This window comes from Eutrigla gurnardus, assembly GCF_963514095.1.
Source record: "Eutrigla gurnardus genome assembly, chromosome: 17".
NCBI classification, from domain to species: domain Eukaryota; kingdom Metazoa; phylum Chordata; class Actinopteri; order Perciformes; family Triglidae; genus Eutrigla; species Eutrigla gurnardus.
Window position 1 is genome coordinate 22,120,055 of NC_139928.1, and position 72,089 is coordinate 22,192,143.

Genomic DNA, 72,089 nt, shown 5'->3' on the forward strand with positions numbered 1-72,089 from the left:
TGCAGAAGCCCACGGGCCTCTATGCGTAATCGCCCCCCCACCCCAACCCCGACCCCAACCATCTCCACCTCCACATCTTCTCTTCACGGTGCCTCCTAATGACACGTATGCCTGTATGCAAGTCCCTTAATAATTATGGAAGGAAGCAGCCATCGAGTGATGAAATGCCGATTCCATGATCACGTGTGCTCATCAGTGCAGGTAAAGAATGCAGTGTTGACAACGAGGAAACAGCCTTGTTATTAAGACGAGGTCCTCCAGCCGACACGCCGTCGGGTCCCGCGGGTTATGTAAATGACTCATGGCGTTTGATCCGGGATTTTTAACGCATTTTAGAACATCTGAGCGCCTAAAAATACAAAAAGGAGCAGGGAATATCCCATCAACCCAAATCTGAGACACTGTGGCTTTTTCTCATTATAATAATAATAATAACTTTATTTATATAGCACCTTTAAAACCAGCAGTTTAGTGAATAACACACATACACAGCAACAGAGTATAGAAATGATAGGTAAAGTCGGTAAGATAAGGTAACAAGACAGTACAAAGAATAAATAAAAATATCTGAATGAATGAAATAAAATAAATACAATAGATAAAATTATAAAATAAATAAAGTAAAATAAGTAAATAAAGTAAAATAATTTAAAAAAATTATAATATATACACTGTAATACATTAAATCAATTAAATAAATAAATAAAAAATATGTACAATAAATAATTAAAATAAATACAATAAATAAAATAAATACAATTATAAAATAAATAAAGTAAAATACGTAAAATAAAAAAATGAAATCAATAAATAATAAAATAAGAACAATAAATAAATAAATAAATCAATAAATACAAATTAATTAAAAATGCATGATGTAAAAAGAAAACATCATTGTTACGACTTAATTAATGGTAGGCATCTTGATGTGCCTGAACCGCTTTGCCTCCGGGTACGGAAAGCTCTGAAGCAAATGTCAATGCCGACTGTGGTCCAGACTTTTGCAACACCTGCTTTGAAAAGGAAAGGCAATTGTGATTTAAAAACAAGTGATAACCACCGCTGTCCTCCAGCATAATGAGTGCTTTGACATATTTTTTTATGTGCATGCCGCAGCGTAATAAAAACCCTCCTGTATGGATTCCTAAAACTATCTTGAATTATTGGTTTATTAATCCTGGCAGCTGGAAATAAATAACCTCACAGTTGCCTGATACGTTTACTACAACCAATAATCTAAAGGTCAAGGATAAAGCATTTGTTGCCGTATATTGTATTCCATGAAGTGATTGTTTTGCCGGTCTGAGAGAAACCTGATCCAGTGACTGGGGGGGGGGGGGGGGATGTGATTATTCATCCACGAGGCAGACCCCATGACTCACACATGTGACCTGGCGTCCACACGGCGAGGCCTCTCCACTCACATACAGCTGACTGCTGTTGTGGGAAAATGAAAAAAGAAAAACAGGAGTGTCATTTTCACCCATAAAGCTTCTGCTGTGTCCGGCGTGGTGAGTGTAGATTTACTTTACCAGTTTCTCAGATATAGGTTTGTATATTTTTAGTTGTAAATGGGAGGATATACAGTATATTCATGTACTTTTACATGTAAATACATGAGATTATAGCCAGGTGGCTGATTTCCATCTCGTTGGTGGTGATTTGGGGTCATTCTCAGATCCTCGTATGGAAGCATCCGTATTCATTTCTGCAGGTTACATCAGTTGACGAAATGAACCGTGTGGAGGATAATGTGGGCGTGTCCTATCACCCTTCACATTACATCACAGGAGAGCACTTTTCCGCCCAAATCAAATTAAAAGCAAAATGCCACCAATCGGCTATAACCAGAGCAATCAGCGTCCCCCTCTGTGGTCGTACTTTCTATAAACCAGATAATCAGATATTGGACTGTATAAAAGACGAGTGCCCTTGCTGTGTAACCTCTCTGAAACTCGGCCAGTTTGTTTTTTTTTTCCCTCAGACTACGGTCATCTGGGCTCTGGCAGCAGTCGGAAAAAGAAAGAAAAAATCAATAGCGCTTCTCTCTTAATCAAGAGCGCTCGGAGCTTATGGCACAATGCCATGAGAGAAAAGCAGCAATTGACTTTGGTTTTTTTTTTAAGGAGGAAGGTGAAGCTGCATCAGAGAGTCCTGAACGGGTTCACCGGAGACACTAAAACACCCAAAGAGACCCGCGGAGACGCCCGACTTCCTGTTGATACCAACAGCTTGAAGGCCGTGGTCATTTTTAGTCATTTCTAGTTACATAATCCTCCCCTCCCCCTTGTCTGACCAGCGATTAGTTTAACCAGGACCAACGGCGTTTTCATCGCAGTGACAGGAACTAACAAAGACGCTGCTGGTTCGTGCTTTTACATCCTTTTCTTTGCTCAAAGGCGGTTTCTTCTAGAACATCGTAAAATACCTGTGTGACTCTTCGGATCCTTGAAAGAGTGAACAAAATAAATAATACTTTAATTTAAGCCTATTTTTAATCAATAAAGGTACCAACACAGTTCATAAAACAGTCACGAAATGGAATCTATTCGTCCATTGCTTCTTTTTGTGTCACTCTCCACGACTTCTTTTCACGCTAACGAGACGAAAGTGAGGTTCGTGCGTTGAAACCACTTCACAACAGCAGTTTGGTGACACCGTCCTTGTGGCTGAAAGACACATTAACTAAAGATAAATCAAATATACACAAATTAATTTTTTTTGTGTCTACATACATGAAACCGGCCATGAGACTGGACTGGACTCAAGCACCCTGTAGAGTTGGTTTTAATGCTCTGTAACTGTCCTGGAACTCACTTATTCTAGAACTTTACTTCATACTTGTACCTTCAAATGTCTGCGAGAAGATACATGTTTGACCTTGATGACTGAAAATAAAGATTTTCTCGCCAGATCACATGACATCACTTTGCTTTGTGGCCAGATGAACCTGCTGGACGCTAAAGCTACAATACTGACATTTATTTTTTTATACATTTATAACAGAATAAATGTGTTGTATGAAAGGTGTTGCTTGTAGTACAGTCACAGTAAATTACCAGCTGACTCAGTTGCTCCCCTCGGCTTTACAGAGCGTTTTAGCTTCTTTCAGCTCATTGTTTCGCTTTTATGGCCTGCTTTACTTTACTGTTTTGGCTCCAGTCTCACTGCTCTCATTAACCTTGTTTGTCGCAGCAGGGCAGCTGCTTTTCAGTGTAAATAAAAACGCTTGGATGAACCCGCTGTACGCTGGAGAACAGCTGGGGAACATATAGCTCACTTTTTTAGCTGCTAAAACAAAACACTCCCAAATCCCTCCACCCGCCTCACGACGATTGTTTGGCAAATAATGGATGAAAAGGTATTCAGATTGAGCTTATTGATGAAGCACCTGATGAGTCGCGAAAGTGCATAAGTCACTATTAATAAGAGAAAGTGTTGATACCAGCAGTTCTGGCCCAGTGTTACTTGGTATATCCAAAACACATTTTTTTGTGTGTGCATGTTGAGACCAAAATAAAGACAGGAAGTGGAGAAGGGGCACAAACCATTTTGATGCACAAGTCTTGAGCTTTTAGGAGCCCCCCATGGAGCCACTTTAAGACCACTTTGGTTTCAGTCTATTGATTCTGCTCACTTTTGGGGATATTTTTAGTAATTTAGTTTATCTTGCATCATCAGCCTTTTCATAATGTGCACCAAAAACCCTGTTTAGCACGTATTAGAAGTGTGGACTCGGGGAAACAAGCTACCTGCTACTCATCTATCAAGAGAGATTTTGGGATCAACAGCTGTTTAGTGGTTTACTGATTTCGGTGTCAACATGTGACCTCTACTTGTTTCCTCATGGCCTCCAAGTCACATGACACCCCCACGTGCCTTCTAATCTCATTTCATTATCACATTTTGATTGAACTGTGTTCTTTTTTGTTATTGTTTGCACAACACTCCTGCGTTGTTTCTCAGCGTGTTCATTTCCCTTCAGCTTCAAAGGGGCAGGCTGTGACGTCAGCTCGCCCGCTGGACGCACACACTCGATAGTGCAGCAGCACGTACGCGCACGCACGCACACGATGGGTGCTGACTATTAATATTGCCCCCGTATGAAACTAGCCGACTGTTAGTGTGTGTGAGGCAGATTCCGCGGCAGACGCTGCCGCACTTTCTCAAATTGAAAAACAGAGGAGAGAGAGAGAGAGGTAGAGAGTGTGTGTGTGTGTGTGTGTGTGTGTGTGTGTGTGTGTGTGAGAGAGAGAGAGAGAGAGAGAGAGAGAGGGGAGGGAGGGGGGACTGCAGAACATACAGGCTCTGGATGGATAACCATGGCAACAGCAGCAGCAGCAGGCGAAGCGCTCATATAAACATTGCAAGCCGCGCATCCCTCCGCAAACAGCGGTGCACTGAGTGAAGGAGCCCGAAGCCCTCTGCGGATATTACGCTTCATCACTGCCAAGGTGAGGCTGTTTCATTGTCCGTGTGACCCGCTGCGTCCGCGCGGCTTGTTGTCTGTCTGCGTGCTGCAACATGAGAGGCTGTTTTCTGTTTTAACATTACAGTGGAGAGAGAGAGAGGCAGAGAGACACAGAGAGAGAGGCGGAAAAGGCTGGTTGGTCGGAGCACGCTGCCAGCCTGCATGAGGATGGGTTTTATTTTTTTAACAGGAGTGTAATTTATTTTTTTAAATGTATTATTACATCATATATGACAGCTGCTGGTCTTTGTTTGACAGATAGCAGGATGTGTCCTCAACATTCCACACAGAGAAGTTCACAGGGCAACAAAGGAGAAATCAAAATCGAATCATCCTTTCAGAATAAAAGCATCCATGACAACATACAGTATGTTCCTGTGATGATGGACAATGATCCACAGTACATGAAAGCGTATAATAATTGGATTTTAGATTGACAAAACTATCGCCGGCTAGTTTTTTTTCTTCTGCATCTTCATGGTGAGCGAGGATGTTGTGTCATCGGAGTGTGTGCTGTTTGTTATCAGCGTTTCACAGATGCTGTGGTTCTTGGAGGAAGTCCCACACACCGCCTGCAAATGAACAAAGGCTATAGCTGCCACTTAAACACCAGAACAATGATGAGTTGGCACAGCGGGCGGTCGGGAAAGATGAGCATGAGTTCAGGTCCTTGCAGGAAAAACCAGAACAAAGTCCACCTTCATCGCCTTTTACAATTCCTCATGTGTGTGTGTGTGTGTAGCTCACACTCATACAAACACATTAATAGTCAATCAGAGTTGTGATTTGAGTCCGTTTATGGTCTTGAATGCAGATTTCACCCTCCAGCAGCTCGTCCAAACACTACAAAGCTATTCTGAGGTAGTGGATGGAGGGATTTCCACTTTTTTATGGTTGCATTAAAGCTCTTTGATCACAAGAGAATGTCATTTGGAGATAGCGAGGATCCTCTCACAGTCACTTTCTGACTCATTTCACCTCACAACTACCACTTGGTCTCCTTGTCTGCCTTTGCAGGGATTTGGCTTTTGTCATTTTGAGCCTAATCCAGCATCAAGGAGAGGGGGGGGGGGGGGGGGGGGGGGTCAGCTAATGCTAGATTAGTCCCGTCACATGATCGCTGGCTGCTGGCTTTTCCTGTACGGGAACACATCCAGATATTCCTTCATAATCAGACGAAACAGAAACAGAAGATCTCTGTATTCGCTGATGGTCGCCTTTCTGTTGTTGTGTTTTCTGCAGAGGGAGTCAGACGTTAATGAATGGAATAATGCCTGAGATTAATATCCGGGCCCTTTGAGCTGTGCACACACACACACACACACACACACACACACACACACACACACACACACACACACACACACACACACACACACACACACAGCACACAGCTGTTACAATCACACGTTCGCCTACGTAGCCTGCAAAAAAAAAAAAAAATCTGCTCGTTCCACATTCAAAATTAATCCTTTTCCCAAAATCTGAGATGTGGGAGATGCCAGTCAGTCATTCTGAAATGAGCTGACATCAGCAGTTTTTCCTCAAAGTGGAAGAATTAACGGCTAACTCTATAGCTCTCAAAGAAAGCCAGCATGTGTGTGTGTGTGTGTGTGTGTGTGTGTGTGTGTGCCTGCATTAAATAGTAATCAGACAGCAGATGGCTGTTTTGTAATGATTAGTGTTTAATGATTTGCTCCAAGTAGAGAATCGGAACGAGAGAGTTTATAAAATGCACAAGCAGCAACTTCTTTGAGAGTTCGGCTACAGGTTTGCAGCTATCAGAGCTCAGCATGCATTTAAACAGGGGGCTTGTTTAACAATAGGAAAACAGGTGAAGGACATTCACAGTTTGGTAAACACTGTTTCATATCTGAATCTGTCGGCAGTCTTTCATGAAAACTGCAGCTCACATATCAGAAACAAGCTGCAGCTATTATGAAATAGACTTTCAGGTGCTAACTCGATATTCAGAGCAAGCATCCAGCAACTATGAGCTATGGTGGAGTTATTATTGTCTACCAGAGCAGAGGATGAAGTCGCTGTCCCGACAGCGTCATCGCAGAAGTAGCCGGTTCCCCTCAGGTAAACACCGTTAGCTCTGTTAGCACGTTTGCTATAGTTTGTATAGTGTAAGTGCTGTTAGCACCGTTAGCTGCAACCTGCTGACTCAGCAGTAGCCATGTTGAGAGGCCACAGAAATGCTCCCGATCTCACATATATAAACCTTTAAAGTTACCTTAAGAGCGTTAAGCTTTTGGTTCTTGTTGATTTGGTGACACCTTGTGTCGTGTTGAGTCAAACATTTAAATGCTATACAAACAAATAACCACAAAGTCTGGTTCTGGGGACGTCCAGGAGCATCCGATTGGTCGACCTCAGTGGAGTACAGGGATACGAGACTTCCGCCAGATACGGTGGCGTCAGTTCATGTAAAACTACCAGATAAACAAGCAACAAAATCTTGAAATCGACCCTGAAACGGGCAGGAAGCCAGTTTTCAGGGAGGCCATCACTGGCGACACGCGATCCTGTTTGCTTTTTCCAGCGAGACGACGAGCAGCTGTGTTTTTGTACTAATCTGCGCCCACGTATAAAGAATTACAGAGGTGATACAAGCGTCTCGAGGTCTTTGGAAGAGACAGAGAGAGAGAGAGGCTTGATATCTTTAAAGAGTTAGTTTTGACAACTCAACTGATTTGTTTGTCGAATTTGAAGGTGTCGAAGATCACGAGAAGATAAAAAGACCAAGATGGATTCGTCCGATAGGTCAGGTCGATCAGGTCGCCCGAGCATGACGATATAAATGATGGCTGCAACTGAAGAAAAACGATTTCCTCCAGAAGTTAGAAAGACGTTTACCAACACCAAACACTTGACCTCACTTCTTTTAGTAGCCGAGAGGAACGCCATCACCTACTGGTGATATCAACAGGTCAACTCTATGGGTTTCATAATCTTCTCATTGAGTCTTTTTGTCTATAATACATAGAAGGGAACTGGATGTACAGCGCAGCAAACAAACAGATGCTGCAGATGAGCGTAGGAGGAGAATCCAACTGGCGGACCCCGACACCAACAATAAAAACTTTAGAAAAAAGTGTATCCGAATGAATTTATATTCCTGTAAGACATTAAAAAAAACAGAAAACAAGAACAACAACAAAATTGTTTGGATTCTTATCTCTATTTTCCTGTAAATGAAGCCGTTATTTTTAGGAAATTCAACATTATTCAACAACATTATTACAAAATCTAACTTCAATCTTATCATTTAATTGATGCAAGTTCTTTCCAGGAACTATAAAAAAACTATAAGGAAATGAATATGAACTAACAGTAATGTAAGGTGTTCTGTGGTCTGTGATTCATTCCTGTTAAACCCTGGTGGGGGGAAAGACTGGGTCTTAGATGAAATCGTCTAAAAATAGGCGTGCTGGTGTCGGCCCAAAAAGGTTTTCATCTGGAAGATGCAGCCTGGAAGAAGCTGCCAATATTCAGCTTGTATTTTAGTTTCTGACAAATCTAATGACGAACCAAAACCCAACGAGGAATTACCTCCTAACAACAGTGTGAAGGGTTGTCAGAGTCCGATCCCTAAAATAACAGAAGAGATTCATTTCAAATATATATATATATATAACTGTACATTTGTAGAAGACAGACAGGCCTTCGTTTTGGTCTTTAATGGGATTCATTGACAATATGAAAACGAGAGTAAGCCCCGTTGACATCGTTGATGAGTCGTACCATCATCTCCATCATCGTTGTGATTTCATCGAGGGGAAACAGTGTATCTGATGTGTATTGATGCCTCTGTGTGCTGAATATAATGAAGAAGGTTTCAGCAGTGATCCCTCGGACTGCCATCCTCCGTTTTTAATCAAGTACACCGTGTCCATTCTCCTCCTCTGAACCGGAGAAGTGAGCGGCTTCCTTCTCCGAACCTCGGAGGCTGCAGAATAACACACGACCAGGATGTCGGCGAATTAGAGAAACGCTCCGGCCGGCTTAATCAACGCCGGGGATGAAGAGCATGCAGCGTCCCCTCGGCCTTGCATCAAATCACTTGTAATGGGCTCACGACATCATGATGACCGCCATCATCAGTGGTCACCCTGACACACACACACACACACACAGCGATGTTCCACTGCAAAGAAGATCACTGTGTTTCTCAGGATCGCTCACGTTCATTATTATATCATTCATATTTTGCTCCTCACGGCCGGATCTGCAGGCAGAGGTTCAGGTTTTTAACCAATGATTTACGTCTTCCTCTACGCACTTGGCAGGATTTCTTATAATTCATCTTATCAGCACTGGCGAGGTGGAGGAGGTGGAGGAGCGGGAGGGTTTCACTGCCAACAGGGAGGACACGTTCGATGCTCAAATATAATTCTGCTGTCAGGGGACGATGGGATATATTTCTCCACTCCTGGACCACAAACTTTCCTAGAAAACAAAGTAAATTAATCGAATCCTTCACCTCCAGACGAGTCAGAACAAAATAATTAGTTGAACGTTTTTGTTGAGCACTTAGAGTACTGAGGGTATTGAGGAGCGTGATACATTTGTTGTTAGCACCTTTGGAAGCCAAACACCGAGAGCAGATCGTGTTTATCTGCTGGAACGCGAGATGAATCTTAGCGTGTTAGCGGCTAACAGTGGTGACCTTCGTTTTACAGCTCTCTTTTACCAACATCCGTGAGCTTCATTTACAAATAGTGATGCTGCCTGTCTTTTATGTTGATCAGTGCCGGCGTGTTGAACAAGATCTCCTTTTCACCACTCTTGTACGTTATATTTACGCCGTATGTCTCCCACTGTAATCCCTGGCATCTTTAGCGAAGTAGCTAAAGAAACTCCTGAAATCAAATCATTTGTGCGATTTAGATTTACACATTCTCACAGATTTTACACAACGTGATCTCACAGAAACACATGAAATTATGCTATTTCTTAACAGTTTGTGTATGTTATCTTGTAATGTGTATTGCGGGTTGCCACGGAAACCATTTAACATGAGGTTCCAGGCAACAAAACAACTTTAGTTAAAGCCATGGTCTACATTCTGATAATCAGTTGGGCCTCTGAGACAGATTTGAAAAAAGCAACCCGCCTCCAAAAGCAAACCCCTCCCCTCAGTGTTCCAGGATTGGACGGGATGACGAGGAGCAGGGGAGACGAGGGGATTGGATGGAGGGTACGAGCCAATGGGAGCCTTCCGGAGCAATGGCTCCCATTGGTCAATTTCTATGCAGGCTTACGGCTGATAGACTGAATGGATTTTTTTTACTCTAAATCGTAGACCGTAGCTTTAAGGTTGAGGAAACCATCACAGCTGGGCTCAGAATAAATCAACAACACTTAGAGACAGGAACATGATCCAGGTGTAAACGAAGGGTTACCTGTTGCATCGTCCTGGTAGTGACCGTAACGTCTCACACTATAAACTTGAAGAAAGTGGACAGAAACACTGTTAAGGCTCTCAACACTCACAGCAACACTACTCGAATACAGCACTCGTATCTGGACATGCTGGGGGATTCACCGAGCTTTAATTGCTGCTAATGGAAAACAGAAGAGCTGAGCTCGGCACTGGGGAGATGTTGATCAGGGTTCTTATAGAGACGTCCATTAGATGTACAGGAGTCTTTGCCTGCTGTTGTCTCAAACAGTTGTCCAGGCCTGTATTTCTGTCTCTTAGGCCATGATAATAGTCACTTCCTGAATGTGATGCAACTTCCTATTGAGGGCTTATAGGAACTGAATGTGTAACATTTCCGTCATGTGTTTAGATGTAGGTGTCTGTGCAACGAGGGTTTCCTTCTGCAACATCAAGTGCTGTCTGATCTAAATACATAATATTTAGAGGGTTTTTATGTCAAACAGGATACAGAGACCTTCGTCTTCTCAGTCGTATTCCTCATGTAAGAAATCATGACCCACAGAGAAAGGCTGCGGGATTCATTCAGACCTTTAAAACACGACTATTAGAATTACATCTCATCACCGGGTATTTGATATTCATGTGATGGGAAGTATATTAAAGCAGCAACAACGTACCTCAGGCTGAACTCAGCTCACATATATAATCACTTAATCATATACCAGAATGGTGATAACATTCTGTCTCTGTCTTATACAACCCGTGCTCCGACGCCGGACGCCGTGAGTCACATCACCTCGGCAGGAACAGGAAATAACAGCGTGAGCTAGTTTTAGAAATGTCATCATCTTCCTCTGTGGTCTCATTTCCAAATGTCTTCTGGTCTTCCTGACAGGTGATGAGTGGGATTATATCATGTCTGAAGTACAGGGAACACTGGAGTTTTCTGTAGAGCTGCACAAGTTTCACAATGTGGATCTCTTTCAAAGGGGGTAAGCAAGAAACCCCTTTTATCACCTGCTTCATGTTGGTTGCTAAATAAGGACACATCTCAATATGTTTTTGTAACTTCTTCATCTCTCATCCCTGCATGTTTTGCCTAAAATGCCTAAACAGGTAAATCCAACGTCAACTGAAAGATGTTCTGGGACCTTTTTAAGTACCTTAAGTACCTTCCTTTTGAAAGGAACATTCTGACGGTTTTCCCCCAACAATCAGAATCACTGAGCGCTGCTGCCTTTGAGTAATACAAGTTTGAACACACGGAAAAAGAAGGATTTTATCCTCCCCTGAATGTTTGGTGTAAAAAGAAGCCTGCAGCTTAGAGATAGGGATGAAAACACACAACGGGACCCGAGCCTGAAGTCTTACCACAGTTCAATGTTAATGATAATAATACAAAAATGTATATTTTACACAGGTTTTTCCAAAGCATAGGTTCAGGCGTCAGATGGCACAACAACAAATTCATTTATAAGATACATCAAATAAATAGTTCAGTAAACGCTGAATCGGCGTAAAAGATGATGGTGAATACTCATCATGTACCACTCAATGTCTTTCACTTCTTTTGCTGCATGTTTTATTTGAAAAAGTACCCATAATCCCCTGGAAATGATGTCATAAATCAACATGGGCTCAGATCAGCCCCAAACATGCAAAACACTCTAACCCTGGTCAAAAATGGAGTCGAGAATTTGATTTATTTTTATATATTATTTATTATTTTATCAGGCCATCTGGCCGACCATATAAAATATTATCCCATAGAAATGTGTGATTTGAAATGGCACCCAGCCTGCAGACTGTCCCACGCACAGACAAGTCAACGCTCGTAGGTGAGATGTTCTCACATGGAGGGTTTCATTATTTCTGGAGGGGGCTAACATCAAGTAATAAACAAGCATTTAAACAACAGCACAGAAACAACATATCTAAATAAAAAGAGCTGATATCAAAATCTTCACTTTTATATTCCATTAATTAAAAACAAGGTCATGTTCCTCCTGATGATGCAGGAAGATTAAAACCTTTTCATCGGGCCGGCTTTATCAAAAATGATTTTCCCTCTCAGAACCTGACAGGCTTGAACATTATCACGTAATCTCTTCGGCTGAGTGCACTCATATCGACGATGTTTTACCGTTTGTCAGATTTACTACAAGTCACCCACCGTACTGTTTAGTTGGCCATGAAAAGATTTATATGACAAAAAATACCAGAATCTAGATCACATTTTTGTGGTTTGCAGGCCTGCAAGCTTATCATGTCCTGCCCCTTCTTCACATCATCACGTTTAATTTACACACAGCTCGTATATCGGTGTGAAATAGTCATTATCGTCAAAACGAAACAATAACAAAAGAGAGAAAAAAAACCTGATAGACTAGCAAGAGGGTCAAAGTTCAAAGGTGCAGCTTTTGGATCTGGAGGATCGGATTTCAATGTAAAGATGAAGCGCTGCAGAATAAAGAATGAGTTTCTTGAATCTTGTGCATGTCACCATGGCGATGTCATGATGTCATGATGTCATGATGTCATGATGATGAAATCAACCCCAGCCTTTGGGGGACCTGCAGCTGTTTCGAGTGTTTACACTGATTACATTGAAAAACACTGATTTAATCTGCATCTCCAGAGACGGCGTTAGCGTCACACTTCCCTCTTCGATCGCTGCAGACGCTCCAATCACAGCTGGATTATTTTATAGTAAAAGTAGAAACTGCACTGATAAGTTCCATCATTCTACCAGGATCTGTCTCCGATGTGTAGCTGCATTAGAAAGGAAACATTCTGAGATTCTGGGACTTGTTTCTGACCGCCGTTGACCTATTTCCTTCACAAACACCCCCTTATTTATTCATCAACCTTCAAAACGTCTCTCTGCGCTCTTCCCCGTCAAGCGTCCGATGGCGCCGGTTGCGATGACATGCGGTTTCGTCGACGAGATGCTTTTACACGAAGCTGCTTTGACTTAAACTGTCAAAGTGACCTTTCCATCGCCGCCTGGCTCCCAGTGTCGTGTAAATAATCCTCACAGCGATTTAAAACTCCCATCCATATTCTCATTCTTCTGAAGAACACGACTTTTCAGCATTCATCAGATATTATGTACGGTTTACTTTACAGCCCTTTGAGTAGAACAACGTTATTATGCCTTTTTTACATTATTAATAACCATTTTGAACACAATCCGTTCAATAATTCAGCCACATTTCTACAGTGTTGTTGAACACAACGATTTGTCTGAACGTTTAAACACAGAAACCTGTTTCCTCACATTAAAACGTGCAGCTTGTGTTTCCTGTCTAGACTCACTGAGCACGGGAATGTTAATATTCATAGCATTTTCCCCAAAATCAATCAAATATGCTTTAATCTCCAACAGCACTTAAACATATTAGAATCAATGTAGACACTGGATTATATTTAAAATGAGATATGATAATCCTTCATTCATCCCACGGCGAGGAAATTTACCATTTAGGACTGTAAATTTATAATTTACGTAACATTTGAGATGGTTAACAAGAAAAACACAACTGGAAAAATTGTCATATTATATTTAGTTTACATCTTTAACATGTTGTTGGTGTTTAGTTTGTTCTTCTCTTTGTTATCTTTTTACTGTGATTTGTTTTAACCCACGAGCTAAATATCAGATACCGACTGATTCAAACTGAATTTTTAATTTGTTTATTATTATTATATCTTTGGTTTTTCCGTGTGACTGACTTTCTATCTCCCAGGTTCTACCAGGTCCGAGCCGGGCTGAAGGTCTCACCTCGAGTTCCCCACAGGCTGATAGTGACAACACAGGAGAACACAGGTCAGGACACACACACACACACACACACACACACACACACACACACACACACACAAATAAGAAGCCAATGTGCTGTATTGGTTGCCAGTTGTGTTGTTCATGCTTGTCTCTGAAGTCTGTGTGAAAAGGCTTATTGTTACTACAGTGTTGTAAAAGTACATGGGAGGAACTGCTCTTTACTGGAACATGTAAGCATCAATTTACAGTTCCATGTGGAATATAGACATCTTCTTACACTGGCTCAACCATTCACACTCAGGTGTTCATTAAAAAGAATGTCCATGACAAGGTTTTCCCAAAATAGAACAATCCACAGCTGCCACAATAAATCAGTCACATATTGGAACATCTGCTTATTGAGGTGTAATGGATTTACACTGAAACGCACCAGAATCTGATGTTTTATTGAAGGTAAATAGAATAAGAATGTTTTTTAAGAGAGTTAAGCCGTTCTGTTGGTGTCTTTCCGTCAGTCGTACCAGCGTTTAAAACCATGTGTCAGAGAATGAGTGGTGTTTGGGAAATGTATGGCTCCACCTCGCCTGGGATTTAAAGACTGCAGAGAATCTCCAATAAATTCCAAAAACCCAAATGGTGACATGATTTAACGACGTTCTGTAAATGTAAATCAATTTCTTGATAAATATATGGCGATCCTAGCTAGATATTTACACGCTGTAAAAACAAATATAACTCTATTGGACTTCATGTACTCCAGTAGGAATATTCCCCTCTGGTCTAATAATAACAGAACACATTTAAAATGATATTGATTTATGGCCAGAACGTCTTATTCACATGTGAGAACCTTCCATTAAAACGCTTTGTTTCTTAATTAAAAGGCTGCAGATAAAACATGCACCCAACAAGGGCGATGGGAATAAAACCAGCACTTCCCTTTATGCTCACTGCCTTTTACGTACATCCATTCCTAAATACGATCACGTGCAGATGGTTCCTATCGTAAAACATTCCTCACGTGTCCTCCTTTTTTTATTCACGGCGGTGACACAGTGTTTCTGCACCGAGCCTCAAATCTGGATTTCTGGCAAAGCAGAAAGTCCTTTCACTGGCAATCCTGATTCACAGTAATAATGGCTATTTTTAGCCTGTCATGTGTGTGTGTGTGTGTGTGTGTGTGTGTGTGTGTGTGTGTGTGTGTGAGAGAGAGATCTGGCTGTGCTTGTGGGGACCACATCCTGACAGTTTATCCTACTGTTTCTGTGAGGACATTGAGGTGATTTTGGCCTCCAGGTTTATTAAATAGTCTGTGTGTGTGTGTGTGTGTGTGTGTGTGTGTGTGTGTGTGTGTCCTTGTCTGAGACGTGGCAGCTGATTTGTGGGTGTTTTCTCCACAAACAGTGACAGGAATTTCCATGATTTCATTGGTTGATGGATGGAGAGAAATCCTAAATAGCCAAAAATATTAATAGATGACAGTGGAGATGCTAAAAATAGCCGTCCAGTCGTCCTGCTCTCGTCTATTTCGGCTGCCGAGTCCTGCAGGTGCAGGTTTGCATGATGTCGGCTGAGGAGGAGGAGGGTGTCGTCCAGCTGCAGGAGGTTTTATTTCATCTTTCAGTAAACAGACAAACGTGCTTCCGTTACCACAACACTCACTATTTATACATGTTCCTATTAAAGGTAGTATCCAGTCTAAACTGACCTTGAGTCAGTCAGCAGCACAAATATATGAAGAGATTTAATTAACACCGCATCACGTGGAATTTCTTCAGCCTAATTAGATTCAATAATATGTGAAATGCGCTTATTTGCTTCTTATTGAGGGACCAAGCTTTGTCTGTTTAGACACAACTGGCAAAATAAATACTTAATTAAAAAACCCACAATCACAGAAACAATTAACATCATGGTGGGTTTTTTTTTAAATGTGATCATTGAAAGTGGAATCAGGAGGATTTACTCTCCGGGAGACGAGCAGGGTGAGAGGAGAGGAAAGTCATATTTGATTATCATAATGAGATCATTTCTATGTACATAATTGATTTCATTTATGATACATTATCATTGAGTGTTTAGATATTTATTTCGAGGGTGGTGGAGACCAAAACGGAGCTAATCGGAGGACGAATATTAGACCAAAAATGAATAATAACACAGTAAAACTATTTACGTAAAGATGATAATAATAATTCAATGTTGTGTCCTCAGCTCGTTGTTTCTGAATTATCTGTGAATGAGTCTGAGCTGAAAGCTGAAACGCAAACAACATCCAGGTGGCGTGACTTTAAAACAATTAAATAAATCAGCCTTTTCAGGGTTTGGGTGCCATATTTTCTTCATATCAGACAGATAGTTCGCTAAGATAGGACGTCAGTCATACTTAACACACAAAAGTGAGCTCGATATTGATCTTAACACATAAAAAATGCAAATATACATTTCAGAAATGATTGAAATAATCCTATTAGTGCACATCAACCTGGGTAAATGGCTTAATTGGCTTGACTTTCCACATTATTGATATGTGCATTGTTTTATTTCTATATCGACTTTACAGAGAATACAGGTTTGTAGCATCGGAATGGTAAACAGTGACATATTCCAGTGCAGCACATAATAATATAATATATAACCCACCATCCTGTATTCTCATGGTTGACAGTACATTTGTTGAACACTGCAGCACTTTGCATTACAGCGGGCATCATATTCATATTGTGATGGAAAAGCCCGCAGCCCTTCCCTCCCCCTCCCCTCTGCAGCTCCTTCCACAAGGTCACGTTTGAATCCCTGCACACCTCAAAACGAAGCAGGAATCCTGAGCATCGACGCACCGGCTCTCCGGCCACGACAGCAGAAACACATTCATCATCACAGACGCCGCGAATAATCATTTAGCGGCTCTGTAAAAGTGTATGCTTGACATTTGGATTGTCTGCGCCCCTCCAGACAAATGAATTGTGGGTAGAAGGATCCCGCCACACACTTGACTGAAGCGTTTAATGACCGTGATTCAACGCACAATAACACGGCGGCTTTTCAAGTCAGAGAATGTGCTTTTGGTGTTTAAGGTGGCCGAGATCATCGCAGTAAGCACGTTATTTCCAGCACTGACTAAAGCTTTACAGCAGGTTTTAATGTGATAACTCCCCCTGAGAGAGCTGCACTGTACATAAAAGTGGTTTTAACTCACTGTAACCATGAATGGGCAGCACTAAAATGTATTTGAATCCCATTTATATCCAAAGAGAACAAGAAGCGTAGAAATAATGTTGTAATATTTTACTGGTGTTGGATCACTTGTGTCAGGTAGACGAGGTCGACTGATGGAAAAAATGCACATTTCACAGTAAAATCAAAATAGCTGACTTTCTGTTGGGAAGCTTTTACTTTGAAAACGTGTTCAGGGTTGCCATTGAGTCAGTTCATCAACACCTATATCAGATATATATGTATATTATATATGTGTGTGTCAAGTTTCATGAGTTTTCAAGATGCGTTTGTGTTCTAAAAATAACAAACGGAATCATAATAACTCCTTCAGTTCCTTCACAAGTCAATTGTTAATTAATTCCTGCACTGTTTAAGTAGTTGATGGGGAAACCAAACACATCCACCACGTCGCTCCACGCTCACCCATCATCCCGGCTGATGGATGCTGGGAGGACAGTGACAGCGTTTTCTAGGGGGGGGAGGCCGCGGTGAGAACCAGGGGGCGTTCAAAGACCTCAGCAGGGGAGCCAGGTTGCATCATGGGAGACGTTGAAGAGGTTCCCCCTGTTCTTCCAGCCTTTATGCTAAACTGAGTGGACACAGGCTGGAGCTTCATGTTAGACGGATATGAGGGTAATAAATCTCATCTGTCTCCAGGAAGGAAAGGTATTCCCCAAAAGGTTTCTGAAACTTATATAGGTTGGTCATAAAAAAATATATATATCTTGTTCATCGCCTAGATGTTTGTTTGATGAAGCCTTTCTTTCCTTTTAGCATGTTTGTGGTTTCTTTCCGGTGCATATATGATAATAAACCCTTTGGATCTTAAACGTGGCGTCTAAATGGATCACTAAAAGGTCCAAACTCTATCGGACGTTTGCCTTAACTGATATTCCCTGTGATTAACAAAAAAAAGACAAATAAAACATAGAGTTAGAACCGTAATACAAATGTTAGCACATGTTTCCAGATCTGAATACACACTCAGATCCCCCAGCAACCCCAGCACACCAAAATGTCAACACGGCAACTATCCGTTGCCAAATGAAAGGCTTCGTTTTGTTTCTGGCTTTTTAAATGATTCTCAGTGAAATCATGTTATCATTACAGTTTCGTAGCAACGAGCCGATGTTGCCGTTTTGTGTTAATCGTGCACGTTGTTGTCGTCGTTGTGTCTCCACATCAGGAGAATGCAGCTTCAGCTCGGCGGGCGTTCACGACGGCACCGTCTTCAGCCGGATATTCCAGATCCTTTACAGGAACGAGGAGATCACGGTCAACGACTGCATGAACTTCAAAGTCCACCTGCTATTGGACGGAGAACGGGTGAGTCATGCTGGTGACATTTGGTGTATGTGCACACACACACACACACACACACACACACACACACACACACACACACACACACACGTGTTGAGATAATGGGGAATGCCATTTGGCTGCTGGCGTTTTATCTGTAGCCTCACTGTAAAATGCATGACGGATAATTACAGTGAAAATAGCTGTGATAGTTGAATTAAAAGGCCATTAATTAATGCGTTTTATCATCCCGGCCGCTACAGTCTGAAACAAACAACGCTTTCTTTTCACAACACAGAGATTTGAGCCGGCTAATTAAAAGCCGAAATCTAACACGACGCTGTAATTAAGAAGTAATTTTGCTAAAAAAAGTGGCGGGAATGAGAGTTTGTGTCGCCTGCTGGCTGAATGTGTTGAGCAGAAGAGATGGACGTCTGTTTTCTTCATCATATCGCCCGCAGTCACGTTTACATCTATTCTCGTTCATCTTCTTCCGTTTTACACACTTAAACACACTATTGCCTGTTGGGTTTTGTTACCTAAGAGTGATGTTTCCTTGAGTTTAGTTTTTTTTAGCAGTCTGGACCAGAAAAAAATAACTCGCTCGCTCTTCCATCCTTCAGATTTATTTTTCTTTCAAGCTTGTGGATGGTTCAGAGTCTGACCCCCCAGAATGAAAACTATTGATCGTTGTGCTTCTCTAACGCAACGTAGCCCCTCCCTCAGGAAACCAGCAAATACAGGCACACAAATAAAAGTGAAGCCCTTAAAGAGAAGGGAAGAACTCTTAACAAATGACATTCGTCGAGATTGGATCTGCCAACGGGTCCCAATCCGGTCTTGGAAATTACTTTTTTTAACCAGAAATATTGTTGCTGAAAGGTTAAGGAAGACTGTCCCTGATGCCCAAAAAACACCTTATATTTATTCTGATGTACGGTACTCCTTTCTCAGTCCGAACCACTCTAGACACAAAGACAGTATGAAGGTTATCGGGTTCAACAACGGTGCCTCTTTGAATCAACATGCTTTAATTGACGGGACCGCCCACATTCCCTTGAAATGATCGGACATGTAAGACCTGCCGGAACGTTATCGACGTGCTGTCCTTTACGGTTGCACCGTGGACGAAACTCCCCCCCCAAAAAATCCACTCTTGCCTGTTTTTTTCATGACCCACCGGAGCTCAAATTGATCAGACAGGCTTGGAGGCCTGGGACATGGGGGAGTAAAGATGCCCCCCCTCCCCCGCTTGAAGCTAATCATCCATATAATGGCCAGAGCTCTCACATTGACATCACCCAGCACCGTCGCTCAGAATGTGGATTTTCTCTCCGACTCCTAATTTTAGCAGATTTCATTAGATCGTAGATGTGGAGGTGTGGAGACGGACTGAGCTTGAAGGCGTATCACATTTCAACTGGAAGCCCTCCCGAAGGCTCTCCGCTCATTAACCTTCCGGAGGTTATCTGCCGCTCGCAGCTCCAGATAGCACGGACAGAAATAGCCCCTCATTTCCCCTCGTGTATGTACGCTCAATCAATCCGACCGTCAATAAAACGGACAGACCTGCAAAGACTTGTATGTTTGTACAGTGTGTGTGTGTTTCAGACAAACAGGGAAAGAGAGGAACGAGCTGTTCTATTCTAATTAGCAACGCTGCACCTCCATCTTCAAACGACTCCACTCGTGGCCCCCCCGGCCTTTGTAGTTTGTTCATACCTTTTCTTGTTTTTCCTCTTTGGTTTTCAAATTCAAAGTCTATTTCCATAAAGCGGGGTATTATATGGCTCTTTGAACACGCGATTAGAACAGGAGGTTGGATTAAAAAGAAATGCGGGAACAGTGGTTGTAGATCACACAGCATTAAAAAGAACTAAATCAGCATTTCAAAACAGCATGGGGCCGTATTCTTCTACATCATACAGGTATATCGTGTTAATGTCCATCATGTTCTTCAGTGATTCGGCGTTTCATGTTACAAGACACACACTTGAGTGATGGAACAAAAGGAGTTTGGATAAAAACAAATGGAAATGCTACTTTGAAGGGTACAACTGGCTGAATAGTGTGATTGCTTGAATATAAAGATGGTGTGAGTCATATTCTGTTCCCAATTCACAATTTACCACCCATGGGAGACTTTGAATGACCTATCGGATGTCTCTATCCTCCACCAACACACCACATTTACTATGACAATTGGAGGAACATGTGAAGACCTGGATGTTTCTTCATGTTTTATGGGCTGGTCTTTTGGTTTTACACACCTGTTTTAGCAAATTATTTCAGATAAAGATATGAATTGATGGGTCTTCAGTCACATTGTACCTGGATAACATCCTAGATACCTGCGGTACTTTTGGCTGCTTTCAATAAAGTCATCATACAGAAAAGGATGGCCAATTAAATAAATCATATAAAGTATCATGTGCCTTTACAGCCCAGTGTTTCTGGTATGAGTTAACTTGCAGGTCAATGAAGTCAAATCATGAGTCTCGAGTTGCTGAACACGAGCCATCCGTTAATTGCCACGAGGAATTTCCCCCAGTTATCTGGCACGTGAGGCTTGCAATTTCAACAATTATGTTGTTGGCCATATCAATAAATCTATGTCACTGAGCGTTGGACCTTCCATTCTGTAGATTTCTTCAGGCGGAAATGATTTGTTCTCTTTCAGTATGTTTCCATGACTCTGTCAACCAACACCTTTTCATTGTGTTCATGTATTCACAACACTCCCGTACCGATGTGTTACAGGTGGAGGAAGCCTTGAGTGAGGTGGACTTCCAGTTGAAGCTGGACCTTCATTTCACCGACAACGAGCAACAGTAGGTGTTTGAGCAACTGAACAATGTGTGTGTTTGTGTGTTTGGGAGGGAGAGGGAGGGAGAAAATGCCAGACTGTTCCCTTGTGCAGCTTTTTATGCAAGAGTGAGAATGCAAACTAGGCATGAATAAGGGCTATTATGTCCTCTGGCTCATCGCCATCTCTTTAAGCACCTGATCACAACTTCTGTGCTGGCAATACACGATTACTGTGATTTGTCCGTGTGCTTGGAACAAAGGGAAGGAGAATGGGGAGTTTTTGCGTTTGCATATGGCGAAAAAAAGATTGGCTCGCAGCTGCACATTAGCGGAGATTAGGGTCGTGTTTGTGTGTTTTTAAATTTTTAATTCATAGTTTCCCCTCATACCTGTGTAAATATATAGCACTCAGGAGTCCTGGAGCTCCTTATATAATAGCATGGGCACTGGTTGCTTTTCTTCAGTCTTTCTAACTGTAGAATATCCGATCCAGTCTAGACTCTTTCTCAACGATTTGTGTTTTTATAGCTGCAAGGCCAATGTAGCTACACATCCTTATAAATAATCATTTGGTTTAGCTGCACTTTGTTTTGCATCATCAGCACTGCAGCATTGTCATACAGACATTAACTGTGTTGTTTGTCGTTGGTCCGTTTCTTCCTCAGGCTAGCCGAGATCGCGACCGTGCCGTTGATCAGCAGTCGGACCCTCAGCCTCCACTTCCACCCGCGGAGAGGCCTCCACCACCACGTCCCCGTCATGTTCGACTACTTCCACCTGTCCGTCATCTCCGTCTCCATTCACGCCTCACTGGTTGCCTTACATCAGCCGCTAATCAGGTGGAGATCATGAGGATTTTGCAATTAAAAAGATCCTTAAATTACACACAAATATCGGCTGGTATCAGGGACCCGACTGACAGTTGGATCTTGCCTTCCTTAGTTACTGTTGCTATGCCTGTCAAGTTTTCCAATCCAGTATGGCACATTTCCAGAGGCAGATTAACAATGTGAATTTTTTCATTTGTTTTTAAAACAACAGGTCATCGATTTGAGACGGAGAGAAGCAGCTTCTCATTTCTACACCAACTGTCTACTTTGACAGCTGGAATTGTCTTATTAAGCTAACGCTAGCTCGATTCTTTACTTTTAACATTAGAAGATTAAAGGTGTTGAAGTAGATGACTAATTAATGTGTTTATTTTTTAACTTTTGGTAAGGCTAAAACACCTTCCAAACTCTGTAAATGTACCCCGTTTAAACAAATGAAGAAATATCTGAAGGTTCATAGGACTGCCGTGCCTAGTTACAGTTGCTAAGCAATTGTGTACTTTCACTGAAAAGTCACTTAGAATACATGAATACCTCTTTCTTTTTAATTTAGATGATGTATCCACAACACCGAAATGAATGAACTTTCTCCACTTCCCTGTTAGTTTCTGGCCGTCAGAATTCAGAGCGTATCGGTTAGCCGTTAAAGACGATAGCTTTCCAAACACTCATCTGATGAAATCAGCCGTCGATATCGTAAACTCAGTGTTTATCCATGCATTACATAGATTACTGCAGCACTCCATTGATTGGAGCAGCAGCAGCTCCCGCCACGCAGCTTACCTGTCACACACACACACACACACACACACACACACACACACACACACACACACACACACACACACACACACACACACACGCACACACTCATGGTTTCTCCCTGCTGTGTCCTCTGTCTCGTCTCCACAGTTTTGCACGTACAGGGAAGGGCTCCTGGCTGGGGAGGGGCTCGCCGGACAGCCCAAGCGACCCGTCTGCCATGTCGGTGGAGAACCTCGTGTTCGGAGCTGGCTACTGCAAGCCTGTCATCTCGGAGGTATGTCAACCTTTGGGCGCTTCAGCGGCGTTCACTTAGAAAGTCACAGACGGTCGCAGCCCGTTTTGTCTCAAAATGAGCCGGTTGTCTGTTTTTTTCCCCCTCCCCCCCGGTAAGCAAGCAGCTAAATGCCAAGCGATGACGCAAACGTGATCTCCCTTTAGGGACAGAGCCCGATGGATTTAGGCGAGATTGAGTTTTTTTGGCATGTCACCCAGAAGCAACAGGATTCAGAGTCATTCTGATCTGGATTACTAATCCTGGACCTGCCTGTCCCCATGAATCCGTCATGTGTTGGGGGCTCCGTGGAGTCTTAAAGACCAGAGGCCAATGCAGAGATTATTACTGTGCTGTGCTGTGGCTTTGATTAACCCACCTGCCCAGGCATGTAGGCCCGGGGCTTAGCATCTGGAAGTGATGGGGTCCGCCACCTCCCTCTCGTGCCTTTGTGCCCGTTTACAGTCAGACTGCACGATTGCATGATGACAGAAGTGAGAAATACTGTTATCATGATTATTAACCATAAAAAGCACAAGTCTTTCTTTATAGGAGCAACATTATTATACAGTTACACTACATTATAACTGTATACAGTAATACTAGGCTAGGCTAACCGCCTGCTGGCTCACAGCCAATATGATTTATTCTATTTTTGTTTCTATTATCGTATCCCCCCCCCCCCCCCCCCCCCTCACTATAATAGTATTCCTTCATGATTTTAACCCTTTAATTCCAACAAATAAACGATGCAGTGGAAGCACCATCGATGTCGAACAGCGACTTATCGCACTGCAATCACATTGCATTGCATTAAGATCCAAATCCATATTGCGAAACGTTTTGGGTCCGATATGTTCTGTGTTCCCAGAAAAAAAGAGACAGCAAAAAGTAGATCAAGCCAGCCGGTATACCTGTGGTTGATTTTGGTCAATGGACTCTCTTCTCCCACAATGCAATGCACACGAGGGACTACAGGTGTAAATTAGCTCATCGCTAACTCTGGTACGGCTAAGAAGCTGTGGACTTTCCCTTTTAAATAAACAAAAGAAATAAAGCTTTTCTTGACTGCGTTTCATCTTGCATGATTTTATTGATGAGGCCAATCTCGTATTTTAGTTTTCTCTTGTGTTTGCACGTCATTACAACTTGTGTGGAGTTATAAAAAGCATGGGTTACATTTTTTTCCCTCCATCCTTTTATTGCATCCATCTCTGGGGTCCCTGTGGACGCCACAGTCTACACTGTAAATCTTAATGAGCGCCATGGCCGCCCCCCTCCCCAACACCCCTCCTGGTTTTTACTCCCACCCCTAGCTGGGCACTTTAATAAGCTCTGCGTTTAGCCGAGCGGGGGGGCTTCGTTTGATCACGGTAATGAGTTCTGTTCACATGCGCCACGTACCACATAGCTGCAGGTGAAATCCACACGGAACGCCTCACTTTTATTTATTTAGAGCTTTTTACCTGCGGCTACGCTACGTTTTCAGCACTCCCCCCTTAACACCACAGCATTTCCTCTAACAGTTATGTTGTTATATATTTAAAAGAAAAAAAAGAAAGTCACGTGTTGTAGATTTCCATTGATATCAGCTGAATAAGCATATAAGAAAAGTTAGAAGTAGGCATGGGCCAATATGAAAAATTAATGTCAAGAGTATCCTGTTTATTTTGTTGTGAAAACCAAACAAATAATAAGAAATAGAATGATAAATCATAAGGTCTCCCTGCATTAAGAAAGGATAATATATTACGACCATGATATCGAGCTAGACGGCGTTTTCAGGTCACTGGAGTCGATATTTATGATCATCACCACAAACGGTCATCTTACTGTGATTGGGTTGTTTTTATAACATATTATCCTCTATCCTCCATCCCATAGTTAGAAGTGAGACACCCGAGGAGTTCTCGTCCTTTTGAAGCTCTTCTGTATACACATCTCTGTCAACAGCAGCGATTAGACGGCGAGATACCAGTAAACGCACCGCGATGTCGAGTTGTAAAAGCACATTCTCACGTCAGACGCATGTAACTGTAGCTGAAGAACATCCCAAACATCTAGAGAAACTATGCTTTTAGGATAATTACAAGTTCATACTGAAAAAATAGCTATTTTTCCCCTTCATTGGCAGGCTGATCCAGGCAGGCCTCTATGAAGGTTAAAAAAGGAAGAATTATGAAAGTAAACATACAGATGTTCCTTCCTGGTTCGGGGTATACAGCACGGCTGCAATTACAGAGCACGTACAGGTATGATGATAGGGCCGGAGACTCGCCGGGGGCTAAAATTGCAGTGCATCCCCCAGATATTCATGCATTTACAGGCCTTTTCAAAAGCTCAGAGCCGCAAACCGGCGCTGCCAAAACAACCCGGACCACGAGGAGATCTCAGGTCAGGGACCAACAGACGAGGGAGGGAAGAGCTGGTCACACTCGAGGCTCCCCGGATCGTTATTACGATGTCTGAGGCTTTACAATGATAGCTGTTTGGATAGAAGGGCATGTATACTTCAGGAGATACATGAGATGTGATTGTAGTATCAAGGCATTCCAGTTAATACTTCTACTGCACTGTTAGAGAGCCATCTGCTGGAAGAACGGCCCATATTACAGCAAACACAACTAGAGGAGATTGAACCTGACTTTTCCTCTTTTCATTAAGTTTTCCTGCCTTTAGCTTCGTACCTCACTTGGCACCGTTGGATGTTTAATTGTATTTAGACTTTTATACATTCAGTTGTCATTCAACTTCCTTTTTATTATTTCATGAAGCCCCCCAGAGAATCACTGGCGCCTTGCCTTCCGTGTGGACTTCCTAGCCTTGTGAACTTTTAAGGGTGCGAGCAGGGATGCGTTACATCCTCCCCGGGCCACGTGCACGTATTGATCAGCTTTTACGGCTGGCAGCACGCTGTGTTTAGGGGCCGTTTATCTTCAGATCTTCCGAGTCATTATCTTATCCCGTTCCCCCATTCAGAAAACCAGCTCACTTTTAACACCAGGTCATGCGTGGAGCCCGTACAGCTGTCGCCGTTGTATACCAAAGAACTATAAATGTCAAGTATGTGTGTGCGTGTCTGTTATTAAGGAAGGCCGGTTTTCTGAGAGGTGACTCCTGACCTACATAGAAGCTGACATTTCCCTCCGTGTCTCCTCTGCAGGGGAGCTTTTATGTGCCCAGTGAAAACTGCCTGCAGAGGGCTCACACGCTTCACCGGAGGCTCTGTCGCCTCCTGCTGGTGGCTCACAGGGGCCTGCACTCCTACCACACCGCACTGATGAAGGAGATCCCACAGCTCCAGCAGACTCCACTGGACTCAGGTGACCAATCCTAATCCTGGTGCCTTAAAAATGTTGTCTTAATTAAACTTTGATTGAGAATTAAAAATGCATGAATCCATTATTAAAGCAGCATTTTTAAATTAAAGTATTTGTTCTTCATGTACAAAAAGATTAATCCAGGAAATGGTGAAGTATTCATTGTTTAATTAAGCAAAAGAAGCAATACAAGAATGTATCAAAAATTATATAAATATACTTCCAGTGGGAGTACTCATTCATATTGTCTCCTTTCACATTATTATCACATAATATTATATAATGCATTATATATTTTATGTATATTTATTAGGGATGAAAACTGAACTGTGGAGTAAAGTACCTGAAAAAGTACACTCAGAATACCTCAAAACTGTACTTGAGTAATTAATTACACAATTTGATTTCACAGCCTTTAACAATTTATTTGATTACATTTAGTTTCTAATCTCTTTTACTTTCAGTCGTCAGTCCAAAAGATTATTGGACAAAGTAAAGTGTTTTTATTCATGATTTTTAAATTGGTCTTAATTTCAAAGTAAAAATATAGCTGATTATCTTTTATTAATTCAGTTGTTACCTCGTTTAAATTCTTCCGTACACACTTGTCTTTCCACAGACGTGCTGCCCGTAGAAGAAACTTTAAATCAGCTCACAATAGAGTTACAGGTACGTTCATTCACTTGTTACAGCTTGAAGACGAGCTTCGTGTGGTGGAGTCGCTCTGATTAGGATTCTATTATTACATCCGTACATCCACATTGTTATGGTTGATGCTGCGTATTTTTACTTTATCATTTTAAATTTAGAAGTTGTTGACATGCTAACCAACACAAGAATCATTTGGATTTACTGAAAATATGTGGAACAGTAAATCTAAAACAACGGTATGAGTCCAAGTGTATGAGTTGACCACAGGTTGTCTTACGATGATAGAAGACGTGTAAATCAGGCCACACACATTGTCTGCAGGTATAAATACGTTGGCGAGGAAAACCGGGGATCCTAGAATAGAAAGCTGTATTTTGGGAAGACTGATGTTTCTTCCCCTGACCTCTGCCCCCCCCGTCAGCTGCAGGAAGACCCTGAGAGGGTCGCGGAGCAGATCAGCAGGGACGTGAGCCAGCTCTGCTCCCAGCTGGCGGCCCTGTGGACTCACTTCCTGGAGGCCGCTGTGCTCAACCCCCACATCCTCTCCTATCTGGCCCAGGAGCACCACACGCTCAGGGTGAGAGTGTCACTCCATCAAAGGCGTGCTCGTACGGTGCGCTGTCTGAGGCCACATAATCTCCACATCACAGCGAAATAGTGCTGCTATCTTTAAATTCAGCTATTTATATCCTCCGTAGCCAAAATCTAAAAATACTTCAGTGCAGTCAGAGCTCTCGACCTTCACTCGCTCTGTGAGGAGTCGTGGGTGCAGATTCATAGATGGATGTCATGATATCAATGGTTGAAATTGGTAGCTGGTGTGAGCATGAGTCATTAATATCTGGTGTAAGCATGCGTCACATTTTAATAAAAAAAAAGAAAAGGTGCACAATATGACGAGGGATGTGATCTAAAATGAGTAAAACATACATTTTGTTCACTTTAAGCAGCTCCTTAAGGCATGCAACAAATCACTTGTTGTGAAGCCATTAAAATAAAGACATACAATTATAATCATTATGAAATGGTTTATATTTATTTATTGATATTAGGCTATATGATCGTAAACATGATTTCATCCATTAAAAATAAAATCCCCTTTGACCTCACTGGGATGATCCAAAAAGAGTCCAAACAACATTCAAAGCAGCTGTGATGAGGAAGAAACCAGGAAAAGGGTTTCATGTGAATCATGAGTCAAAGATAAGATTTATGACTTAAACTGATCAAACTCTGGAAGTAGCGAAGATGGGGAATTATCGAAATGATAAGATGCCATTCGAGACTTCGGTGGCTTAGAGCCGGCAGAGCAAGCTAATGTGATTTGCAATGCAATTTCTGTGCTATCGCTGTTTAATATGAATACGAGCTTCACAGCGGAGGAGCTCTCAAGGCCCTCTCATATGGCATTGTTTCGTCTCAGTTGTCAGAAAATAATGAACATGTTTGCTGTGGTATTCGATTACCCCGAGGGGCCACTGTCATGCCTCCACCCACCAGTGGAGTTAGGATTTCAATTAACACTTGTTCGGTAATTATTGTGGGGTGAAAATACACCAGAAATAGTGTTCCTGGTGATTTGCCTGTCACAGTGGCTGCCTTTCAGGGATGATGCATTTCTAATTGGAGCTGAGGACGGAGAAAGTGTTGTGTGATCAAGCTTGTGACTGACTGTTGAAAACTGTTTTGTCCGTTTCTGGAAACACCAGGTCAGGAGGTTCTCAGAGGCATACTTCTTCACCGAACACCCCAAAGAGCTATCTCTGACTTTTCAAGAGGAACTGTAAGTGTCAGCCTTCTCAGGAAAAGTAAGAATTCACTGTATGAATAGAGAGAAGTGAATATTTATCATATCATATGTTGCCGATTCAGAATCAACAGACACGGCCAGATAGCTGCAGAAGTGCGGAGCTCGGACTACCTGACCAAGATGCCTCCTTTACCTGTTGAGTGCCTGGACATCGATGGAGACTGGAACAGCCTGCCCATCATCTTTGAGGACAGATATGTGGAGTCTCCTCAAACAGGTAATAATATTGCATTTACATCCAATAACCAATTTTTCCTCATCAAGACAAAAAAGTCTTACTGCAATACCCTTGTCTTTCCAGAGTGGGTATCACATGTGCCAACCACCGTTGGGGAGTCCAACTCAGTCCCCGCCATTGCTCATTCCAATGGTATTTCTGCAAACAGCCAGGGAGACAGATCACCAGCAATACCCCAGGATCCCTTGGACAGTGATGATTGCATGGACCTACCTACATATGTCTCACTCATGGCAGAACAGAGTAAGACCAGCATCGACATCAGAAGTACCCAGAACGTGATTCTTACCGAGGGCAGTGCTGAACCCTCTCTAGCAGAGGCAGAAGACTTGAAGGAACCAAAGGAGACAGAAGTTCAGGAGAGCTGTGATCCGGACCGGAGGTACATTACAGTTAAACCTTGTGATGTGGATCCACGTAGAGGAGAATGTGTCCTGGTTCTTCCCTCAAACCACAATCCCCTCGTTGATTCCAACAACAGCAGTGATGAGTCTCATTATGTAACAGAAAACACCGCCCCACTTTGTGATGACAGCAATGCAACAGTGAGTGACAACCTTGAAGAGGAGTCGGATATTGCAATGCCATTAAATCACTCCATGGATGATGAGAGTGAGGATGTTCCTCTCATCACCGCGTGTGCTCATCCAGTCATACCTCTCTTCACCGGTGATTTCAGAAAAGAGATGACTCATCGTGGAGGCCTGGCCGGCTCCAAGATCATGAAGCGCTCGTCCTCGGTTATTTCGGACTCCGGTATTGAGAGCGAGCCCAGCTCGGTGGCCTGGCCCCTGGAGCCTGTGCTGCGAGGCCAACCTCCTCTGGACTTCTCCAGCGAACTGGAGATCCCACAACAAATAGAGTGTCGCCACCCGGTCCACCGCAGCTCCCTGGAAGGCCTGCAGATGGAGAGTAATGGCAGCCTCCCAAGTGGAGGTATTCAGGCCTCGCTCACCTCCATTAGCTCCCTGCCCTATGAGGAGGACCAGCAGCAGAGGCAGCTCAGCAAACTGACCAAGTCGGTTTCTGCGCCACAGATAAGCAGCCCCGAAGACACCGAGGACGACCATGTGCTGCTCAACCCGGAAACAGACACCCAGAGCTTACTGCAACACCAAGATATACCGAAGATTAACTGCTCTTCTTCGAACAGCAACCTGGATTCAGAGCCATCTGAATCATCTCTGTTAGACCCAACCACAAATCTTGGCCACATTCTCAAGGACAATATTAGCTGTGAAAAGTCAAACCCTCCTCAGAACCTGTCAAAGACATACAGAGCCGAGTCAGCGTTAAGTGGTGTGTCTGAAGTGCAGCTTTTACAAGAGTCCGTAGGGAGCCCTCATGTGAAGGAAAGCGCGGTTATTGGCAGCCAGGGGGAGTTTATGAACCATCAAACGCACATCAGTGGAGTAAGCGCCTCAGAAGACGATGTGCATCTCGTTGAAACAGAAGCAGCGCCCTGCAGCTGTGGAAACAAACCAAGTGTGCACAAAAGTGCCGAAGCACAGGAGGGAATTACCACCGGAGACCATTGCCAAAGTTTCCATCAGAGTGAACTGCTTAGTGTCCGGAAGTGTCCAGATCCCTCCCGATCGCCTCTAGGGCTTCAACACACCGATGAGCTCCCCAACAGAACCGCCACACAGAGGCCGAGTGACCTGACGGGGCTAGTAGCCAATGACATCGCACCACCTGTTGACATGAATGGGATGTCGTCCAGGGACAACGAGCCTCTGGACTGCCAGACCAAGCCCTCGAAGATCCCCAACTCTGGGCTGGCCTTCGTGAATAAGAAGATGGTGGAGGTGGTGAACATGTCAGTTTCCTGCGCCCCGACCTGCCTGCCATTTTCTTCCGCTCTCAGAGACTCCCCTTCCATCAGTGGTATGTCCACTCGTCAGGCTACCTCACCCATCACCCATCAGCCCTTGGGCTCCTTCGGCATCATCTCCTCATCGTCGCTCAATCCCTTGAACATGGATGACGAGACCAATGAACGGATGCTAAAGTGAGTTTCTGTTTTAGCCAAGCTAAGTGTTAGCATGTTCATTTTGGTTAATCAAACGGCCACCTAGCGCTCTGAACTTATTAAATTTGCTCTAAAACCGTTAGCTATCATTACTAGTGCATTTCTATTTACATTGTGCCAGTGTCCTTGTCTGCTTAGCTTTCAATCAGAGGCTAAAGGAGCATTCCTTTCAACCTTTAACACACTTTTTTTTTTTTAAATCACCTTTTTCCAGAGATTTGACTGCAAAAACAAGTTTTGGCCTTTATCATTTCTGTAGGGCTTTAAGGCTGCGTTAGTTATTTGTGTTCAGGCAGGTGAGAATAATGCTTTTTCTAAAAGCTAAATAATGTTTCAGGAAACGCAGGCCATCTTCCAAATAACCCACACCGACTACAGGAAACAAGGCCAAAACACACACAGTTTTATGGGTATGTGGAGACGGCTGCTGACATCTGGTGCAGTAGCTTGGCAGTTACTCACGCTTGGAAAGCCCTAGCATAACAAAATGAAGTGAGGGCAAATATGAAGCGGGGGAAGTCAAGACGAGGTGAAATGCCTCCTGAGTGTATTAAATCACATCAAAGGGTTGCAGACAAATCCATCACGATTAGCTGAAAGCACAGGAGCTGGAATCGGATTTGTTTTGACTCCTCCACGGCTGAAGTCTGTAACCTGGCGGGATGACAGGCTAATAAAACTTAAAACACTTGTAAAGTCTGTGAGGCGAACTTTTCTGTAAAATGAAATCTTAGATCAGCACTTTAAGATTGCACAATATTTGCTTGTCTTCGCACATTACTGGAAAGGTCTTTTTCGGTGTATTGCTAATTTACAGGATATAATCTCTTGTGTTCTCCAGTTTCTATAAAGCCAAAGAAGAGCTGCTCAAAGAATTGAGCTTCCAGGCCGGCTGGTACAGCGACTTGCCTCTCCTGGCGTCGGATCTGCCCTACTTTCCCCCCGAGGAGGACGATGAGGAGTTTGATGATGGCATACACCTCGTGGTTTGTGTCCACGGGCTTGATGGTAAGTCTGGTTCTAGTTCACTGCAGGTCAATTCCACTGTGTGATTAAATAGGCACATCTCCAGCATACTGTACATCTTTTAACCCTATTAGCATTGTAAATGTAATATAGGCTTGGCCTAGAAACTTAGAACATATCACTTTGCACAATGTAGTCAGTGCATACTGAATCCAGGTGTCTCTTGAATGATTAATGAGCCAGACACCGTGAGTATAATTTCCTCTTTTGCTTCCAGGAAACAGCGCAGACCTCCGGCTGGTGAAGACTTTCATTGAGTTGGGACTGCCGGGATCCAGGCTCGACTTCCTCATGTCCGAAAGGAACCAGGTACGTCACGCAGGTGACGGCCAACACGGTACCGTCACATTCACCGAAAAGCTGCTTTAAGGCCTCTTTTCCTTTCTCCCAAACGCAGACCGACACGTTTGCAGACTTCGACACCATGACGGACAGGTTGCTGGACGAGATCATTCAGCACATCCAGCTGTACAATCTCACCATCGGCAGGATAAGGTCAGTTTATTCACATCCAATTATACGAATTACATGCACCTTTTTGATCGATTCGGATTGTTTGAGGCAAAGCCAGACACTGGGGCAATCGTCAATATAGGACAGCAGATGGCAGCAGAGACTTCACATTGGTACTTAGACTCCACATGAATGCCTTAACTCATGAGAATCACCATTTCAGGATAATATATAGACTGTAAGAGCTCAGAATGGATAAGCGGCACAGAATGGATGAAAGTCTCTTATCATACAGTGCCAATACGTTGAAGGACCGTAGTCTTTTATGCAGCAGCGTGTTGCCTAGTTCCCCATCAAATTAAGCTATTCATCTTCCCGCCTAATTGCCCTCAATGTGGCAATTCATTTTTTTTTTGTAAGAGTTTCTCCCCAAGTTTGTTAACTTTCTTTATTGTGCATTTAGTCTCCGGAGTGTACGTATCAAAGACGAAAGCAATGGACTGCCACAACAGCATCTGGTTTTTTCCACATTACCTCTATATTTAGTTCGGTAGGAGACAGATGAGAAGGAGCCCACATGGCGATGAGGGATTTTGGGTAAAGCTGTATAACAGTACAGTAATTAAACCAAGTGACAGACATATAGCTTCATGAATCTAATATTTCCCAGTGCTGGGAAGACTATTCATTTGCATGGTATGTCCTCTATGTTAGTATCATTAAGTTGTCATTGCCTTTGAGGATATTTAAACAAGTTAATGAATTCTCTGTAATTACCAATGTTATAGCTTAAATCTCCAAACGGCCTCAGCTGGAGCTGAATCACACACACACACACACACACACACACACACACACACACACACACACACACACACACACCCACACACACACAGTGTCTATAATGCGATATTGCACAGTGTCGTAGGTCAGCAGTGTTGGAGGCGCCGTTCTCCCAGCCGCCCACTCGCGGTTGCAAGTTTACCTCGCCCTAAAGTTGTTTGTCTTTCGGCCAACAGCTTCATCGGCCACTCGCTGGGGAACGTCATCATCCGCTCCGTGCTGACGAGGCCTCGCTTCCGCTGCTATTTGCCCAGACTGCACACTTTCCTCTCGCTGTCCGGCCCACATTTGGGAACGCTGTACAACAACAGCACGTTGGTCAGCACAGGTGAGGCTCCCGCCGCCGCCGCCACCTCGCAGCTGTGCTGCTGCAGATGTGCTGTATTTACAATAATGTACAACCATGCATTTCAAGGTTTTGTGCTCCTCAGCAGCATTTTATATCCAAGAATATCAGTCATACTGTTCTGCTTTATGCAGGGTGTTCAGAAAGAAGGGTCCTGATTGTGTGTGTGTGTTGCTTAGGTCTGTGGTTAATGCAGAAGCTGAAGAAGTCGGGATCCTTGCTGCAGCTCACCTTCAGAGATCACGTCGATCCGCGGAAAACATTCCTCTATCTCCTGAGTCAGAAACCAGGTACTGTGTGAAAGAGAGCGACAGCGTATGGACTGCCACCGCGCTGCACACTATTTCTTGAAAGGCAGTCTATTCAAACGTTGGTGAGAACGTTGTCATCTTGTCAAATTTCTGTACGCGTCAGCTCGCCGACGCCCCGCCGGCGAGCTGCGAAAAGGCCTGTGAGAGGCCTCCCCACTGTTTGAGTGGAACAAAGCAGTCGTTTGTCACACAGGCTCCAAGAAGATAAGCCTGAAAACACTATTTTACCCCTCCAGAGCTGCGGCTGCCTGACAAAATGATCCAAACCCTGTCATTGGAAACCCACCAGCGCACTCTCTTAAAAGCACTCTGACGGGAGACTTGAGAAAAAGCACCGCTTTATCGCATCAAGCCTGTCATTGTACTCTGTGATTGTACTCTGCGTTTTACAACCAATTCACTCCTTTCCTCTGTCTTTCTCTCTCTCTCACTCACACACACACACACACACACACACACACACACACACACACACACACACACACTTAACTCTTTGTTTGGTGTCCTTTTAGGTCTCCACTTCTTCAAGAACGTGGTGTTGGTGGCATCTCCTCAGGACCGCTACGTTCCTTTCCACTCCGCCAGAATAGAGATGTGCAAAACCGCTCTCAAAGACAGGACCACCGGTCAGTCATCACGTATAGTCTCCTCACTCTCAACAGGGCTACTTTCAGGCTATGGCGGCTAATGTTAGTATGCTTCAGATTGTCTCGGTAATCTGACAGGAGCAACCTCCTACATCAACCCACCATGTCTTCATGATACAGCGTTGGTGGATACGCCAACATTCTTCTTAAAAATGAATGTGTTTTACAAGGTTTATATAAGCGACAGCCAGCAGCTTGGTTAGCTTAGCTTAGTTTAAAGATTGAGGGGAAACACTTCTCTGATCTGGATCTGCTGGAGGGATGAAAATCTAGGCTCCCAACCAGCATCTCTAAACCTGACAAATATCTTGTTTTTCAAACAGTTTTTTGGGGCTGATTATTTGTCAGACTTCAGAATTTCATGCCTGTGATCTGAATCCAAAACTCTCCTCAATGTTTTTGCACCGAAGGGCCCGTTTACACCGAGATGATCAACAACCTCCTGCAGCCCCTCGTGGAGGCCAAAGAGTGCCGGCTGATCCGCCAGAATGTGTTCCACGCTCTGCCCAACACGGCCAACACCTTGATCGGCCGGGCGGCCCACATCGCCGTCTTGGACTCTGAGCTTTTCCTGGAGAAGTTCTTCTTGGTGGCGGGACTCAACTACTTCAAGTAAAACAAAAAAAAAGTGCAGGACGAAGCCTTTCGGGTGGCCGACGGAGCAGATTTAGGGGGATAAGATCCTTCCTTCACTTTGTAAAGTATATTCAACGTGTATAATCCCTGGTATCCGAGAGGCAAGTATATCACCCCCCCCCCCCCCCTTTTGTTAGGACTGTTAGCAAAAACAAACAAAAAAAGTGTATTGCGACTGTTGAAAATACTCCCGAGGTTGACACGTAGCCATGCAAACACAAAACATCTGACATCCATCACAGGGTTGATCGTAGATGTTTTACGGCCTTATCGGCAACCGGAGTCGGCGAGGAACACTTAAAAGCATTTAACTTCTTTCCCTTTAGAGTTGGTTTTAAAGCCTTCTGTATGGCTGTTTGAATTCTTCTTCGAGGGTCACACCGACGATCTTAAGCTACACGTAGAGGCCGTGGCAATAGACAGGCAGCATTTATCCCCTTGATTGTACATTAAGTATTTTGTTGTACAAATAATGGTTCCTTTATACAGAAATGAATATATTGTTTTAAAATTATTTATTTTTGAATCTGCTCGTGTATCTGCAGTGTAAAGTAGTCCATCTACCTGTGATCTTCCGTGTGTCGTTGTCCTCATCAAATCGTATCGAATGAAAGTGTGCAACGGAGGCGGAAGTGTTACCCCAGTAATTAAGACATTTGCTGTTTCCACATATTTGTGTTTAATTGTACATCATTGATCCTGATTAGCTCAATATGTGAGCAATACAGTATCTTTCTAACTGCGTTAGCCATCACATTTTAGTTGATAGCATCCACCGATTGATTGATTTGCTCCTTAGTTACTGCTGCTATGCCTGTCAAGCTTTCCAGACGACACAAACCTTAAAATGAAAACCGTGTCAGATTTCTACTCGAACTTCTTAGTTATTTTTTTGCAACGAGTCCTTGATTTCACAAAAAGGCAGGTTATCTTCTTGGTTTTGTAGTCATACATGACAACTTGTGCTTGCTAGCTAAAATTAGCTCCATGAGTTGGTTGGTTCTCGAGCTGACTACACATTACCGAGGAATGTAGGTCAGACTGTTATTTCGTTCTCACATATCCACATTTGACTGTTGAGCTTAGATACACGTTTGTATTTTCACTTTAACGTTGAAAACAAAAAACGAGTCGGACGATGGAGGATTCAGTTTTGCAAATTCAATAAAGAGCTAAGCAGACAAAGAAAGACAAAGCAGCTAACGTTAGCCTGAACTCCGATAGCATCCAGGACCGGGTTCACCTCAAAGAGTAGTACCCAGCAAATGTGCTTTGTAAAATATAAGCTGTGACCTCGTTATTTAACGACATGCACCTTGACCTTGGAAAAATGGCTATTGCTATAAGCTAGTTAGCTGCACATGCTAAGATTTGCAACTCACATGCAACTCTCTGAATAAAACTTCAACGTGTAGAAATGCAAAGCTTGACAGGCCTGTCGTGCATAGTTACAGTTACTAAGCAACGATTTGACGAGTGGTTCAGCAAAAGGTCAATTCGTTTGAGAAGATATATTGAAGCTAATCTCCCACTTCAACACATTTAAGATACAAGACTTATTTCCGTTTTATTCCTTAAATCATGTGATTGAATGTGACAGAAATCGGGCTTAGAGATATAATAACAGTGTACATATAATGTGAACTCATTAACCATGATAATACAGTAAACTCTAATGGTCTAATGGCCATCACGTTCTTAATGAGCCTTTTTGAAAAAAAAATGTAAATTAAAATTGTCTACAGAAGGATAGATTTCATAAAAGGCACTCATTATTTTTTTAAACGGCAAATCAGGGTGTCGTCGCTTTTGTTTTCTGGAAAACCGGATGACTTTTTTTCACGCTGAAACCCCCCCACTGCCAAGACTCTCCCTCACACGCTGTCATTTTCTATAAAAGCCAACTTCAATATGATGCATGCTGATAAGCAGGGAAGCACTGTCTGTCGCGGCTGTCTCACGTTACTGAAACCTACACGGTGCCATATCTCGCTCATCTCATCAGCTCAATCAAAACAAAAATGTTGCGTGATTATTTTTTCCCTCCGCAACCTTGGCTGTCAGAGCCGAGCGTGACGCGAGAGCTGTTTTCCAGCACACTGAGTGAGGAGCGTGTCCCTCATCACCCAGCTGTCCATCAAAATGGTGTTTACATTCAGACGTTTGAAATCTGTAATCACAGTGTCGCTACAGACGTCTCATATCCAGCGATGGTCGTGCATCTGCTGCATATTATGTACATATAGAGAGATATATTTAACCTTTGCACTGGTTTGAGGTAAGTGCACTTTATTGACAACCTTGGATCAACTTCCTCTCGCTTTACAAGTCCAAACAGCCGTTTATCATGTGTTTTTTTATTTATTTTGTTGCCCTTTTTTCATTAGATCTGAAGGGCACTTGTAACAAGTCACCGCGGCCGTCCGTCTCGGCCATTCAAGCATTGTGCCCTCTTCAAAGAGTACAAAAGATGACCAAGTGCTGTTGTTTTGTTCCCCGTTGCCGTGGCGCTGCAGCGTGTCACCGTGATTGACTCTAATCAAATGGGCTCCTTCAGGATGCAGCCATCGTTCTCCCAAAAAGGCCACTAAGCAACGCTGTGTAAGCGATCCGCGGGAGCCGCCATGCATCATGCATCATTTCTCAACCCCCCCCCTCCCCCCCCGACCCACACTCACGCATACTGTATATGGATGAGGCTTAGCTTGTTTGCGTTTGGGGCCATGCGTGTTTACCCAAAGGGGTCAACGGGAATCGATGGAGGGAGGAGAAAGGAGAAAAAAGAGAAAGTGTTTGTAGGTATTGAGATTGGGCCGTCGTCAAGGGCGACTACGGGTTTGGAATGGTTTCTGGAGATGGATGGCCGCACGGCGAAGGTTGCACTTTAAGGCGCCGCGTTAGATGTGTGATGTGTGAAATGTATCTACACAGTTCTGTGGAGAAAACATTTTTTTTGCTTTTTGTACGAATAAATATGTAACTGCGGGCGTTAACTGTACATTTATGCTGCTGTCATGACTGAGAGGTAATTCAGAGGTGATCCATAACTCCAATAGATCCTTGCAAGACCTGTCAACCTTCAAAACTAGCTGACTTGAACCTTTTTTGTATTTGATTGCCCTTTACTGAGAGTCCTGTCCGTGTGTGTGTGTGTGTGTGTGTGTGTGTGTGTGTGTGTGTGTGTGTGTGTGTGTGTGTGTGTGTGTGTGTGTGTGTGTGTGTGTGTGTGTGTGTGTGGAACATCTTTTGTTTTTGAACTGAATGTAAAAAAGAAGAAGAAACAGTCTGACTTCACTGTGAGGATCATGTATTTATTTAATTCTGCACTTCTTTTGCTGAATGTATAACATGTAAAGTAAATACTACATCTGTGCCAATACTACTACTATTATTTTTCTATGTTGCTGATCGTACTGTACGTATTCCTAAGTAGCTTGTGTTCCATGTAAAAATATAAATATGAATATATATACATACATAGCATAGTATTATTGTAAACAGATACAATAAAATAAAAAATGTTCCTTTTGCAGAATTACCTTGTTCACTCTGTGTTTTTTTAACTTCCTGTTTGTTTCAAAACGTGTTTGTACTTGTATATTACTTGTACTGTAATATTAGTATTCCTATCAATTATGACATTTGCCTCGTCCATTTAAATGTGTAGTTTAACCTTTTCCATCGTGACACACATCAAATATTTATGATTTCAGAAAATTAAAATGCACTTTAAAAGGAAACTGACATTTCATCTAGAAACTGAAAAAAAACCCCCTCAAATATCAACATACTAAATGTATAATTCAGGATTGTTTTTTCAGATATTAATGTCAATATATATTCAAATGTATTGTTACATATGTAGATTTACTATCGGTTCACAAAGGTGACTCACAGTCACACACATAAACAAAACACTTTGACCCAGAGTCGCTGGGACACACACACACACATGGTAAAAACTAAAAACACACACACCCAGAGAGCCAACTGAAGGTGTTGACTCTCCACACACAATACACACACACACACACTGATCTGCAGCTCCCTTATATAACCTCTCTGACTGATTGATTGCAGTCAACCATGTGTGATGGTTAATACTAACATGATATATTTAATCCTACATTTTGTAGAACGGATATAAATAAAGTTCTGTATCTGTAACAACAAAGACATCCGTACTTTAATGTAGTTTCTGATAAAAGCTTCTCAAACGGGAGGGAATAGTTAATTTGTTGGGAACTATTTTCTGTGGCGGATTAGAAGCCGGACAACTCAAAACAAACTGCAGAGCCCATGTTTTAAAAATGTAATTGTGCTAATTGCTAATTAATGTTTTTTATAAGAGTTTTGGACAACAATGTTTGCTCTCTATGTCACAGATGAATGATATCATGCTTTAGAAACTTAATAATAATAATAAAATAATAGAAAAGCACCTTTTAAAACGAGGGGTGCTAACATCCGATCCAAATCAGACCCAGAACCTGCAGACCGGGTTCCCACCGAGGAGCTGCCAACCCCGGGCCACATGGTCCACGGAGGCGGATCCGTCACGGCCCTTTAACTCGTGTCTGTGTGTATATTCTATTAACGAGCCCCTGTTGTGGGACGACGACGACGACTCGCCCATTTGTATTGTCCGTCGATGACACGCGCAGTAAACGAATCGTAGCGGCAATCCCCTCGCCGACGCCCCGTTCCAACTGCATCAATTTATGACTTCCACTGTTTGGGAGACCCCCAGAGCCATAAATCTAGGCCACAACAATCCATACTCAATTTGATTTCAGGGTGTTCCTTCTCATTCCGCCGTCCATTTGTCACTGCATGTTGAACTCACGATCCAACAGGGGCTAGTTGGAGTCCCTCTACATTGCGTTTTCTCACATTTCTCTCCCCCCCTCCACCGAAATCAATAGAAGTCATTTTTCCAACCCCCGACCCCTGAAGACATCACGGCGTCGCCGTCTGACGAGGGAGCCTCGCTCCCACATAGTAATGCATTTCATTTGCAGCGCGTTAACAGCAATCGGTCGGTCACATTCACTTATCATCACATGCCACAAAATCACAGCAAAAACAAAGCAGCGCCGTTGTTTACAGCCAACACCAACACCCCCCCTCCCCCCGAGACCCATCGTATTCTGCATGTGTCGCTCCTCCTCGCCCCATAAAGTGGAGGGAAAATGATTTTGTCATTAAATCCATCACTCTGGGTTGATTGAAGCGGTGTTCATTCCATTGTTTGCCTTTTGAAGGGAGGGGAAACCATTAGTCCCAGAGGGATACTTTGGGCAGGCGTCGTCAATAAGCAAGCCGCCAGTGGGAGTAATTATTGCTGCATGAAACTGTCGGAGCCGGGAAGGTAATAAGTTCTCACACGGTCTCATTATCTCCTGTGACGCTGATGTGCAGGATTTCACACTCGGATATCAGCGAGATGAAGCAACACAGAACTGGGTTTTCAGTCCTGGTTGGGACGGATGTCTTCCTGTCTTGATGATGATGATGGTTTTTCTTTTTTCAGGGTAAAATATGCTACAAGGGAAGCAAACGGCTACAGATCTTCCCGCACAATCAGTTTGTTCTGAGGTTTTTATGTTGTTTTCACTGAAAGGTGGTTCTGTCTGAGAACTGTAACAGGCTTCCTGCTTGTAGAAGCAAGTGTTCTTATTATTATGATCAGCAGACAGTGAAGACTAGAGGCTAGCACCATGAGGCGGGATGTGAGGGCTGTAAATCAATCCTAACGGGGGGTTTGGCTTTCTAAACTCTTCTCGTTTGATTATGGGACTAGATTTCAAAGAAAGCTTGCAGGTTGTGTTGTAAACCGGCAGAATCACTCACTTTACAGTTTAAAGTGAGTTTGCCATGTTGAGGTGTTTTTTGAATGATTATCCCCAATATAGAAGTCTCATATCAAACTCTAGTGTTCAATCCAGCACTATGTACCATCATGCATTGCGTTGAAGGGGAAATGATAGACAGACAGAAAGTAGAGAGAATGTTGTGGGAATGTCTTATGATACATGAATTCATAAACCAGATGAAAATTCCAGCAATCAACAAACTCCTTGAATCTGTGAGGAATGAATGTCTCTATCAACCCATCTAGTAAAAGTTTTCACCACAAGCGTGAACCACAAGGTGGCGCTTAATGAAACGTGGTCAACGTGTTAAAACTATATGTTACTACGGAAACAATAACAATAGAAAAATGCCTTTTTACCTATTAAGATCACATCATATTGTGCACCTATTTAACAGAATTATTACCAGAAAAAAGAAAATAATCATGACCTTGACTCATACTCGTACAAACAAATCTCAACCAATAATATCGTCCATCAATCAACTATGCGGCTCTGCACAGAGATACAGATCCGATCAAACCCTAATCCCTCCCAGTGTTCATGTCCCGCCTGCTTAGAAACAAACACAGGACTTTCACCAAGGAGACCGGTGTCCATGTTGTCGAGGTCTTGTGCTCGTTTCCAACCCAACCATGAGTTCCCTGAATGTTGCATTGTTTTCACACATGAATGGGATGATAAACTGAAAAATGTCATTCCACTTGAACACATGCTAGTTGTGTAACATTAGTTTGAAACAGTTCAAATCTCGCTTGTCCTGACTTTGGCTGTCATCTGTTACTGAGCGGACTTCCAACTTCTCTCAATGAGAATGTCACGATTAGTGTTTAGTCTTGATCAGGAAACATGTCGGTGCTTTCTTCCCGGAGAAGGAGATTTAATCACCAGGTGAGGACTCCGGGGTCAGTGAGACCCAATCCCTTGTAAATGATGACCTATAGATGGTGGCATGTTATGCGACATAAGGACATATTCTCCCATTCCTTCACCTGCCATTCTCTGACATGAGGAGCCTCTCCAGCAGATGGCGCTACTACTCTCTGCTCCTTGTGTGACACACGGCTGTGGTTATTAAAAGGTTTGGCAATGAAGCCATTTTGTGAGTAATGTGAGTTTTTCAGTAATACGAGATGAAAGATTACACAACGCATTTAAAATGGTGTTATTTTGTCTTATTATGAGGAAAGTGTGTGTTTTTTTGCACTTCGAGAGCGGCAGGATTAATGTGTGTGTGTGTGTGTGTGTGTGTGTGTGTGTGTGTGTGTGTGTGTGTGTGTGTGGGTATCTCTATCCGCTGCCAGCGAGCTGATGTAAGCCTAGAGGTCAGACAGCAGTCTAATGAGCGGAGCGCTGTGAGACACCCGCTACAGTGCAGAGCTACGAGCTAACGATATCGATCGGGAGACATTTAACGTTTACCGTAGCATCCTCACCGGCCATGAAGTGTCAAGATGTCTCCTGCTGTCTCCGGTAAACAGTTAGAGGACGAGAAAAAAAAAACTTCCGATTGACAACAAACATGGAGGCTAAAATACAATCCGTTTACTGAACTTTCCCTTTTTTCCCACCTTTTTCCTCAAGGTGACCTCCCCTTTTATCGGGAGTCCTTTTGTGAACACACTTCACCAGTCGCATCCATATCATTTCTCTGATGGGCTGTAACTGTAGGTCAGTGGATCCTGAAACCAGATATATCTCTGCAGGGAGGGGTGACAAGTCTGTCAAGAAAGAGAGACACTCGGATGGGGGGGAGAGAGGGAGGGGAACAAGAGATGGTTAGTTGAACGGTGCAGATTTAAAGAAACGCTTCAGCATTTTTGGGTGAAATGTGCTTATTTGCTTTCTTTGCAATATGTAAGATGAGAAGATTGATGTCAGTCCCAGTGTCGCTGAATACAGAGCTACGTCATTAGCACACTATTTAGCTTGTCGCCCTAAAAACTTAGGCTTATTTCCAAAGAAACGTTTAACTAATGTTAGCTGAGCCAATAAATACCATCCAATATTTTCATGGTACATGATGTTAAAGTCTGCACAGATACTGTAGGTTACTTTTAAGGAGCTCATGAGGACATGTGTAGCCTGGCTTAGCATGAAGACATGAGGTTCTGAAACTGAACCATAAATATGCAAATATGACACAGTCGTGGGCCAGATGTGTTATTGTTTTGGGTTCGTCTGGTAAAATCTGTGATATCGGAAAATGTCTTCAAATTGTTTTCCCTAAATTTGGCACAAAAAAAACACAGAACTGGACGCATTGATGGAATTTTTGTCGCGACTGTAATCTCAGAAACAACTTGAGGTACATTTTCAAAATTTGGTTTGGATGACAACTTGAACTCAAGAATGAAATGATGAGAGATCAAAGGTTACTTTGATGTCAATAAACACATTTTTTGTCCATAACTCAAGATGCGTATTGTGATAATTTCACACAAATGTCGAGCATGACATCAATGTTTGGATTTAAGAATTCAAAGTAAAAAAAAAAAAAATACATCTCTTTTGCTATCAACATGCATGTATACAGCTTTTTGTTTCTATTGTATTTCTTTGCTTTCTAGTGACACCTTCTTCATGCATCGTTTTATCCTCCCTATTTCATGTGATATGTTGTTTCCATAATGGCAATGTCATCAGAACACGACCTTCACACGCGCCCATTATAGCTGGCTGCATTGTTAATGATGTGTTTCTTTCACAGCACGGCAGCTCCGTCTCATTCAAAGCCTTCGGGACACAGAACAAACAGCCGTTTTCTTGTCTTGTGGGAATCTTGTTTGGTTAATTTAGAAAAAAAAATGAAGGTAGGTTTTCTCTGAAATCATTGGAATTAAGAAGGATAAGCACAGATCACAGGTTTTCTTGTTACTATTGCTGAGGATGTGGAATCATCCAAGAAGCATTCAGCATGGTGGAGATTCAGCACCTTACCAACAAAAACCGCCGGATGGAAAAGATAACGGCAGATCTGGCACGGAGGTTTGAAAAAAATATGAAGTAATCTCCCCATAATCCTAAACGATCCCAGCATGCAAAGAAATGGTAATCCCATGTAATGATAGATGATCCTTGCAAAGGTCCACTCTCTCATGCAAAAGAAGGACTGTGAAAGAAAGGTGAAAGAGGATATACTGTGTGGGGGGGGTGGAATAAAATATCCATACAGGCTTGATGCGTGGACTCCCAAGTAAGTCATCATGGCTTTCGTCCTTCAACAAAATGTGCTACATTGGCAAAACTCCAAATATGCTGAGCGAGAGAGATATCGTGTCTTGATACGTTGTGAATCCATTTCATTTTTAACGACAGATTAACCTTGATCCCGCATATCTCGGGATTATCCACTCAGTGACAAGTGCATATGGTATGCTTTTTCTGAAATGCATCCAAATCCAACATCATAGCCGCATGTATTCAAATACGCACCCCATTCGCCCCGTTTGCCCCCCCGCCACCATCGGGATCTGCCTCCGCCGTGCAGCGGCGCTAGGACTCTCGGGAATCGTCGTCACAGTCTTCAGATGTCAGGGCCGCTGTGATCCTCCTCCCAACATCACACAACCCCTCTGAGGCAGAATCACATTCTCCTCTTGCACCACATTTGATGCGTTCGTGTTCCTTCTGCGTGTTTCTTGTCGACGGTGGAAGGTGGAGACGTCTTTGACTTCCCTAAGGTGGAGCTGTAGCAGGTTTTTTGACTACTTGTTTTGATTACCAGCTGATCCCTGGTCAGTGGAGGCCTCAAACTATGCTGCTCTAGCTAGCTGTCTAGTGTCAAGTCATTTCCAATGTAGGTTTAATTTTTAGGTTTAGGCAAAACGAAGAGCTAGTTTACGAAAAGATCCTGGTTAAAATAAGTACATTTGTTATTTAAAATTAACGCAACTTGTTACGTAACTTACATGCAGTTGATAGTTACATAACAAAACTTTGATAAAATAAATCATAATTGACTCATTTTTTAGTTTTTTTGGTTGATATAAGTATGTTTGTTACGTAAAATAAGCACTTTATTTGCGCAAATTATGTAAATAATCTAAAATATAGCCGCTGGTGAGCAATTTAACACGGGACACAGACAGCGGTCTCCTGGATGAGAGTCCATGTATTTTTGTTTCGGTTGATATAAGTATGTTTGTTATGTAAACTAAGCATTTTACGTAAATTACGTAACCAATCTACGATAAAACGAGTCAACACCCAACGGTTTCACGCGGGACTGGGACAGCATTCTCCTGGGTGAAAGTCCATGTATTTTTTTGTTTTGGGTTGATATAAGTATGTTTGTTATGTAAAAAAAAATTCTGTTACGTAACTTATATACGTAAATTACGTAACCAATCTAAGATAAAACGAGTCGGCTCCGAACGGTTTCACGCGGGACACAAACAGCGCTCTCCTGGGTGAAAGTCCACGTTTTTTGTTTTTTTGACCTCCTTCTATAAGATCGGAAAACAACAACAACAATACCAATGAAAGCCTGAGCATCTCTAAAGAGTTCGTCAGCGTATCGAAGGCAGAAGGCCACGACGCCGCTATTTACATAACTACATAATAACACGAGCGAGACGCTACTGCGAGACCTTTTAGCGGCGCTGCGAGAGAGGTGACGGAACGGATCAAACTTCAAAGCACATCAAAACAAATCCCCGGCTTGTCTGTTTTCTTTCTATTTCCTATTTTATACACAAAGTTTCAAAGGGGTTGGGAGCAACGTATCTAATGTTGATGAGTCCAGCTTATTTTTTTCTTTTTACTGGATACACTTCTTGCTCAGCGCCGTATAATAGAGTTTGTTTTTTCGCTGAGGTTTGGATTCGTTACTGCCTGGGATCACAGACGGCAGCTTTAATTGACACCCAGACGTTTTCTTTGAATAAAACGACAGATCTGCAACATCTCCGTCAGCGTGGATGCGACGCTGTCAGAGACCCAGCGGGCGTAAACAGGGTTTTAAGATAGACACTTGTTAAGGATTAAGTAAAAGAAGGGGGGATATTTACGAAATCGGCCTCAGAAAGGAGTTGACCGACGAGAACTGAACGCTAAGGAGTTGACCGACGAGAACTGAACGCTAAATTGCAGCAAATTAAACGGCATCAGAGGTGAAAACCAACATCTATACTGGCTGGACAAACATTTTGAATGAATGAAAGTTTTTATTTCAAACGCGAGTAACGCAAAACAAACTAAACAACAATCAAAACAATTAAATTAAAAGGAGTAGCATAAGCTTATTTAATCATACCCCTTATACACTACTCAGTCATTAAGTACAAGTAAATAAACAATATGGGGTGAAGAAAATGCAAAATAACTACAAATACACAAAAGTAGTGTCTAACAAACTCAGTAGTTTGTAACAAACCGAGTAGTTTGTAACAAACTCATCATGAAACAAATACAATAATAAATCTACATTGAAGTGTTCTGTCCCATGCATGTTGAAAAATGTTAATAAAATGATTGTAAATGGCAGCAACTGAACTTTAACACGAGAAAAAAGGTAAAAAAAAAACAGAGATGATGTGATATTATATATATATTTGTGATTTTCTGCTAATTACAAACGAGAAATCACACATAAAATCACACTGTAGTGCAGCCTTGTCTTACTTATTTCATCATTTTCCCATAATGCTTGTCTGCCTCCTGTTGGCACGGTGATCGGGGGTGGGGGGGGGGAGGTAATAGCTGCCTGGGTTCCTGCAGATGTGCCGGCGTTGTCGTTTCTGCACGGATCTCTTATAAGATGAGACACGGTACACAAATTTTGCTCATCTCTGCTAATGCCCTCCCTCCCATAATCTGGGGATATTTAGTACACATGCAGGTAAATAATTAAGCATGAAAAAATCTCATTCAAAAGTTAATTGGCAGAGCGGTAGACGAAGGTCATCCTCAGAAGACTTCACCTGCCTTACAGTGTGATGAGGCACAAGAGAGAGCATCTAAGGATCCATCAATTCCAAACATGTAGCCTCCCTCGCTCTTAATTGGCAATTTAATTACATTTCAGAATTGAATTGAGAAGTTAGCTATTCATCTTATCTCATTTTTTTTATGGAGATGTAGTTTTCTCAATCCAGACTATGAGGGAGAAGTCTATTAATGAAAAGTAATGTGATTGTGAGCTGCTGAGCCGTTTAATCACTAGCAGATGTGGATTCGAGACAAAAGATGAGAATTACTTTTAAACGGGCTCTTCTTCTTCCTCTTCTTCTTCTTCTTTTTCTTCTTCTTCTTCTTCTTCTTCTTCGAACTGAGTTTGCTCTGTCGGCAGAAATGTTTGCAAAATAAAAAAATAAAAAAAAGGAAATCAGATGGAGATATTGGCTCAAATGCTGATTTTTAAACATGAAACCTCAGCAGAAGCATCGGCGGGGATCCCAGTGAAGACGGAGAGACGGGCCGCCTTGTGAATTTTAAAGAGTTGCAGCATGCGGAGCAAAGTGACCCGCTCGCTTTGGAGGCGGAGCCCCGGCGTTGCATGCTCTTGCATGAGACGTGCAACAACGGCCCCTTGCGACCACTCCTGCGTTCCGTATCATTTCTAACCTGCGGGCCGGAGTAATGAGGAGCAGGTGATGAAAGGGTTACGGGCCGCCAGAACAGGCAGGAGTCGCTTTTAATTGAAAGGAGGCCTCGACTCTCATTTGAGGCGGGAAGCGGCGCCGGCGGCTTTGATGCCGCGGTATCTAACTGTCCAGATTACATTTTAATGGCGAGCAGGTAGGACAAAGAGGGAATAACAGGAATAAATGAGGGGCGGTTTGTTGGGGAGAGTCGGAGAGATTTACAACGGCAAGGAGATCAATGGTGATGCATTTTTCATGAACTTTACAGTGGGGGGGGGGGGGGGGGGGGGGGACTTGGTACCTGTTGCTTGGAAGTCTATTCGGATCAGTAACATTCAGACACTTTTATTCTAATACTTTTTCTGTCAATGCGAGCGTTCACATCAGTGACTTGATGTTGAGTGATATTGCGATGTATGTTTCCACACCGTGGCCGAGTCCATGATTGGAACAATCAAACAAGCGTGTTGAGGACAATGTCACTTTCAAAACGGTCAACACGGTGAGATCACATTATTTGGTGAACTTTGACCCACAAATGGACCAAAGGATGGACCTACAAATGAAAATCTGTTTGTAAAAGAAACTTTATTTCCCTCGTTAATGTTCTCCCAGTGGCCACTCATGATATTACAATGAAAAAAAAGATATTAAAGACGGACCTTTAAAATGTTTGACAGACAAGGCATATTAATACTCTATTGTGATTATGTCACAATAGGTTTTATATATGAAAAATTTAATTCGTATTTACTCGACGTCGTCCCAATGTGACGTTTATAAGAGTCGGGGAAATATTTACACACATCTGGAAAAAACTTCTAAATGAAAAGCCCCATTTTTAACTCGTTGTCCTGATGGTGATGTTGTTGCTTCTAACAAGCATCCGCTGTTTTCTCACCTGGAACAAGTTGGTAAGCACTAGAAACCCGGCAGTAATCGTCGGTGATGGTATGAACTTACATATTTGTCTGAATTATAGGAACAGATGAAGTATTTTATGTACACTGAACTTACTTTGAGCCGGTGGCCACACAGTTGGAAGTCCTCCTTTGGGATATTGTGGATCGCTGAAGAGATCAGAAACATGACTTTCTTCCTTCTTTTTCTTTTTTTCAGACCAACACACACACACACACACACACACACACACACACACACACACACACACACACACACACACACACACACATGCGACCAACTGTCGAGGGAGAAGAGCTGGTTCAGCTCTGAAATGTACACAGTTCACTATTCAAACAGCACCTGTTCAGTAATGATGGATCAACACTGTGAGGAGAATGAGAGAGCATATTTAAGTGGATGTTTACATGAGTAATAACTTCAACCATATGGATTAGATTATTGGACCATATGCACTTCGGCACTTCATCTGGGCGCCTTGAAGTTACGCACGAAGAAAAACAGAAAATCATACAAAACCTGCAGGAAGGAAATAAAAGCCATCAAATCTACTGCTTTTCTAATAAACAAAAAGATGGCAGAAATGGTGGCATGAAGCACAAATCTTTTAAAACCCTGCAAATGTCACCTGCATGAAGACCTTTCAATAACACAGAGTTATGGAATATTAATAGATTGTTGGGGGATGAAAAGCAGGTGGGATTACAGAGATGTTCATATATATGTGTGTGTTTAAAAGTACAAAGTACAACTTTGTGTTTATGTATTTTCTAAATGAGCGTCCCTTAATAAAGGAAATATATTTACACACATGTATTATTATGTAGTTCTGATTATTATTTATGTACTAATTTCATCATAATTTTTTTATTTCAGGAAATTTTTGGTGCATATTCTCAAACAAACTGTCATCATAATTTTGTACATATTAAATTAAATTAAGCACAGCGTTGGGCTCCTGGGGTTGTGATAAACAAGATATATAAGCGTATAATTTACTTTTTTATAATCTTCCGTACATAGTTAACTTTGCCAACAACCTCTGCATGAAACAATGTGTTCATTAGAAGTTTAAGTTTAGCTCCGCTCCATTTATCCATCCATTAACCAAAATAAAGTCCATTTCAATGGTTCAAATAAATCCGTTTCTCATGTATCACCACTTTCTGGATCACGTCGTTATCCAGAAACAAGATGTCATTAAAAATAAAACATTCTGTTGATTTTAATGAAGTGGAATCAATTAAATAAGAACTATTTCTGGTTCATTCATCCTCAAAGTCAATGAGAAGCTGCATTAGAAATGTAAGTATAGATGTATTTGATTTGATACGGCTGCTCCGAGCTGTAAACAAAACCCCCGATTAGGTCATGATGAATGATTCTCTATCTGCGATAAAATAATAATAATAACAAACCCATTCCATCTTTCTCCCATGTGCCACCTAATTATGTCCCTTTGGCCCCGGTGAATTTAAAAAGAGGTAAATAATGATAGGATTTTTTTATTACGATTCATCAACTTTGCCTTTTAGCTGCCGGTGGAGCCGGAGAGCGGCCCGAGTCATCATCTCTCATTAAGTAATGAATAGTGATTGGTATGAAATTACTTCACCCCACTCTGCTGCCTGTCCATTAGTCCGTTAATCAACAATATGTGACTGCCAGGCTGCAGGAAAAAAAAATCCTCCTGCAAACAAATCACCCTCGCCCTCCATCCCCCGAAAATACAATTCCTCATTTGCATAATGAGGGGCCAAAGGAGGGCAATGTTTGCTCATAATCAAAATGCATTTATTCACAGGAAGCTATCCTGTTGCACTCGTTTAATTCACACCTGCTCTCTTCTGTAATCAGAGCCGGGGTTCAGGTGAGCAGGGGCCTCGTTCGTACGGGTCTGGGACCCCACAAGAAAAGGTGATTACGGTTCAGAAAGCTTGGAGAAGGACAGCCGGGGACGTTAAAAACGTAAAACCAGGGTGACTGGAAAAAAAACGTCCATAAATGATTTAAATGATCGGATCTTCCTCTTTTCATTGGGTGAGTTATCGGCCTCAGTCCTGTAGAGTCATAATAAATACATGACATGCAGCAGAATGGTGCATATTAATAATAATATAATGCCCACTGGTCCATCCCCACTAATACTAACACGCTATTTCTGTTAGAGATGATTCATATACAGAGAGAAAAGCAAAACGAAACGATCAAACAAACACTATTTTGATCTACAACTTCGAAAACGACGGATTTGAAGGTGAAAAATCTAAATACATGTCATGTGATGGGTCTGATCAATACTTTTATCCCAACAATGGATCAAATAAATATGTTGTTAAAGACTTTACTGTTTGGCTTCTTTTCTCAGAGCTTCCATCAACCTTTAAAAAAACACCTAAAAAAACAATTACACCAAACAAATTCTCACTTCCGACTCGTAGCTTCAAACGACGATGACGAGTCGACGAGGTTGAAATAGCAGACGGACAACATATTAGCTATTAACATAGCTAATTAACATAACAGCTAAAGAGCCGAGGTTTTTTCCCCATAAGATCAAAACAAAGACATGTTCGCTAAGCTAACAATGCTAACAACGGCTAGATGTGCTGCCCCCATGTGGCCAAAACAAATGCAGCTTTAAATGAACCAAATAATTATGTATAATTTCCTACATTTCTGGTGGCATTCGGGTCAGGATACACGTTCATCAGCTTGTTTCATGGCGCTGGATTTGATGTGTTGTTGTCCAACATATAAAAACAAAGAGAAGTTATCGAACTATATTTCACAGCTTCCTCTTCGATATGTAATAACACGTTTTGTTGAATAGGCTACTTTAATTCTCACATTACTGAGGCCTCAGAACTAATAAGATACAGAAACTGAACTATTTTAAAGAGGCACACAGTGAACTCGCGGAGGAGCGACTTATTTCTGCAAAGGAAAACGTCTTTTTTCCATAAATGCCACGGTGACCAGTTGTCCAACAAATATATTCTCAATTTCAAGCGGAACCCTAAGAGGTGAATCGTTTCCACCGAAAGCCCACCTGTGATCAGGTAGTTTATGTAAATCCAACATCTTTTATATGACTGAAATAACATATTTGGCTTTTTGAATCCTCGTCCAGCCTTCAGCAACGCGGCGCCCACACGTCTCCTAAACAACACCCTGGTTGGCAAAAGTTAATGGAAAATCTGAGCCGGTGAACTGGTTTGACCATGTGATCCACAGAGAGAGAGTAAGATGGCTGACAGTCCGGCGTGTGGAGGAAATCACTAATTAATCAAATTCCAGGAGTCCTCCCTGCAAACTTTATTATCTCTGCAGGAGATAATGTGCTCACTCCTGTGTGTGTGTGTGTGTGTGTGTGTGTGTGTGAGAGTGTGTCCTAATACTTGTATATGCTGTAGGAACTTTCTCACGGTTGCATAGATTCAAAATATATTTTCTTTACAACATATTTTATGGACTGTTTTATGGCGTCATCAACACAATGCATGATGGGATATATATAACGCTCGGTTAGTGACCAATCAGCTGGACGATGCTTTATTTACACATCAATAATGGGATGCTTTGATTCCACTCTATAATGATTCTACTAATAATAAAAAAATACATTTAATTATAAAACACTTTCCATCAAAGTGAAGGAGAGTAAAAGAGAATATAAGACAAATTAAAAACAGTTCAATATCAATAAAGAACAGTTCAGTAGAAACATTCACAGGAAAATTACAATCAAAAATCAATAAAGAATAAATAAATGTGAACTCCAACATGTTAAACCCCCATATAGTCCACTTACATTACGGAATCTATTCCTTATTGATATGAACAACCTTTTATATTGTTTGATATCATGTGACGGTGGGAGGAGTACCTCTGGGGTCAGTCCGGGGTCAAACGTCCCTCTTCTTCTTCTTCTTCTTCTTCTGAGCCGTTATCCAACAAAAGCTTTCATAACATTCGTCCATGTTTCATGTTAACGGCCAATAGTGATTGCAGAGAGATATTAATTTACGTGAAAATGCAGAATACATCCACAGAAAGATTGTTTTCTTGCTCCTCGTGTCCGAGCGCTTCATTACCAGCGACAGTCCCGCTGGAGAAACATGTAAATGTGATCGTGCTTTGACCCAAACAAGGACGCCTTGTTAACCAGCATCATTCCATATGATGAAACGAGGGGAAAAGCGTCCTATCCATCTCTGTCGGAAAAGGAAAAAACAAGCGGCGTAATAGAAGAGATAAGGTCAACACCAAATGTCAAACTTGTTTACCCTGCAGAGGAGAGACAGATTGGCCGGTACTCATCATAAACACAACAGGTTCCCATTACCGGAACATTCCCTCATCCTCTTCACCGCCGCTCCCATCTTCAGATTTAATTGCGTGAAAATGAAATGAATAAAAAAACGTCGAGCTAAACACGATGTTGTTTAGGGACAGCTAAAGGTCATCTTTTCATTTCAGCTCGTGTACAAAGCTGGGATTTTCCCTGCGATCCGACATGTGTGAGCAGAGAGTGGGAGTGGAAAGAAAACGCTATTGATCGAAAGAAAAAAAAATATTGGGGGAGCTATGAGCGGCTAAGTGAGATGGATTCTCCTCTTCTGTCGGAGAACACGCAGTATATCACGTGGGAACTCCCCTCGCCGGTATTTACTGTCCGTCAGCTGTGCGTGGACATCGTGATTGCTCCATAACGCATCGAGAGCCATAAAGATTCATGGCGGGGGTCGACCTCCCCCCCATCCACCATCCACCATCATAGTTCCTGTGCTTCATTACATGTATAATGGAAGGTGAGTGTTTAAAAAGAGATTTATTATTCTCCATAAGGCCCAAATTGTTTGGAGATCAATAGAACAAGACTTAGGAGAGGGCTAAGGGGTGCGATGTGTCATCGTTTTAATGAAATATAGATTTGGGACTATTAAACAGCTTGCTGGTGCGGGGGAGTTGAAAATTGCTCACTTTTTCCACCGCTAAACAAAGTCATCCATTTAAGCTGTTGGAGGGAGAAAAAAATCGATATCAGGCTGCGACCAATATGTACCTATCAAAAGTGGGTACAGTTACGTTGAACAGTAGCTAATAAATCAGAGCAAAAACAGGGGGACGGCCTCTTTTCTAGTCGTCGTGTCGATATGAAGCTCTGTAGCTGCTCGTTGAGACGTACCGTTTACATCCATGGTTTTAAGAGACGTTGTACCGTTTACATCCATGGTTTTAAGAGACGTTGTACCGTTTACATCCATGGTTTTAAGAGACGTTGTACCGTTTACATTCATGGTTTTAAGAGACGTTGTACCGTTTACATCCATGGTTTTAAGAGACGTCGTACCGTTTACATCCATGGTTTTAAGAGACGTTGTACCATTTACATTCATGGTTTTAAGAGACGTCGTACCGTTTACATCCATGGTTTTAAGAGACATACCATTTACATTCATGGTTTTAAGAGACGTTGTACCGTTTACATCCATGGTTTTAAGAGACGTTGTACCATTTACATCCATGATTTTAAGAGACGTCGTACCGTTTACATTCATGGTTTTAAGAGACGTCGTACCATTTACATCCATGGTTTTAAGAGACGTTGTACCGTTTACATCCATGGTTTTAAGAGACGTCGTACCGTTTACATCCATGGTTTTAAGAGACGTCGTACCGTTTACATCCATGGTTTTAAGAGACGTTGTACCGTTTACATCCATGGTTTTAAGAGACATACCATTTACATCCATGGTTTTAAGAGACATACCATTTACATCCATGGTTTTAAGAGACGTACCGTTTACATCCATGGTTTTAAGAGACATACCATTTACATCCATGGTTTTAAGAGACGTACCGTTTACATCCATGGTTTTAAGTGGCGTTGTACCGTTTACATCCATGGTTTTAAGAGACGTCGTACCGTTTACATCCATGGTTTTAAGAGACATACCGTTTACATCCATGGTTTTAAGAGACGTCGTACCGTTTACATCCATGGTTTTAAGAGACATACCATTTACATCCATGGTTTTAAGAGACGTTGTACCGTTTACATCCATGGTTTTAAGAGACGTTGTACCGTTTACATCCATGGTTTTAAGAGACGTTCTACCGTTTACATCCATGGTTTTAAGAGACGTCGTACCATTTACATCCATGGTTTTAAGAGACGTCGTACCGTTTACATCCATGGTTTTAAGAGACGTCGTACCGTTTACATCCATGGTTTTAAGAGACATACCGTTTACATCCTTGGTTTTAAGAGACGTCGTACCGTTTACATCCATGGTTTTAAGAGACATACCCTTTACATCCATGGTTTTAAGAGACGTCGTACCGTTTACATCCATGGTTTTAAGAGACGTTGTACCGTTTACATCCATGGTTTTAAGAGACGTTGTACCGTTTACATCCATGGTTTTAAGAGACGTTGTACCATTTACATCCATGGTTTTAAGAGACGTTGTACCGTTTACATCCATGGTTTTAAGAGACGTCGTACCGTTTACATCCATGGTTTTAAGAGACGTACCGTTTACATCCATGGTTTTAAGAGACGTCGTACCGTTTACATCCATGGTTTTAAGAGACATACCATTTACATCCATGGTTTTAAGAGACGTTGTACCGTTTACATCCATGGTTTTAAGAGACGTTGTACCGTTTACATCCATGGTTTTAAGAGACGTTGTACCGTTTACATCCATGGTTTTAAGAGACGTTGTACCGTTTACATTCATGGTTTTAAGAGACGTTGTACCGTTTACATCCATGGTTTTAAGAGACGTTGTACCGTTTACATTCATGGTTTTAAGAGACGTTGTACCATTTACATTCATGGTTTTAAGAGACGTCGTACCGTTTACATCCATGGTTTTAAGAGACGTACCGTTTACATCCATGGTTTTAAGAGACGTTGTACCGTTTACATCCATGGTTTTAAGAGACGTCGTACCGTTTACATTCATGGTTTTAAGAGACGTTGTACCATTTACATCCATGATTTTAAGAGACGTCGTACCGTTTACATCCATGGTTTTAAGAGACGTTGTACCATTTACATCCATGATTTTAAGAGACGTCGTACCGTTTACATTCATGGTTTTAAGAGACGTTGTACCATTTACATCCATGATTTTAAGAGACGTCGTACCGTTTACATCCATGGTTTTAAGAGACGTTGTACCATTTACATCCATGGTTTTAAGAGACGTTGTACCATTTACATCCATGATTTTAAGAGACGTCGTACCGTTTACATTCATGGTTTTAAGAGACGTTGTACCATTTACATCCATGGTTTTAAGAGACGTTGTACCGTTTACATCCATGGTTTTAAGAGACGTCGTACCGTTTACATCCATGGTTTTAAGAGACGTCGTACCGTTTACATCCATGGTTTTAAGAGACGTTGTACCGTTTACATCCATGGTTTTAAGAGACATACCATTTACATCCATGGTTTTAAGAGACATACCATTTACATCCATGGTTTTAAGAGACGTACCGTTTACATCCATGGTTTTAACAGACATACCATTTACATCCATGGTTTTAAGAGACGTACCGTTTACATCCATGGTTTTAAGTGGCGTTGTACCGTTTACATCCATGGTTTTAAGAGACGTCGTACCGTTTACATCCATGGTTTTAAGAGACATACCGTTTACATCCATGGTTTTAAGAGACGTCGTACCGTTTACATCCATGGTTTTAAGAGACATACCATTTACATCCATGGTTTTAAGAGACGTTGTACCGTTTACATCCATGGTTTTAAGAGACGTTGTACCGTTTACATCCATGGTTTTAAGAGACGTCGTACCATTTACATCCATGGTTTTAAGAGACGTCGTACCGTTTACATCCATGGTTTTAAGAGACGTCGTACCGTTTACATCCATGGTTTTAAGAGACATACCGTTTACATCCTAGGTTTTAAGAGACGTCGTACCGTTTACATCCATGGTTTTAAGAGACATACCGTTTACATCCATGGTTTTAAGAGACGTCGTACCGTTTACATCCATGGTTTTAAGAGACGTTGTACCGTTTACATCCATGGTTTTAAGAGACGTCGTACCGTTTACATCCATGGTTTTAAGAGACGTTGTACCGTTTACATCCATGGTTTTAAGAGAAGTTGTACCGTTTACATCCATGGTTTTAAGAGACGTTGTACCATTTACATCCATGGTTTTAAGAGACGTTGTACCGTTTACATCCATGGTTTTAAGAGACGTCGTACCGTTTACATCCATGGTTTTAAGAGACATACCGTTTACATCCATGGTTTTAAGAGACGTCGTACCGTTTACATCCATGGTTTTAAGAGACATACCATTTACATCCATGGTTTTAAGAGACGTTGTACCGTTTACATCCATGGTTTTAAGAGACGTTGTACCGTTTACATCCATGGTTTTAAGAGACATACCGTTTACATCCATGGTTTTAAGAGACGTCGTACCGTTTACATCCATGGTTTTAAGAGACGTCGTACCGTTTACATCCATGGTTTTAAGAGACGTTGTACCGTTTACGTCCATGGTTTTAAGAGACATACCATTTACATCCATGCTTTTAAGACTTCCATTGATGCAGATTATCTGACGGTTTCTAAATGATGACGTACGTTAGTTTGGCAGTTTGACAATGTAACGCGACTGTGTTAATTGCTGACCGGTTTCTCGCGTTGACATTCAAAGTCTTGAATTTGTTTTCTCTTACAGTGAAGTCGTCTTACGTTATCAAGACAGTAATAATAATAATAATAATAATAATGATGCATTTTATTTGTTGGCTTCTTTCAAAACATTAATGAAACATAAATTAAAGTAACAACAAATTTAACAGGAGCAACTCAATCAAATTAAATCAATTCATAAAAATAAAAGCAATTGAGCAAATCCAAGATTTATCCTAATCCTCATTTACACCAACACAAACTTGTTCCAGGGTTTTAAATTCATATTTATTCACTTCGTCTGCTATGATCCACTCTAAACCCGGACTGAATATCCTCAAACACACCATTTATTTGTTGAAAAGTCACACGACTGCTTCGTCAAGGATCTCGGAGCGAGAGGAAGAGAGAGGGAAGGTTGGAAATAGAGTTACCCAAAAACCTCTGGATCAAGAGTGGGTTTATTAAGCAGAGGTTAATTCCAGCTACAGGCCTGTTAATAAAGACAGAGTGATCATAACTCGTGGAGAGGTGGAGGATAAAACCTTAAGCAGCCTAGTTGGGATCATTGATGACGGTAAACGGGAGCAAAGCAGTCTAAATATATATCAGGTTTTACAGCTATTACGCTTCGTAGGTTTGAGGATAAATCTGTTCTGGTTGAGGGCAATAGGTGATTAATTTACTCTTCAATAGTCAGAGTTTGATCATTAAAGAAGCTTGAGGAGAAATACACGGCTGAATAAGAGCTCATCTCTCTGAAAGCCAACCTGAGGTTGTTCCTATTTTTCTCTATTAATGATGAATAATGGCTGCTCTGGCGTTACGCAGGCCCTTCCCATACATTTAATGATGAGGTCAAGCAGCTAAAAGGCTGGAGCTCACGTCAACTACAGTGTTTACTCAATCATTACATTCATGGTTCATGAAACAGCGATGTCCTTTAGAACTGCACTCAAACACACACAGACACTTGTATTCATCAGGAACATGAGGTAGAAAATAACAGCAAACCTCCCGGTCTGAAGAGTAAAGCCAATGCTGAAGTGCCTTAAACTGTCATTCTCTCTGCTGGCCACCAGGGGCGACTCCTCTCTGGTTGTATAGAAGTCTATGAGAAAATGGTCCTACTTTTCTCTTGATGTGTTATCTCACTAAACATTGTAAACATGAGTTTATGGTCTCTCCTGGCAACGAGAGCAAACACACTGACTTCCCTTCACAACTTTACGTTTATGTAAATCTCGACACCCATGTTTGCTGCGTACGCCCTCGCCGCCCGATGTCGCCACGCAGCATGAACACAGGAGAGGAGGTGGGATGTTGAGTACTCGGATCCATTTGTCACCATTTTAAATGTTACAGGGATGACAGCACGAGTTCTGAGAGTTAATTGTTACAACAAACATTGCTGGGAAAAAGCCGTTGTTGTTTTTTTTCGATTTTGACTTCACAGCGCTGGATGTCAGTCAGCTGACAGCAGCGGTTCAGTCGGGTCAAGTCCAACCTATTCATCATGATGCTTTTAGGCAAAGGAGTCAAACAGAAACTGAAAACCGCCAAAAAGAACGAAGGAAAAATACAAATCTACAATTAGAAAATGCACATGAATGGCACAGCGGGACGGGTTTTTTTTTAATAGAAATCATCAAGCATCACACTCTGTGAAGCGAGTCCTATTTAATAACAGGCTGCTGGCGTTTTCAAAAAATCAGCGTTATCTGCACACGTTCTAATTCCAGCCTGCGTGATGTGTTTGTTTTTAGAGTCGCAGCTCTGCATTTAGACAGAAAGATCAGAGGACGAAAGCTCTTTGTATCAAGTGGTGCTTCATGCACGAGAAGGTCCCTGTCTCCGAGAGCCGGCCTAATGGCCACTTTTAAAGGAAAACCTAAGTGACCCTTAACAGTCGGTTATGCTAAAAGTGGAATAAATGGTTCCATAAAAGCCAGCTGGGCTTGTTTTGTCACCCTCCTTGACAAATAACTCTGGGGGGAAACATGTATTTTTCTTTGTCATTTTTGTGTCAGATAGATATGAGACCCAGAAGGCCATACTTTATTCTTCAAGGCCTTTTCAGATAACTATCGGACGTATGACTCGGAGATATCAATTTGATTCCCGGCCGGACCAAATCTCTCTTCTTTTTTTTTTCCACATTTTGCATTAAATTGACAACCATCTGGGGAAGCCTTGGAAAATTGCCTCTCGCTGAATAAGTGATGAAGAGATGAGTCTACTGTCAGTTGTAATAATGTGGCTGATTTACATGCACTAGCACCGTAATTACGGCGGCAACAGAGGGGGTGACGCCACGTCTGTGATCCGTATCACGCAAAGCTTGGAGTCTTTTCATAGCCTCGTTTCAGGTGGTCCGTTATGATGTTCGTATCTCTTCATCACACGCATGTGTCAGAACTAAACCCCCGCCATTTCTCCAATAAGGCGAACAGGTGAAGCCGACGGCGTTCAGGTGAGACTCATAAAAGTTGATGACCAGAATGAACGCTGGAGGATCCTCCGGTAGAGGGAATGATTCCACTTTTATTCTAGTCTTGTTCTACTTGTACTATAAATTGGCTAACATTTACATATTAATAAAATATCTTTTTAAAACGATACAAAAAGTTGCATATGTGAACATGCTAACATGGATTATGGTTGTAGATCAAAGCACAGCTTAGTTAATAAAACATATCTACGTTTAGACAAATTAAATTACTAAAAGAAAGTTGTTTTGAAACTCTTTTCTCCAGCTTTGCCCCTCAGGCAAAGCTTTTTTTTTATTGCACTAATGATTTAAACACTTTTTTTATCCAAACAACCACTTTTGTTTTCTTAATGACCGTTGCAAACTCAGTGTTTCTGCTGTATCGTCTTCTTTTGCACTTCTTATGTAAAAAGAAGGACCAAGGAGCTTACATGCTAAACATTAGAGCATGCTAAACTATAATTATGATGAGGATTAAGTTCCTAACATAAATCACATGGAATAATGAAGACTAAAGGACGCCTCTCCTCTAGTGTTCCTGCAATGGTAGAGATATATGATAAGTACATTTCATACAGAAAAACCATCTTGTTTTCTGGGATTTAATGAGCATTATCAGCTTATATGTGTTTCTGTTTGAGTGTCACATGCTAGACATCATGTTAATGTAGTTAAACTGTGATTAGCAGCAGATGAGCTTAGCCTACCAAAATAAAGCTCAGGGTAAAATAGAGGATAAATCCTTCTGTTTGAGATAATAATGTAATGTAACCTCGGGTCTCCGTTATCGGAGAGTTTCCATCCTTCCACTGACTTTGTTTGCTCGATCAGCACTGCACCCTCACCGGTCTGCAAACATGGCTGAAGAGTTTTTGTGCTCTTGTTTTTTAATCCAGCGAGCGACTTCGCCTCACGGCCTAATTAGGGCGGCCTGTAATTGTCACATTAGCAACCTGTTCCTTCCTGTTAACTTGCTTGGGCAAAGAAAAGCACCTCCTATAAAAGCTCCTTAACGGTCGTCGGCATGGCGATAAAAGCCAGCGCAGCAACCGCTCCGTCCGTTCATTGGTTCATGAACGCCCGGATCTCACCGTCATGTTCATGATGTGGATTTCATCGCTGACATGTGGAAAGAAGTGTATTCCTGATGTTTTTATGAATGGGTCACAGGTTCATAAATATGTATGAGTGTTGAAATCGAGTGCCCGTCATATTACACTCATCAAAACACAATTAACAAGAAATCATCTGCAAAAAAAATCTATCCAATGAAACCCAACTACAAAATAATAACATTTGATAAGGAGTAATTTTGGTTCAGACGAAACGGTCTCATTGAGTTTCGAGAGCCCAAATTCAACAGTTGAATTTCTCCTGTTGTGTTGATTTAAAGGAATCCTCCACACGTTTTGCATGTGAAGCTGAGTTTACTCATGATGATGATGATGATGATGATGAGGAGGAGGAGGACGATGATGAGTACTACACAATATCTTCTGAAGAAAGTTAGGATCTATTGTTTTTTGGACTACCTCTTTAATATCAAACATTTTGCCGATGATTAGATGTTGTATCCTGATATGATCTTTGCTCACTGACCTTAACCTTTGAATGGGATTGAATGAACAAACCCACAATAAGATACCTTCCCCTTCAACACTGTGTTACTAGAGAGGAGTCTGCTGCAGCAGAATGCAAGATATATGCCCTGGACAGACACCGAGATGCACACTCACTCACTCACTCACTCACTCACTCACTCACTCACGAACGAGCAATCACATGATTCTCCTGGAAGAGATTAAGATCAAATCCAAGCCTCCCAACCAGAGCTTTCAACCACATCTTTTGGTCTTCATCAGTAGAATTAATTTACATTTTATTTGAATCGGCCAATCAGACTTCTAGAATCATTTGTATCAGTGTCTCTAATCAGTAGGTCGTGTTAAATAAAAACACCTTAATGTCTTTTTAATTGATTGGCACTTTTCCAATCGATGCGGCCGACTCTCCAACCTGGAAATCAATAAGCTTTTAACCCCCCCCCCCTAACATGTATTGTTGGGTCGTATTGTATTAGATGGAGTTAGAGAGATAGAGCTAGGTGCTTGAATAATGGCCTCGTGGAGTGTTGATAACCTTTCAGCTTATTATCCCAATTAGAGTGCACAGCTGGAGGAGAAAATTAATTCAACACCGGGCTATTTGGTTTGTTTATTTACCGATGTGTGCGGATGGGAATGAGGTAAACAGAGCTTGATGATAAAGGCTTCTGGTTCGGGGGGGGACGGTCATCGCTTTAACCATTCATGTTTCCACAACAACTTTTGGTAAAAAAGTATAATAAGTGCTATCCGTTCGTAGCCAATCATGAGCTGTATAATTACACAAAACAAGGATGTTATTGTCAGAAATATCTCACGTGACATTAAACACCGATGAAATATGAAAAAGCCAAACAGCGCTAACTGTGGCATAAAGAGACCGGATGGGGAATTGGTAATCAAGCAGCAGATGGAAGTGTTTTTTTGTTTTCAGCATCACACAGCGGGGCCACCTTTTTGAAAACCGAGAGACGTATGCGAGTGGAGAAAGGAAACGGTGCTTTTCCTCTATTCTCCTCCTCGCTGCCGTAATGTGGGTTTCCTCTGAACTGGTGTAATTCCCCTCCCAAGGGGGACAAGGTTGTTCCACATGAGCTGGTTCCCTAATAACCAACCCAAGCCTCCCAGTGAAAAATCCATTAAGGTCAAGTCATGCATAGTTGATTGAACATCTCGTCTGGTGGTCTTGCTAAGGAGAGCCACGAGCCTAAGAATACCACATTAATCAGAGGCAAAATGTTTTTATGGTCATGGAACCGCGGAAGGGACTTCTTTTTTTTTGTGGAGGCACATTTGTATCATTAGTGCGCCGAGTCTGATTTCAGCAAAAGGGGAGGTTTGATGTACGAGCGTGAGGGTCGGTGTGTAAACAGCAGCCCAGTCCGGAGGGAGCATCTTCCAGTCCTAACCGCCCCTTAAATATTACCACACACAGAAACCACCATGATGACAGTAAGCTGCTGTTGTGCGAACGCAAAGAGGTGCTTCAAGAGCACCCTGATCTCTCCTCCACCTCCTTCTATTCGCAGCCAGCCTGTGTTCTCCCTGCTCCATTAGTTCAGACACCGCATCCATCCCACCGAGCCTCGCACGGGGGAGGCAGAACCAAGGACGTCACTCTCTGATGCCGTGTGTGTGTTTGTGTGTGTGTGTGTGTGTTCGCAGCCACGAAAAAGATGCAGCCAAGCATGAAATCACCTCTCTTCAGCTTTAAAGGGCTTACATGGATTTTTAATGATGAGACCATATCTTTTATATGCCAAATATACTCAATGACTCCATTCTTTTTAATGCATATTTAACAGTGAGACAGAGGACGGGGGGGCTATAACAAGATTAATGCGACATGCATAGATGCAGGTGTCTCTCTCTCTCCGGGTTAACACTGATGGTGTCGTGTTCAAGAGGCAGCCCTTCTGCATTTTTAAAACCCGGAGACTTTTTGTGGGTTAAGCAAACCGGCCACTCGATGGATGGGATGAAAAAACAACAAATCCCATTCTTAACACCTATAAGCGGTCTATAATCATGTAATTAACGGTTTATAACGCTCAACTGTTGCTGTTAGAAGACAATGTCATGATGATTAAAGTGGTTGGACGATATATAATTAAATAATTGGGATATAATTATAATTTGATGTCACTGGTGATGATATTGTAGCATAATGATTTAAGTACATCCCACTCAAAGAGCAGCAAAACTTTAATTCTTAAAGATATTCAGATCTTGGAATTCAAAAGTGAAAAAGTATTAAAATATTCTAAATAGATAAAAATGCAAATAAAGTAAAAATACAACCAATAAAAGAAAAACTCAACGGCTCTGTTATTTAAAAATGTGCAATGTCTGCAAAACGCCCGAGCCTTATAATAATAAATTAAAATAAAACATGGCGATGTAGTTATGGCAGGCCTCGCTGTAAGCAGGTATAAGTACATTATTAGTAGCCATTCATGTATTTGTTGATCTTGTAACATCCTGTGAAGTGTTATGTGTATAAACAGCTAATTAACTCTTAATGACCTATAGTTGTAAACATATAAAACCATGTCTTCAGTAGATTTAAACATATTTCTAAACAGCCGTTAACCCTTCTTCATCACAGTATGAGATTGTTATATTTTAATATGTGATTTCAGTGAAGGAACCGTGAACATATGATGGTTTCAGAAAGTTCATTAAATGGCTGAAATATTTTGTTTTTGCAAAAATAAATTTGCCTCAAAAGCCTAAAAAACACTTGTACCAAATATAACTTGTGATGTTCAGTGATGATCTGACGATCGGAGAGTGAAATACTTTAACTGTAATTCTCTATTTTTGGGACTTTCTCTCCATGTGGGCTGGGTATATTAATACACATGACACGATAGAAGAAAAAAAATGTCATTCATTCATTCGTTTAGATATAGTTTTAAACTCTTTTATTTTGCATGTTAATCATAATAATGGCGTTTACATGCAACAGACTTGTAGAAATATACTATAAAAAGGACAGATTTTACCTTATATGAAGCATATTTGTATTTCAATGAAATATCGACGGATATGCTTTTACATTATATGGGCCATGCCCAAACAAACAGAGGTCAAAAGGTCGTTTTGTTGCAGTTTATTGTCCTGTTTAGTGAGCAGATAACATTTATTAACAGTTTATACCCATGAGGCTCCATTAAAGTTACCGTCCCCCCTCATGCAAAGCAATTCAAGTATTTTGTTATCCTACATGTCTGTTGTAGACGAGAATAAAAAAATCATGTTGGACGAGCGGTTTTGTCAAAGCGCTGCACAGAGGCGAGAGACGACTTGCATAACATTTCATGAGGAGAGCGCAGTACAGCGGCTCCCATCTGCTCGGCACCATGAAAAAAAAAAAAAAAAAAAAAGCTCTCGCCAAGTCTTCGGCTAGTACCACCGGAGGGGGAGAGCCAATCAAATTAATCACTTACTCTTCGAACCCCTTCTGGGAACCCCCGGGTGCACGAATAGAGAAACTGTATTTATAATGGGGCATGACCCAGCGATAAGTACCACGGGTGAAGTGTACGCTTAAATTAATGGGAGACGTATTGCTTTTGGGGTGCGAGAAGCCCAAAAATAGAATAGAGAAGAAGAAAAAATCAACACCCAGGCTATTATTGGGAATTTTAGATAGATTTAAATAATCATTCAGAAGTGAAGTCGTCTTGACTTCGGGATCTAATTGTGTCGAGGAAGACAAAGAGGGCGCGAAGGAAATGTGTTTTTCCTTATTGCTCCTTTTCACCTGAGCGGCTGTGTGGCCGCGTCTTCCACATTCAGTAACGAATCAATTTGCATGACATTTCTGCACCGGAAGGCACTTGATGTCATTGTTGGTGGCGCTCCGTGGAAGAGGGAAGGCTTGTTGTCTGAGAACAAAAACAAAAAAAAAGAAAAGAAAAAGAGCTTCAGCATGTGTGACAAACACTTTACTGGAGTCTGTACACGGCCGAGGGCTTCCTCGGCGGCACTCAAGCATACTGCCGCTGTCAGTGGGAACGCTCACCTCTCCGAGGCGCCGCTGCTCAGGTTACGAGTCAACAGGGGGAAAGCTGTATGCAAATGTGACCTTCAGTTAAGTAGCCCATTCCTGTGCAATTTAGGACAGTTTGTCCAATTTTCATTGAAGTAACTCAATAATTGCTCGGCGTCCTGGACTGCAGGGAAAGTCGGACAAGCTCAAATATTCATATACAAGTGAATTTTTCCTCTCTTTCTCTAAAAGGAGGACGTTATCAAATAATGACATCACAGTCTTTGCTTTCTACTGCTGTAAGTGTTCACTGCATTTACTACCTTATTTCCCATATCTTACCGAATACTCTTAAACTTTACATGTGATACAATTCTAAAGTATATTGTGAGGTATACTAAAATTGTACCACATGTAAAGTCACCTTCATGTCTTTAATTATCTGCAACAGATAACTGTAAATAATGTGAACCCTTGTATCATTCAAATACATTTTGCCTTTTTTTTCAACGGGGCGGTGTCTCGGGGGGTTTTCGGCTTAAATAGAGAGGGATCGCAATTAAGTCCCGCCCCTACTGGGAGGAAAAGGAGGAAGGTTTTAGGATGATTATATTTCTGTTAATTAAGCTAAAGCACTTGCAACTTGTGTTATAATGGAATCTGGATAACTTGAGAAAGTCACGCAGTGTTAGTTTGCCGTAGCCAACTACAGGAACTTGCTAACATATAGCTAACATTAGCTCGCCAGCATGCTAACTATTCCCATCTCATCAGCATTTAGGTTTTTCAGCTAAATACAGGAACTTGCTAACACATAGCTAACATTAGCTCGCCAGCTAGCCTCAGGCAGTTTGTGCGTTGTCTTGTCCATTAATCATTTGACAGATATAAATCACCATAGATAGCAGCTACGCATATCATCCTCCTTTTTAAAACAACATATTACTCTTCACAGACATTGCTAGATAACTATCAATGACCAGAAATTCAGAAATTATGAGAAAGACTGGGGGATAAAATGTTGAATATCCATCTTCAATATAAGGCAACACATCGTCTTCTTACAGTCTCATTATTCATAACAATCCTTCAAAACACAGTGTTGTCAAATCCCTTGTTATGAATTTATGAATGACTGATTTAGAAAGTTCATCTGCGTTTGAACTCAACACATCTATCCATGCAAATAAAAGTTCCAGTTTCTTCTCAAAAGATAAGCTGCAGCGCCTGCTATTCAAACGAGAGGAACTCTATCATGAACTCAAAGCAAGCATTACAAAGTTGTAGTTTTAGAAGAATAGGGTCATAGTATTTTGAATAAAAAAGTTGGAATATTATGGGAATTAAGTTTCACTTAAAGTTGTGCTAGCACAAGAATAAAGTCATAGTATCGGAGAAAATTATTTTTATGAGATTCAAATTGTCATATCCAGGGGGAAAAAAATATTTGAGTAACTCAAACAAGACAGTCCATTGATAGATAATGTTCTGTGATTCACACATCTCCAACATAATCACACTACTATTGTTTGTGCGGCTTCTCTGGCACAAAGCTCGCTCATAACGCCAGCAAACGATATCTTAACGGCCGTCATGGCCATCTGCCCGCTGTGTGTGTGGTCATCGGAGCTCCAGCACACCTCTGCTTTTAAAAAGGAGAATGTAATTAGTCAACAAGCAGCAGCTGTGCCAATCAGCTCACCTGCCTCTGGTCTCATGATGAGCTGCATCCACCCCGCTGCAGCTCAACGTCACCCATAACGAGCTATTTTCAAAAAGTAAGTTGAGTCAAATGAAGTAAATATATCTGAAGTACATGTATGTTCACTTTCAACCAGGTTTTGTTGCCTAAATGTGGTGCAGACAAAAAGAGTACATATTCTCAAGATTTCAATCCATATATTCAAGATTTCATTCCATATATTCAAGATTTCATTCCATATTTTCTGTATATATGTAAATCACAATTAAAAAAAATGTATTGCTATGACAGCGTTTATTTGTTTAAGCTCTTGTTCTGAAAATTCTTTGTGAGATCCTTAGCGATTGGCTGTCAACTCACTGGATAACCTGTGAAGGAGTCAAGAGTGTTGGGATGTAAACATGAGCCGATGTGCTGAAACAGCCCATAAATGAATGAATAAAAGACCACATCTCGTCTGTAGGAGAATCACCGACTGCCATTTACGATACAACATCTTGATTCGAGAACCGCTGGATAGAACGGGTCAAGAAGTGGGTAAACTTTTTTCCTGCTGCTGCTTTTCAGCTGATGGAGCTTCTGGCTGCCAACTCTGGATGGCCATGCAATGTCATCACTTATTGATGGCCAGAAGACATTTCTTCTGCTCTTCCCTTCTCGCTGTCCTTTGTGTAACACTGTCAAGTACTGAGTGCAGTGATTTAGGTCTAACTGCTCTGTTTTCCTTTCAGCAGATTGTTGTTCTCATCAGAAACTAAAGAATGGTCTCACTTTTGTCTGCAGCGTGCACGTGTCATGCATTTTTATTTAACGGCACAGCTGAGTGTTTCTCATACTTGTTAACTTCCTCCAGGCAAAGAGGAAGATATCAGCTGGACGGCCATCACCTCAAACTCTTCTCGTCCTCCTTCTGGGAGCTCAAGTTGCTTTTGGCGGTTTAGGGGAGATTGTCTAGTTGGTTAACCTTTTCTTGTGAACTAGAGTTTGAATTTTTTTAACCAGCATGCCAAGGCCATCTTCAGTGGCTTCTTATGGCTTGTTATCAAAGAGAGTAAAAGAGGCTCTTGTCTTGGCCCACTTCTGATCAGTTCATAAATATATGTATTTTATTTTTCTGTCCCGGGTATAAATATGTGTAACTCCTAACTCACAAAGCTCAAAATACCTGACTGAGAAACATGACGGGTAACATTTTACTGTTTTTAAGGAGGAATCCATCATCCGGGCCTTCACATTGAGTTTTATGGTTATTTTACTTTATCATTGTTTGTAATTGTTTCATGTCTAGTGCTGCGTTTTATTGTTGGGTTTTGTGCATTTTAGAGGCCAATCTAGGCCCGAAATATAATGAATAAACATTGAATTCTGCAAAATCCAATTTCCAATAAGGATGACTGGAATGCACTCTGCAAAGAAACCAGTAGGTTTAGCCTGATTTTCCCCTTTTCACTTAAAAGTTTGTGAAACCTCAGAATGCTTCATTAATTCTCAAGAGCTCGACATCTGTGCTACTAAAAAAACACACACGGCGAAGGAACATTGACGCTTTCTTCAAATGATTTGTTAGTTTCACGTTAATGTATATCTGCCATTTTGGGAATATAGGTTTCCTCCGCTCCTTCAGCCGGGCCTCTAACAAGCTCTCCTTTCACTTTTTTTTACCCCTCCATCGCTAATGTGATGCCTCCATCGTTGCTGCTGCTGATGACCATTCCCAAACATTCTGATACCTTCTATTTAAGACTCCATCATCTCATTGTGGACTTCATATTTATTTGAATTTTCTTTGAATGTAACTGACTGCAGGACGCCTTTGCCATAATCTTAGAAAAAACTGTCAGTGATCGCCTCTGGTCCTGCATGACTAAAGTACACAGTGCTTTGTTTAGCCTGTGAGCGGAGAACTGAATCTCCATATCGCTCCACATTATCAACACCTATGGCGGCACAGAGGGACCTAGATAGCGTTGCTGTGTTAAGTAATACCGCCTAACAGAGTTTGTTGTTCACACATTTCTTTGGGACTACTTTTTTAAAGTGGAAAGTAAGTTCCAATAAAAGCCCTCCAGAGTGGGTTTTCTAGAGTAACAAAGGCTGTATTTCCATAAAAAAAGATCTTTTCAAATGTTGTGACAACTGCCAACAGAATTCCACCCACGTTCGTTTATTGGGGTGTCAGCGCAAATCCCAGAGACAAGAAGAAAAGTGACTAATTGCATCTTTCTGTGATTTGGGTGGAATGACCTTTAAAGTATTGTTGTAGATTTTTTTGTTGTATACATAGCAGAAGAGTAATTTCTACGCACTAGTACTTTTTGATGTGAAAATAAATCTTTAAATGTCATCATACAATTTAAATGTTAGGTGGTGTTTTGTTCCAGTGCTGTGGTTCCTCTCATTTGAATAGATTGACTGTAATTATTTATAATATTTTGTTCGTCCCAATTACCCAGCCAGACCCTCAGAACCCAAGTGCTGTACCAAAGTTGGAGTCGACTTCCCCAGGAGGGGAGGGAGTAGATACGAGGTGGAAGCTAAGCTAACCGTGGCTATTCCAATCCCCAGCCTTTACTCCTGGCTGTCTGGTGTCTGGTTGCAGGGAAATCAGATGAAATAGGACTTTGGGGCAAACCGAGCCTCTAAAAGAGACATCCCAGATAAAGCTGCATGATGGGTGGACCCCAGAACTGAGCCCAGGACTCCAGTAGGACTCTGGTGGGACTCTGGTGGGACGGAAGGAGGTGGCGGTTGTAGTCATAGTCAAGAGTTGATGAACGATGTTTCCCTGATGTTGAATGCCGAGCCAGTCATCTGCCCAGAGAATTGGATTTGTTGCTGCTGTTTGCATTCCTCCTGATGCAAGATATTAAAAAGAGGAAGTCACTCCTGTCTGTGATTGTTTTTACTCTTTTCCACCAGGGGATGGATGGATCAACAAAACATCGACCCAGGGGAGACCATCGTTTTCCTGTTTCTTTTATGACATTAAATGTTTAAACCATGATGAAGGTCAACTAACCTTAACTGAATACAAATTCAAATCAACACCATCCAAGTGGTTTTCTGACTAACCTATAGCTGCAAGATGAGAAATAGCACATTGGTTGTTTGTTTTCAGCCTTATATTATATTTTTTGGTTCCTCATTGGCATCTAAACATGACAAAGTCATACTTCTATGCGTTGCTGATCTTTTTGCACCGGATGCGATTGCAATTACCCAAACTTAGCTCTCTGTATTATGTACATGATGCATTTGCACATTTTCCATCTCGATTGCTGCGTGTTTCAACACATCCAAATGTTTTTATTTCCAAGCAGTGATATACTTGATAGAATTGAATATTGTTATATCTAAAATCAGACTGACAGAGTGCTCGAAGAAAACAGGGGAAGGAAGACGTAGAAATATGGTACTCATTCCATAATCTGTGACTCCACACGAGCTGACAGCTGAAAGTTTGTGCGCTCGCAAACAGATTGTCAGTCTGAGGCGATTTGTCACGGGGGGCCTGGCGGGTCTCCGTTGGGTTTCAGACGCTGTGGCCCCGGCGCTTGCACCGCTGACAAGCTTGTCAGAGCTATTTGTCACAGCTGTGTTTAGTGATCAAATTGGTTGTACCCTCCGTGGCCTCGCCTTCGCGTCTCCTCTTCCCGTCCAACAGTCAAACCTATACTTAATCAGATTATCTGCTTTCTGGACGGATGTTGGTTTTTCTTTCTTTTCCAGCTTTAATGACGCATGAAGACAGACGTCTCACATTTGGTCACACTTTGTGGATTTCTTCAGCCATGCTGGTCGCTGAGCTCGTCCGTTGGTGTCTCGATCCATAATGGTGCAAAGTGAAATATCAATAACTTATTCTAAAGAAGAAGAAGTATTCTTCCTCCACTCTTTTTGTTACCTGCCGGAGAAAAATATCATTTATGAGAGAAAACTACGTCAGTGGGAGTGACTGTTTGTTTAGTAAGTACAAAAATAGAATCACTGTAAGTGAAACTTAGTTCATAAATATTCATAATTAAATACTTTGATGTACATGTATTGTTAAATATGCTTTTCACACTATTCACATGTGTTTTCACAGCTGGAAGGAGCCGCACAGTGTGAGATGTTGTTCCACCTTTTTCTCATTTATAAAACTTTAGCAATGGTGTCACTTCCACCCGCTGAGACCCGTTTCTCCTGTAATTGTGTTGTCTTGAGTTGAAAAATGTCTTTTCAAGTTGTAATCCTGTTAGTAATCCTCCTTTTTTACATAATGCAATGGTATCTAATTACATCTTTGTTTTTCTGTAACTGCAATGGAATCATAATGAATGCCTTAATGCTGGTGCATATATGCCGTTATTCTCATAGCATGCTAACACACTGCAATAGTATGGTTACCATGGTTACCATAACCTGCTATATGACAGACAGATGCTAGCATGGCTTTAATCTTGCTGCACGCTCACTGGCAACACATTTTTTTAAATGTCCATTTTATTTTTGTAAACATAAAGCAGCATTAGTTCAAGCTGAAATTGCAAAGACGTGTTAGCAAACTAATATTGACAATTCGGTGCTGTTCGTTCTTATCAAATGTAATCTCTTTTTTTTGTAAAAAAAAAACCCTACGTTCTGGAGTCGGTTGATGAGAGCCATGAGACTCAACCAAAACAGTAAGAAAAAAACAAATGAGCTGAAAGACGCTAAAATGCTGTGATGAGCTTCAGTTAGTCCTGAAATAATGATGTGTGTTTGTTAATCTAGTATATTAGTGGTTGTACATGCAGCGTATCACAGAGTGAAGGATTTCCAGAAAGTGAACAAAGCAAACATTGATTTTATTTTCCTCATCACTCATGTAAAACTCGATAGGGATTTGTTCCTCCTGGTTCTTCCCACTCCCACTGTGAGCCAGACAGTCAGGTAAATGGATCGTTGGCTCGGGATCCTCAACGATTTCATGCTCCAATGCTTTTTTGTTTTTATTCATCCTTCCTGGATCGCTAACAGAAACACCTCGTCTGTGTTTCTGTTCACATTATTCATCTTTGAGGTATTTCCCAG

The 72,089-nt window shown here is 41.8% G+C and overlaps 1 protein-coding gene across 1 annotated transcript; it reads left to right on the forward strand.

The window, feature by feature from the left end:
• The first annotated feature begins 4,277 nt into the window (after positions 1-4,277).
• Positions 4,278-38,696, forward strand: fam135b (family with sequence similarity 135 member B). Its single transcript, XM_084032061.1, has 20 exons — positions 4,278-4,454; positions 10,759-10,855; positions 13,613-13,692; positions 18,056-18,195; positions 20,932-21,002; positions 21,645-21,818; positions 22,722-22,848; positions 26,009-26,168; positions 26,785-26,834; positions 27,238-27,393; positions 28,526-28,599; positions 28,689-28,843; positions 28,928-30,875; positions 31,738-31,904; positions 32,140-32,231; positions 32,320-32,417; positions 33,395-33,546; positions 33,744-33,854; positions 34,388-34,501; positions 34,933-38,696. The coding sequence occupies exons 2-20, from the start codon at positions 10,779-10,781 to the stop codon at positions 35,136-35,138; spliced, it is 4,152 nt and encodes a 1,383-aa protein (XP_083888187.1). The 5' UTR covers positions 4,278-4,454; positions 10,759-10,778; the 3' UTR covers positions 35,139-38,696.
• Positions 38,697-72,089: the final 33,393 nt, after the last annotated feature.

What these genes read in the sequence shown, in the direction of transcription:
- fam135b (XM_084032061.1), top strand. Translation starts at nt 10,779, where the DNA reads ATGTCTGAAGTACAGGGAACACTGGAGTTTTCTGTAGAGCTGCACAAG. An exon ending in GACAACACAGGAGAACACAG is followed by an intron (nt 13,693 to 18,055) that starts GTCAGGACACAC and finishes TCTCCACATCAG; the next exon opens with GAGAATGCAGCTTCAGCTCG. An exon ending in CAGCACGTTGGTCAGCACAG is followed by an intron (nt 33,547 to 33,743) that starts GTGAGGCTCCCG and finishes TGTGTTGCTTAG; the next exon opens with GTCTGTGGTTAATGCAGAAG.